At 41.7% G+C, this 68,947-nt stretch overlaps 3 protein-coding genes across 8 annotated transcripts; 1 reads left to right on the forward strand and 2 right to left on the reverse strand.

Moving 5' to 3' along the window:
- Positions 1-33,222: 33,222 nt before the first annotated feature.
- LOC110514588 (induced myeloid leukemia cell differentiation protein Mcl-1) lies at positions 33,223-36,000 on the reverse strand. Its single transcript, XM_021593909.2, has 3 exons — positions 35,493-36,000; positions 35,043-35,293; positions 33,223-34,910 (listed from the first exon to the last, which is right to left on the reverse strand). The coding sequence occupies exons 1-3, from the start codon at positions 35,998-36,000 to the stop codon at positions 34,794-34,796; spliced, it is 876 nt and encodes a 291-aa protein (XP_021449584.1). The 3' UTR covers positions 33,223-34,793.
- A 634-nt stretch (positions 36,001-36,634) lies between these two features.
- Positions 36,635-45,282, reverse strand: LOC110514600 (alpha-endosulfine). Its single transcript, XM_021593917.2, has 3 exons — positions 45,096-45,282; positions 42,204-42,326; positions 36,635-39,515 (listed from the first exon to the last, which is right to left on the reverse strand). Exons 1-3 carry the CDS (start codon positions 45,147-45,149, stop codon positions 39,345-39,347), a joined length of 348 nt encoding a protein of 115 aa, XP_021449592.1. The 5' UTR covers positions 45,150-45,282; the 3' UTR covers positions 36,635-39,344.
- Positions 45,283-45,523: 241 nt separating this feature from the next.
- LOC110514613 (HORMA domain-containing protein 1) lies at positions 45,524-60,323 on the forward strand. Of its 6 annotated transcripts, none has more exons than XM_021593930.2 (16): positions 45,524-45,808; positions 46,083-46,149; positions 46,327-46,471; positions 46,591-46,654; positions 46,790-46,826; positions 46,922-46,942; positions 47,025-47,051; positions 47,176-47,243; positions 54,647-54,798; positions 57,024-57,181; positions 57,278-57,364; positions 57,507-57,564; positions 57,710-57,741; positions 57,927-58,010; positions 59,386-59,454; positions 59,695-60,323. In XM_021593930.2, exons 2-16 carry the CDS (start codon positions 46,117-46,119, stop codon positions 59,785-59,787), a joined length of 1,128 nt encoding a protein of 375 aa, XP_021449605.1. In that variant the 5' UTR covers positions 45,524-45,808; positions 46,083-46,116; the 3' UTR covers positions 59,788-60,323. The 6 variants fall into 6 exon arrangements, with proteins under 6 accessions (XP_021449605.1, XP_036828464.1, XP_036828470.1 ...); XM_036972575.1 differs by having other exon boundaries at positions 45,525-45,808; positions 54,647-54,710; positions 57,035-57,181; XM_036972561.1 differs by having other exon boundaries at positions 45,526-45,808; positions 59,698-60,323.
- The last annotated feature ends 8,624 nt before the right edge of the window (positions 60,324-68,947 follow it).

Genomic DNA, 68,947 nt, shown 5'->3' on the forward strand with positions numbered 1-68,947 from the left:
CCCCTCTTGTTTGATGTCTCCTCCTCCCACACCGCTCCCCCTATTCCCCTTACACCCCCCCCCCCTTCCACCCTCTGTTCAAGCAATACAGAGAAACTTGATATAAAACAGCATCTGCCGTGGCTCTAAATCCTACTGAGTTAGCAGTATGCTTGAATGTACCACGAAACACACCTCTTTAGGACAAAATGTCTAGGCACAAAATTGAGTATTTGTGCTATTCCTTTAAGTTTTCCTAGCAGGGTTTGGTATGTATTTGGTATGTATTTTTTATTTACATTTAAAAAAACACATGACCTGAATTTCTATACCCTCCCCAGACTATAGGATAATCAATTTTAACGATCGAGACGATCTCAACCAATTTATACTGGGAAACAACATGTGGTATGTAAAGCATCCATTTGAATGTATTGTGAGTGGGTTCTCCTTTCAGGCTAGTGGGCTGTCTGAGAGGCTCCTGCAGACTAACAGGGTCTGCCTGGGTCAGGGGCCTCTTCCCGTAACACAGGCGCCATTGAGCGGCATTACAAGAACCCCCTCAGCGTCCTTCCTCCAGCCAGACTGATGTAAGGGCTGTGGAATGTGGAAAACAGATCGTACGGGGGGCCTTGTTCTCCCTACTGAATAGTCCTTGGGCAGGAATCCAGACCACATGCCACACAGAAGGTTGGGGGGGGAGAAGGCAGAGAAAAAAAAGTACTTTACTGGAAACTCAGTGTGAAAGTAGTCAGAGAGAAAGCCAAATTGTGATCAAGGGAGAGAGAAAACATTGGTACACTGTAAAAGAAAGAGAAAAGGAGCGAGGACAAAGTGAAAGAAGTAGTTTGTCAGTAGAAAGGATGAAGAGTGGAGGGAGAAAAAAATAACCACTATATCAATCAAAACAGAGAGGGGAAATCCCAAAAAACAAAATGAAATAGAACTATAAACAAATCCGAAGAAAACCTTGAGCAAAGTAAAAACATCTAAAAGTCTAGATGAGCCTAAAGTAGCTGTACAGTGCATTCAGAACGTTTTCAGACCCTTTGACTTTTCCACAGCCTTATTCTAAAATTGATTGAATAAAACAATCCAATAAATAACAATAAATCAACAATAATTCAATCGATATACAATAGCCCATAATGACAAAGTGAAAACAGGTTTAGACATTTTTGCAAACGTATTAAAAATAAAAACAGAAATACCTTATTTACAGTGCATACGTGTTCAGACCCTTTGCTATGAGACTTGAAATTGAGCTCAGGTGCATCCTGTTCCATTGATCATTCTTGAGATGTTTCTACAACTTGATTGGAGTCCACCTGTGGTAAATTCAATTGATTGGATATGATTTGGAAAGGCACATACCTGTCTATGTAAGGTCCCACAGTTGACATTGCATGTCAGAGCAAAAACCAAGCCTTGAGGTCGAAAGGAATTGTCCGTATAGTTCAGAGACAGGATTGTGTCGAGTCGGAGATCTGGGGAAGGGTACCAACATATTTCTGCAGCAATGAAGGTCCCCAAGAACACTATGGCCTCCATCATTCTTAAATTGAAAAAATTTGGAACCACCAAGACTCTTCCTAGAGCTGGCCGCCCAGCCAAACTGAACAATCGGGGGAGAAGGGCCTTGTTCAGTGAGGTGACCGAGAACCTGATGGTCACTCTGACAGAGCTCCAGAGTTCCTCTGTGGAAATGGGAGAATCTTCCACAAGGACAACCATCTCTGCAGCACTCCACCAATCAGGCCTGTATGGTAGAGTGGCCAGACGGAAGCCATTCCTCAGTAAAAAGCACATGACAGCTCGCTTGGAGTTTGCCAAAAGACACCTAAAGGACTCAGACCATGAGAAACAAGATCCTCTGCTCTGACGAAACCAAGATTGAACTATTTGGCCTGAATTCCAAGTGTCACCTCTGGAAGAAACCTGGCACCATCCCTATGGTGAAGAATGGTGGTGGCAGCATCATGCTGGGGGGGATGTTTTTCAGCGGTAGGGACTGGGAGACTAGTCAGGATCGAGGGAAAGATGAACGGAGCAAAGTACAGACAGAGCTCAGGACCTCAGACTGGGGCGAAGGTTACCTTCCAACAGGACAACGACCCTAAGCACACAGCCAAAATAATGCAGGAGTGGCTTCGGGACAAGTCTCTGAATGTCCTTGAGTGGCCCAGCCAGAGCCCGGACTTGAACCCGATTTAACATCTCGGGAGAATAAGGCTGTAATGTAACAAAATGTGGAAAAAGTCAAGCTTTCCGAAAGCACTGTATGTGTTGGATAGGCATCAGTTTGTTCACTTCAGTTCACGTTACCTTATTGGCCTTTGAAATTAATAAGCTCACACTTCTCAAGCACTTAAAAGACAATAGTATATTGACAATAGTCAACAGGTGAGAGGGAGAGAGAGGCAGAAAGATGGAAATCACGATGGTCATACAGTAGGACATCAGATGCGTTATCAAGGACGGTGGTGCAAAGCACCAGTAGGTTATACACACAAAAACAGATGATATCATAACATGAAAATGACATCAACAAAAGCAACATAACAGACAAGAGACAAGTCTATACAAAATATGATTAAATAGTGAAACACAGAAAGTGAAAGTGTGACGTCATGATTGAGAAAACAACCACAAAACAAAACAGAAAATGCTAAAGTTAAGCTAATGAAGGTATGGAGTGCAATCCTCCCCAAATTCCCATGACCTCATTTTCTCATCATGGTGAGCTGTTACGCCATGTTTTGAAACAAATCTTCTGTCTGGAACAAACTGTCCGCCTTACCACACTGTACATTTAGTTCCATAATACTGTCCTCATTCTGTAGCAGCATGACATATGACCCCTGAAATGAAGTAGGATTACGGTGTCTGAATAAGTACATTAAACATGTTGACGGGTTACTAAAGAATGATTAGCACCAATAATAGGTTGTTTGTTTTGCTGCAGTGGTATGTCATCATACGAGCCTTCCGCTGCCTAACGCTGGAGGATGAACTGACCATGTCATTTCAGCATCACGTAATGTCTGTTAAAGGGGCGACGCCTCTCTCTTATGTAAGATTCCTCCTGCAAGCCGGGGCATGCTCCCCATGCAGGCACAGCCCAATGCTGGATTCCTAACTGCTGTTCGAGACATAGTGTTCCTCCTTTGGCCAGTGATGCAAAGGTTCCATTAGGCATCCATGAGTCTGAAAACAAGCTGAAACAAGTTCCTTTCCCATAATATTTGTCTTTGTCACACTCACATAGCTGGTCTCGTGTTCACTCCTTCGTGCACAACAACGCACGGTAACAGTGCTGTCATATGAAGATTACTTTTTGTCAATTGCACACAAGGTCCAACCAAAATTTGTCTTCCGCTTTTACAGGTTTTGGAGAGGTGTGGGGGGCTGCCACACTGGGCGCCCAGGGAGCTGTTGTTGTTGGGGGGTTAAGAGCCTTGCTCAAGGGCACATATGGTACAGTGACAGTGCAGGCATAGACTAGGGGGAAAGATGGGTTGTGTAAAAACATTGCATGTTTACTGTATCTACATCTGATAGTGTACATAGGTCATAGATATTAGACCCTGACCTGACCACTGAAATGACATTTTCGGCTCATGTTATGTTCCTTTTTAGAGGGTTAATACTAGGGGTGGCAGGTAGCCTAGTGGTTAGAGCGTTGGGCCAGTAACCGAAAGGTTGCTGGAATGAATCCCCAAGCTGACGAGGTAAAAATCAGTCGTCCTGCCCCTGAACAAGGCAGTTAACCCACTGTTCCCTGGTCGGCCGTCATTGTAAATAAGAATTTGTTCTTAACTGATTGGGTAAACATAATTCCATGGGTTTGAGGGCTGTGTGACTTGTGAATGTAGATATTCCATGGCAAAATAGTCTGTGGAACCTTGCCAAACTTCCACAGAAATCTACCCATTACCCACCAGATAAATCCCATGTAACTCCCATCTGCAGCCCTGGGCACAATTGAAAAAGCACATAGGCCTAAATATCTCTATCACTAATAAAAACAATGAATCAGGCCTAAATATCTCTATCACTAATCAAAACAATGAATCAGGCCTAAATATCTCTATCACTAATAAAAACAATGAATCAGGCCTAAATATCTCTATCACTAATAAAAACAATGAATCAGGCCTAAATATCTCTATCACTAATAAAAACAATGAATCAAGTGAAGTACTGGATGGATTTCAGGCAGAGCTCGTTAGTCAAATTTGAACAAGACAATTATGAGTACATTCAACAATGAACAATTTCATTGCAATTAAGAAACCAGGAAAACATCCTGGTACTTCAATCTAAAAACAAACAATCGTGTCTCTGCAGGTGATTTGAAGGAGCTGTATGACTGCCACATGACTAAGAAGGTGTATGCTCCATTCTTTGTTCAATCTTTCACTTAAGAACATTTCAACTATTCCTGGACAGCCAATCCTTAGTTTGTTTTTAATGGGTGCGGCGTGGCATAATAGCTCAGTTGATATGTAAGATTCTAACAATCTCAATACTAGGAAGGTGTCGTTAATATTTTGTACACTCAGTGTAGGTCTGGCTATATTTACTGTATAATATACATAGCCCATAAAGTGTGTTCATGTACTGTATGGTCTTGGATACTAAAAACTTTGAGATAAGAGGTAACCCTTAGACACAAACCCATACCTTCATATAAGACATAAACCCATATATCTTTATTGACGACTGGAACACAACACACATTAACATTATTGAGACCATGTCGAAATCTTGGGTTTGAATGTATACACACATCACCTTGGCTTGGAGACAAATCACTTTGCAGAGCCTTCATCCGCTCTTTTGGTGCATCAGCCCATTTACATTTCGTCACTGTGGGGCTGACACATTTTTTTTCTTTTTTTTTTTTACAGCTCTGATCCTTCTCCCAGCTGTTGTAAACATGGGATCTGGCAGAGTGTCAGAGTAAATGACACAACAGACAGCAACACTGGGATAAAGGTGCCGCGCTGTACCCGGAGACGTATACACAATTATGGTCCTTTATAGCTCCTCACAAACCATTGAATATCCCTTATTTCTTTTAATTTGTTTAACACTTTTTTTTAAAACACAAATTCATGCCGGAGTCCGACCGACCAAATTGGTCTTTACGATTTCCAGTAGTGGTGAAGTATTAATATTCTCGATATTTGAATTGTTTTTATACCATTTGATGTACTTAAGCACTTGAAGAGTTTATTTACAAAATGCTATAGACACCAATTTTTCACATTTGTGTTTTTTCCATCAGAAATGATTGCTTTTGGGTACCTTCATGTGTCTGTAAAATATTGCTGTTATCAGATTCTTAAATTGTAGATGTTAGAGTTGTATCCTTTTTTTCTATATATCCATTGTACATGTTATCCGTTGTTCATGTGGAATGTTCTTATCCTGTAAATTTGACTGTGTGGTTGCCTCACCTAGCTATCTTAAGATGAATGACCACTTACTGTAAGATAAGAGCATCTTCTAAATGACTAAAATCTGAAAGTTTGACATATTTTCTCATATTACTTGAAGTATAAAATTAAAAACGTAGATTACATTTGACTGTGTATTTCTCTGATAGTGATATTATTTTATATTTTGTCACCCCTTTTTCGTGATATCCATTTGGTAGTTACCAATGGACTCGGGAGAAACGATAATAAGTTATATGCGTCCTCCGATACACAACCCAACCAAACCGCACTGCTTCTTAACACAGAGCGCATCCAACCCGGAAGCCACAATGCAATGTGCACCTGGCGACCTTGGTTAGCGCGCATTGCGCCCGGCCCGCCACGGCCAATTGTGCGTCGCCCCACCGACCTCCAGGTCGCGGCCGGTTACGACAGAGCCTCTGAACCCAGAGCCTCTGGTGGCACAGCTGCCGCTGCAGTACAGCGCCATTAACCACTGCGCCAACCGGGAGGCCCTCGCACTGCTTCTTGACACACAGAGGAAACACCGTCCAGCTCAAGTGATAGATTTTAAACAAATATATGTCTGTCATTGAACAACCCCATGCCATGATTGGATCTCTTTTATAATTTCTTTAAACAATAAAGCAATTTAAGCAATAGGGCCCGAGGGGGTGTGGCCAATATACCACGGCTATGGGCTGTTCATAGACATGACGCAATGCGAGTGCCTGCAATGCGAGTGCCTGGATACAGCCCTTAGCCGTGGTATATTGGCCATATCACAAACCACTGAGGTGCCTTATTGCTATTATAAACTGGTTAACAACGTAATTACAGCAGTAAAATTAAATGTTCAATATATTTATAAACTGGGTGGTTTGAGCCCTGAATACTGATTGGCTGACAGCCGTGGAATATCAGACTGTATACCACGGGTATGACAACATTTTTACTGTTCTAATTCCATTGGTAACCAGTTCATAATAGCAATAAGGCTCCTCGAGGGTTTGTGATATACGGCCAATGTACCACGGCTAAGGGTTGTGTACAGGCACTCCGCATTGCGTTGTGCTTAAGAACAGCCCTTAGCTGTTGTACATTGTTATATAGCCAAAGGGGTGAAAGTACAAAACAAAAACAAAAAATATCACTTGATGGTTTCAATAAATGTATATTGGCTATATACCACACCTCCTCGGGCAGTATTGCTTAAATATAGCGTTTTAGAATTAAACTTCTATGGTGCGGTTTCAGTGCACTTGTTCTACCAATACAAAAAAACAATGATGGAATTCAAGTACAATTTCTGTTGGCACCACCCGGCAAAATGGGTACTTTCTGGGCAAAATGGGTACTTTCTGGGCAAGCATGGGTACTTTCTGGGCAAGCATGGGTACTTTCCTCTTGTAAAAGCACAACTACCAAATAGGTATATGGGTCACTAACTTTTTCTGCTCCACCTCATAGCTTTATGTGACATGATGGTTCATCTGAAACCTCTCGCTAACTAACTGTACACTCTCACACACTAATAGTGGTCTGTTTTACCGCATTCTACCCCTTTCGGAAATGTCTCTTTCAATTCCACCGAGGGACCTTTTTCAGATTTCCAGCTGTCTTAACTGGTAGAACAAGCCAGCCCCCATCCAGTACCCTGCCCTGAACTTTAGTCACCGTCAATAGACGGCTACCACCTGGCTACTCTACTATGCACCAGAGGCTGCTGCCCTATGACCATAGTCATTGAACACTGGTAACTTTAAATAATGTTTACATACTGCTTTTTCCACGTGATATGTATATACTGTATTTGAGTCATGGCCAATCCTATTTAACTATTGCTATACATATACTATTTTTAGGATATACTACATAATCTATCCATAGGCTGTCTAAACTGTCTATACATCCCGTCACATATATACAGTACCAGTCAAAAGTTTGGACACACCTACTCATTCAAGGGTTTTTCTTTAGTGTTACTATTTTCTACATTGTAGAATAATAGTGAAGACATCGAAACTATGAAATAACACCAATGGAATCATGAAGTAACCCAAAAAGTGTTAAACAAATCTAAATATATTTTAGATTCTTTAAAGTAGCCAATCTTTGCCTTGATGACAGCTTTGCACACTCTTGGCATTCTCTCAACCAGCTTCATGAGGTAGTCACCTGGAATGCATTTCAATTAACAGTTGTGCCTTCTTAAAAGGTAATTTGTGGAATTAATTTTTGAGCCAATCAGTTGTGTTGTGACAGGGTAGGGTTGGTAGACAGAAGATAGCCCTATTTGGTAAAAGACCAAGTCCATATTATGGCAAGAACAGCTCAAATAAGAAAAGAGAAATGACAGTCCATCATTACTTTAAGACATGAAGGTCAGTCAATGCAAAACATTTCAAGAACTTTGAAAGTTTCTTCAAGTGCAGTCGCAAAAACCATCAAGCGCTATGATGAGTTTGCAGCAGTTACCTCTGCTGCAGAGGATAAGTTCATTAGTTACCAGCCTCAAAAATTGCAGCCCAAATTAATGCTTCACAGAGTTCAAGTAACAGACATGTCAACATCAACTGTTCAGAGGAGACTGTGTGAATCAGATCTTCATGGTCGAATTGCTGCAAAGAAACCACTACTAAAGGACACCAATAAGAAGAAGATACTTGATTGGGCCAAGAAACACTAGCTATGGACGTTAGATCAGTGGAAGTCCAAATTTGAGATTTTTGGTTCCAACCGCTGTGTCTTTGTGAGATGCATAGTAGGTGAACGGATGATCTCCGCACGTGTGGTTCCCACCGTGAAGCATGGAGGAGGTGCGATGGTGCTTTGCTGATGACACTATCTGTAATTTATTAAGAATTCAAGGCACACTTAACCAGCATGGCTACCACAGCATTCTGCAGCGATACGCCATCCCATCTGGTTTGCACTTAGTGGGACTATCATTTGTTTTCAACAGGACAATGACCCAACACACCTCCAGGCTGTGTAAGGGCTATTTGACCAGAAGGAGAGTGATGGAGTACTGGATCAGATGACCTAGCCTCCGCAATCACTCGACCTCAACCCAATTGAGATGGTTTGGGATGAGTTGGACCGCAGAGTGAAGAAAAAGCAGCCAATAAGTGCTCAGCATATGTGGGAACTCCTTCAAGATGGTTGGAAAAGCATTCCAGGTGAAGCTGGTTGAGAGAATACCAAGAGTGTGCAAAGCTGTCATCAAGGCAAAGAGTGGCTACTTTAAAGAATCTAATATATATATATTTGTTTAACACTTTTTTGGTTACTTCATGATTCCATATGTGTTATTTCATAGTTTCGATGTCTTCACTATTATTCTACAATGTATGAAATAGTAAAAATAAAGAAAAACCATTGAATGAGTAGGTGTGTCCACACTTTTGACTGGTACTGTATATACAGTATTTATACTCCGGACTCAGACATTGCTCGTCCTAATATTTCTATATTTCTTAATTCCATTATTTAACTTTTTAAATGAGTGTGTATTGTTAGATTTAACTGCACTGTTGGAGTAAGGAACACAAGCATTTCGGCTACACCTGCAATAACAACTGACAAATATGTGAATGCGACCAATAAAATAGATTTTTTAGTGATTAGGCTGGAGTCACTTCCTCCTAGCCATATATGGCACTGACTTCCTGAAACAGTCACTGTTAATGCTGTAAAGATAATGGAATGGAATGGGGAAAAAACGTCATTACCACATACTTAGAATGCCTTATCAATTTCGTTCCCACGGCAGCTATAATTAACTTCAACATGCATGACTGTGAACAACAAAGTATGCGACAAGCAAAATATAGAAACATTTTAAAAGATCCAGAATATGTTGACTTGACACCTAATACTTTTTGTCAAAGTCAAACTCCAAGCAAACACCTCCCAAACCCTTGGGTAAGTACAGCGTGGTGTCTGCTACCCGGACCTGCATAATCAAAAACAATTTGCTCTTCACAGGATTCAGGACTCTCTCCCAGTGTCAGCTGACGATGTTTTTCCCCTAAGCTGCTTACAAAGCAAAAACAGCTCATTTTCCTGAGAAAGGCGTGGGAACACTGTATTTTAGAGCCAGATGTAGCTAGCTAACAATGAGCTCAGCCAAGACTATACCTCACATTGCACTAATCCTGCTCCTACCTTGCTGGTTAGGAATAACCCTCCTCCACCTGCCACCCATACCCAAAACAGAACGGGTGATAACAACAATGAATTGAGCATGTTGGGTCTTGAAAGAGGATGCTAATTGCAGCGGCATTGCCAGCAGTTCGTTTGATTACTAATGTTTACATGTAAGGGTGTGATATATAGACATCCAAAGTAGTGAGCATAGCCCAAGTGAAGCCCAAATCATCGTAGGAACTGAAATTAACCTCAGCTCGGGTTCATAACTGAATTAGCCTCCAAACATCCATCCTAATTGAATTTGTCCTGCAAATCTAATCACTAATCCAAACTTTGTAACAAATACACATGAAAGAGCTTGTTTTCCTCAAGTACACAGTTCCATTGGCTTTGCTGGCAGCCTGGACAGAAACTTCATTACCACACAGTTACAGTACATACTTACCATTCCAAGCACTACTCACTAAACAAACAGTCACAAAAACAGTATCTGAGAGAATAAGCTATTTCATATTTTATTCCGGCTGGTTCGAGTCCTGAATGCTGATTGCCTGAAAGCCACGGTATATCAGGCCGTATACCATTTATTTTTACTGTTTTAATTACGCTGGTAACCAGTCTATAATAGTAATAAGGCACCTCATTGATTTGTGATATTTTGCCAATATAACCAGGCTAAAGGATGTATCCAGGCACTCCTTGTTGCGTCGTGCAAAAGCACAGCCCTTAGCCATGTTATATTGTCCAAACGCCACACCTCCTCAGGCCTTATTGCTTACACATACTGTCCATCTTATTCAGTGGGAAGACTATGTTACCGAACATGGTTTATCAAGGGCCATAACCAGAAGACAACAACACATCAGATGAGAGAGGAGCTGTGTGTGCTAAATCTAATTTGCTGGTATATGGCTTCACCACAGACAAGCCTGCTCTTGTAGGCCTGCCTACTGGTAAACTGGCCGGGGTAAATTTGTTTTAGGAGGAAGCAAACATCATGTGCAAGGAGTGGGGAGAAGGACAGAATGCCTATGGGAAGAAAATTGGAGGCTGTGGAGAGAGGGATAGAATATTGACTGACACTTACATTTCTGAAAATAACATTATATTTACTGTCAGTGTCAAATGTCACTGGCTTGTCACGGCAAGGACAAGACAGGTGACTGTGACAATGGAGGGGAAGGGTGAACAAAAGCAGGAAGTAAATATGAATCCAGGAACACACAATGAGAAGTTCATTTGTTGAAGATTGTTGATGTGAGCTGAAATAGGTTAAAAGTACTACCAGGCAGACATGTTAGCTAGAATATTTGAGATATTTTTATTTTGCTACTGTGACAGAAGAAAAAGAGATCCAAAGATTTGGCCAGCCATTTATAAAAGGGGAAATGACCAGACAACAGCACACCAGAACAGTTCTATTGAAGTCTCATGAGCATCAGTCTATGCTTACTCATCCAAACCATAATAACCCCACTGGAATGTTTAGGGTGAATCATAGACTGGCCTTTAGTGCCACAGAGACTCAGTAAGGTAAAACACTGAATATTGTGTGGGTGTAGTGAAGTGTGTCTAAAAGCCTGAGTGTGTTTGAAACTTGAGAGCCGCTTCCTTAAGAGACTGTGCGTGGGAGGTGAAAGCATGCGGTGAGCCGAGCCAACCTGTCATTTTCTGTAAACGTAGACGTAAATTCTCAGTCTACAGACTCCAACACAATGGCCTTTAATAAAGCTAGCACTGAGTGGGAGAGCCAGAAGTTGATCAAAAACCCTGGAGGTGTGTTAACGCCTGAAGGCGGGTTTCAGTTCAGAGATCGGTAAATACCAGACCATAATAAAAAGTGCAGATCATAAAGGAGGGTGTTTTCCTATATCAAAACAAAGTGGGAAAATACTTGTGCAAAAATACAACTTTAATCAATTAACAGAGGAAAGATCCCCCTTCTAGAACAAATTGTAAACATACCAAAATAATTGCTCCATTTCACTATGTACTTTTGAGATCCTGCAAAAAAAACCCACTCCATTCTGTTCTCATTCATAGGATTCTTTGACCTTCTCTCTTGGCAGCTCATTCAAGAGTCTGTGAAGGGCTATCTACACCTCCCTCCCCTCACCTCCTTGAAATCTAGAGGCAAGGTCAACGACATAGTATGTTCTTGAACCATCACTGGCTAGAAAACCCTCACCTTATCTACAACTTTCTTCCTAGGTGACTTTTACATGTTATAACTGTTTTGTGTTTTTTCATTTAGTATATCTGTCAGCCTATCCTCTCTGCAATGTAATGTGTTTCTCTTCCCCTCAAGTATTTACTTTGTTCCCATATTGTGGGAAATTGCTTGTCCTGGGTTGCTTGGTTCCATTCTCAAGCACCTGCTAATCTTCTGAATTCCTGTGTTGAAAAAAGAGAGAGAGAGAAAGAGAGTGAAACAGTGTCCCTGGGTAAAGAAGATCATGTCTGGTCTCATCAAACAACCTAAGTCTAACATGCTAAAAACATGTTTTCATTCCGAAAAATCTACAAGCAAGCGATGACACGTTCTTATCATATATTATATATACAAAAGTATGTGGACACGCCTTTAAATGTGTGGATTCGGCTATTTCAGCCACACCCATTGCTGACTGTGTATAAAATCAAGCATATAGCCACGCAATCTCCATAGACAAACATTGGCAGTAGAATGGCCTTTCTGAAAAGCTCAGTGACTTTCAATGTGGCACTGTCATAGGATGCCACATTTACAATAACTCAGTTCGTCAAATTTATGCCTGCTAGAGCTAGCCCCGGTCAACTATAAGAGCTATTATTGTGAAGTGGAAATGTATAGGAGCAGCAAAGTGGTAGGCCATACAATTCATAGTGCCAACTGTTAAGTTTGGTGGAGGAGGAATAATGGCCTGGGGCTGTTTTTCATGGTTCGGGCTAGGCCCCTTAGGTCTAGCGAAGGGAAATCTTAACGCTACAGCATAAAATGACATTCCAGACGATTCTGGGCTTCCAACTTTGCAGAAACAGTTTGGGAAAAGCCCTTTCCTGTTTCAATATGACAATGCCCCTGTGCACAAAGTGAGGTCCATACAGAAATGGTTTGTTGAGATCGGCGTGGAATAACTTGACTGGCCTGCACAGAGCCCAGACCTCAACCCCATCGAACATCTTTGGGATGCATTGGAACGCCGACTGCGAGCCAGGCCTAATCGCTCAACTTCAGTGTCCGACCTTACTAGTGCTCGTGGCTGAATGGAAGCAAGTCCTCGCAGAAATGTTCTACCATCTAATGGACAGCCTTCCCAGAAGAGTGGAGGCTGTTATAGCAGCAAAAGGGGGACCAACTCCATATTAATGCCCATGATTTTGGAATGAGATGTTTGATGAGTAAGTGTCCACATGTAGAGTATTTTGACATAATGTAATTTCACCAAAGTGTAAACATCAATTAAACAATATGATTTGGATCCATTCAAGATAGAGAAAACCACGACAAGCCAAGCTGTCAACATTTGATTTATAAGAGTAGCTTGTAGATTTTCACACTAAGGCACCAACAGCAAGTACAGTACCAAACAAGTCAAAGAGTCAGTACCTCACTTTGCAGGTGCAGCCCCTAGCTGTTATTAGTAGTGCCTGTTTAAAAGAGTGAGCTATTAGCCATTGTGCTGAAGGCTAAACTTTAAACACTGATGCCATTAATGTGTGCTGATAACATGTGCTCGTGTGTACCTGCATTTGCATATTTCCAGACCAAAACAAACTTGCTTCAAAACAATGAGTTGCAAATACACTACCGGTCAAAAGTTCAAGAACACACACTCATTCCAGGGTTTTTCTTTATTTTTTACTATTTTCTACATTGTAGATTAATAGTGAAGATCAAAACTATGAAATAACACATATGAAATCATGTAGTAACCAAAAAAGTGTTAAACAAATCAAAATATATTTTATATTTGTCAGGCTGTGCGCTACTGGTAAGAAGTCAGGTGCAGGTGAGCGGAGAGTTGTGATCAGGCGCGCACTTTAATTGGCAGAAGTAACAGACGGACGCAACTGCATCAAAAAACCTCCAGCCAAAATGGCAAAAGTGCAAAGCGTGACAACAGTCACAATAATGCATAAGTTAACCTTTTGCGTGTAGGGGGTAGTATTTTCGTTTTTTTGGCTAAAAAAACGTACCCATTTGAAACCGCCTATTTCTCAGCCCCAGAAACTAAAATATGCATATAATTGTCAGATTAGGATAGAAAACACTCTAAAGTTTCCAAAACTGTCAAAATATGTCTGTGAGTGTGACAGAACTGATATTGCAGGTGTAAGCCTGAGGAAAATCCAAACAGGAAATGCCTCTTATTTTGAAACCTCTCTGTTCCTATGCATGCCTATCTTCCATTTAAAGGGATATCAACCAGATTCCTTTTTCTATGGCTTCCCTAAGGTGTCAACAGTCTTTAGACATAGTTTCAGGCTTTTATTTTGAAAAATGAGCGTGAAAGATCACATTGCGTGAGTGGATAGTTGGAGGTTCTCAGAGTGAGTTTTGCGCAAAAGAGTAAAGCGGCCATTGTTCCTCCAGGTCCTATTGAAAAAGCTCCACACTCAGTTGATATATTATCGAATATATATATTTTTTAAAACATGAGGATTGATTATAAAAAACTTTGACATGTTTCTGTGGACATTATGGATATTATTTTGAATATACGTCTGCGTTGTCGTGACCGCTCTTTCCTGTGGATTTCTGAACATAACGCGACAAACAAACGTCGGTATTTTGGGTATAAAAATAATCTTTATGGAACAAAAGGAACATTTGTTGAGTAACTGGGAGTCTCGTGAGTGAAAACATCCGAAGATCATCACAGGTAAACTATTTTTTGATTGCTTTTCTGATTTTCCTGACCTAGCTACTTAATGCTTAGTGTACATAATGTTATGTTATCGATAAACTTACACAAACGCTTGGATTGCTTCCGCTGTAAAGCATAATTTCAAAATCTGAGATGACAGGTGGATTAACAAAAGGCTAAACTGTGTTTTGCAATATTGCACTTGTGATTTCATGAATATGAATATTTTTTAGTAATATTATTTGACTGTGGCGCTATGCTATTCAGCAGTTGCTGATGACAATACTCCTGCTATCGGGATGGGTAGAGTCAACAAGTTAAACAATTAAACACACTCGGGTTCAACACGGTACCAAGGGAAAAACACGCCTGTCGAGTAACACGAAACATGTAACAAAACAATTCCACCCAAAGATATGGGGGAAACAGAGGGAATGTATATGTAGTGTGATTAGATAATGTAAACCAGGTGTGCGGGGAAACAAGACAAAAACAAATGGAACAATGACAAGTGGAGCAGCGATGGCTAGAGGACCGCTGACGCTGACCGAACAAGGTGAGGAGCCGACTTCGCCGGAAGTCGTGACAATATTTGAGATTCTTCAAATAGCCACCCTTTGCCTTGATGACAACTTTGCACACTCTTGGCATTTCCACAACCAGCTTCATGAGGTAGTCACCTGGAATGCATTTCAATTAACAGGTGTGCCTTCTTAAAAGTTAATTTCTGGAATTTCTTTCCTTCTTAATGCGTTTGAGCCAATCAGTTGTATTGTGACAAGGTATGGGGGTATACAGAAGACCAAGTCCATATTATGGCAAGAACAGCTCAAATAAGCAAAGAGAAATGACAGTCCATCATTACTAACATGAAGGTCAGTCAATGCGGAACATTTCAAGAACTTTGAAAGTTTCTTCAAGTGCAGTCGCTACAAACCATCAAGCGCTATGATGAAACTGGCTCTCATGAGGACCGCCACAGGAATGGAAGACCCAGAGTTACCTCTGCTGCAGAGGATAAGGTCATTATAGTTACCAGCCTCGGAAACTGCAGCCCAAATAAATGCTTCAAAGAGTTCAAGTAACAGACACATCTCAACATCAACTGTTCAGAGGAGACTGTGAATTGGGCCCTCATGGTCAAATTGCTGCAAAGAAACCATTACTAAAGGACACCAATAAGAAGAAGAGACTTGCTTGGATCAAGAAACACGAGCAATGGACATTAGACCGGTGGAAATTTGTCCATTGGAGTCCAAATTAGAGATGTTTGGTTCCAACCGCTGTGTCTTTGTGAGACACGGTGTGGGTGAAGGATGATCTCCGCATGTGTATTTCCCACCGTAAAGCATGGAGGATGAGGTGTTATAGTGTGGCGGTGCTTTACTGGTGACACTGTCGTGATTTATTTCGAATTCATGGCACACTCAACGAGCATGGCTACCACAGCATTCTGCAGCAATACATCATCCCATCTGGTTTGCGCTTAGTGGGACTATCATTTGTTTTTCTAACAGGACAATGACCCAATACACCTCCAGGCTGTGTAAGGGCTATTTGACCAAGAAGGAGAGTGATGGAGTGCTGCATCAGATGACCTGGCCTCCACAATTCCCCAAACAAATTGCAATAGTTTGGGATGAGTCGGATCGCAGAGTGATGGAAAAGCAGACAACAGGTGCTCAGCATATGTGGGAACTCCTTCAAGACTGTTGGAAAAGCATTCCAAGAGCGTGCAGAGCTGTCAAAGGCAAAAGGTGACTATTTGAAGAATCTCAAATATATTTTGATTTGTTTAACACTTTTTTGGTTACTACATGATTCAATATCTGTTATTTCATCGTTTTGATGGCTTCACTACTTTCTACAATGTATAAAATAGTAAAAAATAAAGAAAAACAGTTGAATGAGTGGGTGTTCTAAAACTTTGGACCGGCAGTGTATGCAGATTCTGCTCAAGGATGTTTGTTTGATAAACTCAACTCAATTCAAGAATCACATAGGATTAGTTACCCACAGAAAGAGTGTGCGGGTGTGGGATTGAATGGAATTGGTTTGAATGGGCACACACTCACGTCATAAATAGAGCTTTAATTATCGATATGGGCATTAAATTGTGAAATACGTCCGGGGTTTGATACCTTGTTCACATGAATAATACAACTTTGGTTGAGTAGCAGGATGACGATAGTAGACAGTGGTGTTCAGTTTCTCTGTTCCCTAGGTAAGTTGGGGGTCAATGAAACTACTGTTTCCTTATTGACTGTCTTTCACATGTGGTCTTTGGGGTTGTTGTTTTCCCTCAATCTATTTCCCTCCCATGGGTGGGAGCCCTCCAGGAAGCAAAGTTATCAGTGTTACCGATGAGAAAACTACCTCCATGTAAACTAGGAGAGATGCTAATAAACAAACTGCTAAACACACACACCTAGGGATTAGGGTTGGACAGTACTCAGGTGAAATTTTCACGTGATGCATTCACTATTTACCTATTTTCCAGTCACCTTCACCTGATACCACCTAAGCTTCTAGATGTACAAAACAAACCATGCTGCATTGCAAGCTGAAACCATTATAATCAATATTGAAAGCAGTTAAGATGTGAAGCTATGGTCACTTCTTAATCCATTTAATTTCTTAAGTTGAACTCAAGTATTTTTGGTTTATGATGTCATAACATTCTATTTTATACAGTTGTTAATTTAGATTTACACCAACAGCTACACTATGTAGTAAAAAATAAAAGGTTACCACTTTATTTGATGGTATAACAATGGACAGTTATTTATAGGAATTACATGGCAACATTGTAATTAAAACACAATAATAACCCATGAACCACGATCAAAATAAACACCATAGGCACCACTTGGTACAAGTTAATAACCAATGGTGTAATATTTTACAAAAAGTACCAGTTGATACAACACATTTCCTAATAAATACCAGTGGAAACTACCATCAAATAAAGTGTTACCAACAATGTGCTGTTGAGGTTGACTACCTCCAACCATGTATTTATGATGTTTATAACATAGCTCATGATATAAAAAAACTAGGAAACAACAAATTAAGCACGAGACAGGTACAGGCCTACTGCTCTCCATTGACCAAAACTACAAAGACATGGTTAAGGCTAGTGTAACGGATGTGAAACGGCTAGCTAGTTAGCGGTGGTGCGCGCTAAATAGCGTTTCAATCGGTGACTTCACTTGCTCTGAGACCTTGCAGTAGTAGTTCCCCTTGAGCAAGGGCCGTGGCTTTTGTGGAGCGATGGGTAACCATGCTTCTTGGGTGACTGTTGTTGATGTGTGCAGAGGGTCCCTGGTTCGCGCCCGGGTATGGGCGAGGGGACAGTTTAAAGTTATACTGTTACACTACACGTTAAAGAAATAACCTGTGGTGGTGAATCACCAGCATTCACTTCATCAAAATGTCCTCCGGTAACCTTGACTGTAGTTTATGATCGAGAATCAGCACTCTCATTGGCTGAAAAAACCCCACAAGATCTGTCAAAGGTTAACATGGTCATAAAACATGTAGCCCTATGCGCCAAACTGAAAAACCTTTTATCAGTATTCAAACCTCATTGTCACGATATGTAACCAACTAGTACTATGGCACACAAATACATGGTGGAGGTTTGGCTTTGAACAATAACCAATGCATTGGTGAATGTATTATACCATCCTTATTATACTGCCATCTAAAACCATTAGCAAAACTACTTGTCAATAGTGACATGTGTATTCCAAAACATTGGGTGATGACTAGGGCTGTTACATTGACCCTATTACCTCCACACACACACACCAGTCATGACCAGTCAAATTCCACATGACCGTTTAGTCATGGTAACTAGGCTTCTCCAATCCCTGATGCTGCTGATGGTCATTAGTAGCCCACCAAACTTGCTAACTGCTTGGTATTCAGCTCTCTTTTGTGCCTCTAAATCACTCTGACATCAACGCAAATGTTTTTGAAAATGAAATAAAACTCTTCAAGAGAACCCATGAGCTCATGTTGCACAACATTTCTATAGATCTTGCAATTGCGCGAGAAAAGTGTTTTGAAGCCCTCTATTAAAAAGAGGAATCCATCAGTGTTCTATATACTAAATTTATTTATCAATTTTCCTAATATTAAGCACATTGCTTCGCTTTACAACAGGAGTATAGCCTACCTGGCTGGCATGAAAATGAATGGGGAAAGCGTCCTTCATTCACTATTTAAGTATAGATGACATTTATTTTTTTCCCATGCCCCTGTTCCGAGGCAGGTGCATGATATCGGTCCATTCTAAATCAAAACTAATTTGACACATTTATTTAGTATATGTAAAGACAGCTTGTGAATGATGCCCAGCGTGTGCAGTAAGACAAGAAACAAGCCGTGCCTTTTTTACTTGTGACTTTTTCAAATCATAGTCGCACACCTCATGTAGTCTAGCCCGTAGGCCTACAGTATGTTTATCACAAGCAAAGTGACCAAATAACTTCTTAAAATGAAGCACATTATCCATTTTGCAACCAGTGTAGAGCCTAACTGGAATAGTTAGGCGGCGCGTGAGTTTCAAGTTTGGGGAAGATAATTTTCACCATAAAAATGCACCTTTATAATAATATAATAAAGGCATTTGCTGTCACTTTTGAGAACAGTGTTTTCCCACTAATTGATTGGATGCTTATAGCGTACGGCTACGCTTATAGTGTGAGGAAATAGCCTAATAGTTTTACATTTTAGCTAAACGTTATGATCGGTTTCATCAGCCTCGTTGCTTTTCGAAGTGTTTTTGATGGGAGTGGTTGTATTAATTGGGGTCTATTGCATCAGACAACTGTCCCAGAGATGGTTTTTAATATTTATTTATTGCACAGAAGGACAAGTTGACCAATATAATAGGTAAACTTTTGTACTATGGGGATAGTAGATTGACATAAGCTAGTGCTTGTAACGAGTGTGCTGGGTGTCGGGAAGCAAGTACAGGGAGTGAGTGTTTTAATAAATAAACAAAACAACAAACAACTCACCGAAATGAAACAAAGTCAATAACACCTGAGGAAAGAAGCCAGGGGAGTGACAGATATAGGGGAGATAATCAAGGAAGTGAAGGAGTCCAGGTGAGTGTCATGAGGCGCTGGTGCACTTGACAATGGTGACAGGTGTGCGGGATAATCAGCAGCCTGATGACCTAGAGGTCGGAGAGGGAGTATACGTGACACTACCCCCTCCCCGACGCGCGGCTCCAGCCGCAGGACACCGATAAAGGAGACAAACCCGGGATCAGGAGCAGATTGGTCACCCCTGCTGAAGCGTGGAAACCTGTCACGCCAGCTGAGGCGCGGGAACCTGTCGAGCCGGCTGGGGCACGGGAACCTGTCAGACCGGCTGAGGCATGATATCCTGACAAGCCGGTGGAAGCAGGGGAGTCTTGCGATCTGGCAGAGGCATGAAAGCCCGATGAGCCGGCTGAGGCAGGGGAGTCTGGCGATCCGGCTGAGGCAGGGGAGCCTGGCGATCCGGCTGAGGCATGAAAGCCCGATGAGCCGGCTGAGGCAGGGGAGCCTGTGGCGGCTCAAGGACCCAACGTAATTTACACAGACACCTTTTAGGTGAGGTGTTATTCTGTAATGAGTGTGCTGAGAGTCGGGAAGCAAGTACAGGGAGTGAGTGTTTTAATAAATAAACAAAACAATAAACACGAAACACAAACAATGTACAGATATGAAACAGAGTCAATAACACCTGAGGAAAGAAGCCAGGGGAGTGACAGATATAGGGGAGATAATCAAGGAGGTGAAGGAGTCCATGTGAGTGTCATGAGGCGCTGGTGCGCTTGATGATGGTGACAGGTGTGCGGGATAATCAGCAGCCTGATGACCTAGAGGCCGGAGAGGGAGTATACGTGACAGTGCTTTTGCTGTACGTTAGGCATAATAATTTTGTTGGCTGATGTAAAATAGGCTAAATGTGGACAGTTCTTCCAGCATCGTCAATATGCACCTCGAAATTCGATATTCGAGAAGCGCAGTTGCGTCCCCGATGTGTGAGTCTTCACTTGTAGCCTATTTCTTAGCTGAAAGGCCTGTGAAAAGGACCTGATCATGTGACAGGCATTGGCAAATAAGAATTGAGATATCTGAGAGAGCGATGTGAGTGAGAGGTGCTTCGGAGCATGGCAGCCAGGGGAAGGGAATTATAATGATTATATTCAGCCCAAGAGCACCACGGCCACTTTGGCAGCAAAAGGCATGGATTTTTTAGGGGGCATTACGGCCACACAATTGGGATGCTGCTAGGAAATTCAAGACCTGGTGAGATTGTTATCAAGTACTTGTCAAATTGTAAATGAGAGACTGATGAAGTGTGTGCAGCCTGCACAAGAAACAAATCAGAGCTCATGCCTTTCATGCAATTTTTTTTCAAATCATAATTTGAGTTGCATCATGTAGCCTTTGAATGTATTAAAAATCAAAACATATAGCCGAACGTTTGTTTCACAACTAAAGTTGCATGAATAACTCTAAATGAAGCATATAGGAGGACCTGTTTCTTTGTTAACCGCTCAACACAGAATAGCCGCATCTGCTCACTTCCTTAGAAATCGTTTGGAGAAAATATCCTTTCTATGTTATTCAACTATCTTCAATTGTATTCTTCATACTATAAAACAAAAATAATGCCATGTAATTCTAAGCAAATATTTTCTGCTAAATGAACTTGTGTAGCCCACAGCCATATCAGGGCCTAACATAATGACAACTAGACTACATTTTTCTTCCTAACATGTTTCTTTAGACCTGTCTAAAATAAATCATGGACTTATTGTGACGGTGTGGAGGCTATATTAAATGGACTTAGACTTTTTAAATGCAGATGTTTCAAAAGGTCTGCATCAGTGGCTTGTAGGTTGAGTGGAAGCCAAGAGATGCTAAACGTGTTTATGTTAATTAACGGTCAATTACCGTGAGCCCGTTAATTGCTTGGCAATCCCCAGCTGACAAAAAATGTCATGATTGCCACAGCCCTAGTGGGAGTGTTTCATGGTTAAACTACTGTTCAGCCAACAAACATCAGTATTAGCCTTTTAGGAGATTAGGATTTTTCATGTTTTTCATCATGTGAAAAACCTGTAGCTGATGTAAGATGAACAACAACATAAAAAGCAGCAGGCCAAAGTATAGGGATCATTTGTTAAACGGCACTCTTGGAAATAGCTTTTGACAACATCACTGTCTCAGTCAAGGAAACAGGCTTGAGCTGGTCTGGCTTTTTCTGTCACTTAACAGCAAAGCACTTATTTTGACTGCGTTGTAATCCCCCAGTCATCTACAGGGGGAGGATAAAAGGCTTAAGTGCTGACCCAAATTCATATGTAGGCCTATAGAGACAAAACACACACTAACAATAAGAAAGATACCCTCTAAGTATTATCTTTATAAGGGTAAGACACAGATAAACCACATTACAATTGAATACATGTTAAACTTGCTGAATATAGATTACAGTGTTGAAATAAATCACGAATAAGGCTGGCATTTGGATTCCCAACAGATCATAGATGATTTGAGATTAAACCAAGACCATTGATGTTTGATTTGTAGTCACAATTAGGCTATTGTCTTTACTTGTACAAATCCCTCACAATGTTACACATTGAAAACATGCCATAATAGTGGATGCTCAGCAGCTCTAATGATTCCAAATAAAAATAGTAATAATTATACTAGTTATTGTGAGGTCACTTCTACTTTTGGGGGACATTGCCATGGCTCATCATCAACCTTGATCCCTGTGCTAGATAATAGATGTCCCAACACTTAGTCCTTCAGACTGAGTCACATCCTGTGACAGACATATGACCCTTTCCCTGCTGAATGGAACATGTCGTACATGATGTACCATTAAATGGTGGAAAAAGTACAGATAATTTAAAGTAAAGATCATTCATATAAAATGACTAAAGTAAAAGTCACCCAGTAAAATAACCCTTTGACCCCTACCCACTTAATGGACTCACCATATAAAACAACATCACACCTGAGAGCGTCAAGGGCAAACAAGTCTTGGCCTGTTGCAGCTCGACCTCAAGAAGCTAAAAGCCATGGAACAGGTCGATTTAAATGTTTGCCACTGAATCTCTACGCAAACATGACACCATTCCAAAGGCACAAACGGTTACAGTGCAATGGGTTCCTATGAGTTTCTGTAAAGTCAAACAGTGTCTAGTTTAAAAACTGCATTTTCACCTAGTTTCATGGTAATTAACAAGTACACATAGTGACTCTGTGTACAAAACACACATTACACTGTGGCAGTTGAAAGAACGCAATTGTGACTTAAAATAGTTACACAGTAAATGGAATGACCACCTATGCATGAAATGTGAAACTAATTATTAAAAGGTAAAAGTAAACCATTGACAAACACAATGGTGGATGTCAAAACACTAGAGGAGCCTATAACCACTGCAGGGGGTGGAAATGTCCTCAAAGATGGGTGTTGCCTGGTCTCCAAGTTAGAATCCACAAGGAATGCAGTGTTCTGGCTGGATTGGTATTCTTAGTAACATAACATCACCCACTGCTTCCTTCCGGTCTGTTATGAGTTGGGATTCTTGGGAACATGTTACACCCCTACTGTAGGGAATATTTGTCACTGAACTGCACTGTTGTCCTCTCACAGAGGGTGGGGAAACAGGCCCTATCTGGAATGGCCCAATGTGCCCTCACATCTGAGGTTACTGCCCTCCCTGAGACTACATGTACTGAGAAGGGACAGTTAAAATGTATCTCTTGCACCAATAAGTTTGAAAAAGTAAACTTATACTGAACAAAAATATAAATGCAACATGTAAACATGTAGACCTTATGTTTCAGCATTATAATGCACAGCCCCATGTCACAAGGATCTGTACACAATTCCTGGAAGCTAAATATGTCCCAGTTCTTCATTGGCCTGCATACTCACCAGACATGTCACCAGACATGTCACCCATTGAGCATGTTCATGATACTCTGGATCGGCGTGTTCCAGTTCCCGCCAATATCCAGAAGTTTCACAGAGCCATTGAAGAGGAGTGGATCAACATTCCACTGGCCACAATCAACAGCCTGATCAACTCTATGCAAAGGAGATGTGTCAGGCTGCATGAAGCAAATGGTGGTCACACGAGATACTGACTGGTTTTCTGAGCCACACCGCTACCTTTTCTTTTAAAGGTATCTGTGACCAACAGATAGTCTGCATTCCCGGTCATGTGACATCTATTAGTGCTTAATGCATTTATTTCAATTGGCTGATTTCCTTATATGAACTGTAACTCAGTAAAATCTTTGGAATTGTTGCATGTTGCATTTATATTTTTGTTCAGTGTAAAATTAACTTGGCCTTAATGTTGGTAAATGTGGAAGAACAAGTTATTCTGTTGAAGGTAAGGTAGTCCAAAAGTGGAACAAGTTATTCCTACAAAAGCAAGACAGTCCAATGCTAGTTTAACAGCTCAACTGACAGACAATGAATGTGCTTTACATTTGATGACATGACACAGTGTACCATGTGGATGAGATGTGATCTCAGCCCAACGGCCATGCAACTCTGGGTGTGTGGGACTGGGTTCAGAGTTCACACTGAGGTGGCCTGTATTACAGCACTACTGGAACTGGGCAAACTCCCTCTAGAATTTCCTAAGGCTATGCTCTGGCCCTGCACGACATCTCAGGTCATATTAATCCAAAGTATGAGTGCACCATTTGATTCAGAAGTAAATGGACTGCGTAGAAGAGTAGTCTCTCCATTCTCTCTGCTGTCACAGATAAACTTCTGTGTCAGCTGACTTCTGGGAAACTGTTGCTTTTTTAAGTATCAGGGGCGGGACTTAGTTGGCTGTTGCTAAGGGGAAGTGGAGAAACTTTCAGCTAATCTTCAACTTTGCTTTATTGAACACTGCAGTTAAAGCCAGCCCTCTTGTAGAAGTTACATAAACTTGCAAACAGCCTAAATCCCAATCTTGTTGAGAAAAAGCTATTTTGTGTGAGAGAAACTTTAGTGAATTAAAGATAGTGAACTGATTTAAAACAAAAAAAATGTAGCTTTTAGCCTGTTGTGGTTATAGTCAGACATTTTCTTTTCTCACATCATCAAAACTCCATGGTTTCATCATACTCAATGATCAAAACATTCCTTGATGTTAAAGGTAGGCCCGAATGGAGAGGGTAAATCTTCCACATTCCAGAAAGAGATAATGAAGGCTACAAACTAATTAAAAGCATGTAAACTACAAAGTCTTTGATGGCATAGAAACAAACCTGTTTACAACGTGCTCTAAACCTGTATAACACTACAGGTGACAAACCTCTGCTGTGCAGTGTTGACTTTATGCACAGGCAGGAAATGGCAAGAGAGAATAAAGGTGTAATCTGGGACACCTTATCTAGTGCACTACCTATTTTTCTTTCCTCCGGTAAAAAGTCTGCTTTAACATACTGTAGGTAAACATGCCTTCAAAAGTCACATTTATAGAATGCTTACCTTGCAACCACTGGGTGAAGAGAACACCACCACAGGTATGCTAGTAATCCACTCCTGAGCTACAGGTATTTGATTCTGTGTTGGTGGTTGGCTAGTTTCACAGGAGTGACCAGGCAGAGATGAGGCATGATTAAGAACAGTTATTATTACACAAAGATACCAAATGTACATGTATGTTAACAGGGTTTTCCAGTCTGGTCCTTGTGAGTGCATTTGAATAGATGCAAGTAAGGTTTTATATGACACACATTTATTTTAAAAAATGCAACAGTGTTTGGGGGGGGGGGGGCTGCATTAGTCTGCGAAGTCCTCCTGACTTCAGAATCTGGAAAGTCTCTCACTCACACCCACATGGCAATCACCTGATGGCGCCCCCGAGCGCCACCCCCTTCCAATAGAACTTTTGGATTCTCTCATCCAAAACAACTTCAGGATTTTTGTCTCCATAGCTGTCTAACACTTGAGTCGCATCAGGAAGTCTAGGACTGCGTAGGGTGGATCGCCTGGACACTGAAGTATGTGTGACGTGAAGCCAATCTGGTACAACTTACACTGAAACTTCCTTGCCCAACCTTAATAATGAGCCAGGTCACAATGAGTAGGACTTTCATGAGAACTCAGGCCTGGCTCCAGGAGCGGAGAAACTTGTGCCCCCCTCAATTTTTGTTTTATGTTCCTATATAAAAATAGCTAAAAAGCCTCCCGGGTGGCACAGTGGTCTAGGGCACTGCATCGCAGTGGGTTTCCATAAAAAGCAGGAAAAACATCTAATCTTTTGTAGACATCACAGACTTGTTTACGTGCTGCTGTGCGTTTTGTTGCCAACCTTACTTTGCTACCTGACAACTTTAAGGTTTTTACTTATTAATTACCGTTAATATTTGCAGTTTTTCCCTCACTCAACTTTTTTTTCATTCAACTTTCACTCCGGACCTTTTATCTGGACGTGGTCCATCAGGACCTCCAACAGCCGAAGCTAAGTAGTAACATTAACATGATGCCTTCTACTTGCAGTCGCTGTACTCATAATATACAGGAGAACGATCGCCTTACGGCGAGGATAACTGTGCTGCAAGCCCAGCTTCAGACGCAATCGTTAGGCAAGGGTAATTTCAGTGTAGGAAAGGATGAAACAGCTTATGTGCCACCACTAGTATAAATCCCCTCGCACAGTCCCCGCAGCCGGACAACTTTCTCATGGCTTCTGAAGGGAAATGCTGTAGGAATGCTCAACCAGTGTCGCTCATTCAGCCGACAAACTTTCAACTGGTTCTCCCCATTAAGCAGCGAGTCGGAGTCAGAGGCCGAGACTTCACTGGTCTCTACTCCTCCCGTTATGGGGTCTGAGACGCCGAAGCTTCCCACCATTAGCTGTGACAAATTGAAAACCCTAGTCATTGGCGACTCCATTATCCGCAGTATTAGACTTAAAACGAATCATCCAGCGATCATACACTGTTTACCCGAGGGCAGGGCTACCGACGTTAAGGCCAATCTGAAGATGGTGCTGGCTAAAGCTAAAACTGGCGAGTGTAGAGAGTATAGAGATATTGTTTTCCACGTCGGCACCAACGATGTTAGGATGAAAGGTCACCAAGCGTGCAAATCAGCGTGTAAATCAGCTAAAAAGATGTGTTGGCATCGAGTAATTGTCTCTGGCCCCCTCCCAGTTAGGGGTAGTGATGAGCTCTAGAGCAGTCTCAGCTCAATCGCTGGTTGAAAACTGTTTTCTGCCTCTCCCAAAAGATACAATTTGTAGATAATTGGCCCTCTTTCTGGGACTCACTCACAAACAGGACCAAGCCTGGCCTGTTGAGGAGTGACAGACTCCATCCTAGCTGGAGGGGTGCTCTCATCTTATCTACGAACATAGACAGGGCTCTAACTCTAGACAGGGCTCTACCCTAGCTCCACAATAAAATAGGGTGCAGGCCAGGCAGCAGGCTGTTAGCCAGCCTGCCAGCTTAGTGGAGTCTGCCACTAGCACAGTCAGTGGTCAGCTCAGCTATCCCCATTGAGACCGTGTCTGTGCCTCGACCTAGGTTGGTTAAAACTAAACATGGTGGTGTTCGCCTTAGCAATCTCACTAGAATAAAGACCTCCTCCATTCCTGCTATTATTGAAAGAGACTGATACCTCACATCTCAAAATAGGGCTCCTTAATGTTATATCCTTCACTTCAAAGGCAGTTATAGTCAATGAACTGATCATAATCTTGATGTGATTGGCCTGACTGAAACATGGCTTAAGCCTGATGAATCTACTGTGTTAAATGAGGCCTCACCTCCTGGTTACACTAGTTACCATATCCCGCAAAGGCGAAGGTGTTGCTAACATTTACGATAGCAAATTTCAATTTACAAAAAAAAAAGATGTTTTCATCTTTTGAGCTTCTAGTCATGAAATCTATGCAGCCTACTCAATCACTTTTTATAGCTACTGTTTACAGGCCTCCTGGGCTATATACAGCGTTCCTCACTGAGTTCCTTGAATTCCTATCGTAGTCATAGCAGATAATATTCTAATTTTTGGTGATTTTAATATTCACATGGAAAAGTCCACAGACCCACTCCAAAAGGCATTCGGAGCCATCCTCGACTCAGTGGGTTTTGTCCAACATGTCTCTGGACATAATCACTGCCACAGTCATACTCTGGACCTAGTTTTGTTCCATGGAATAAATGTTGTGGATCTTAATGTTTTTCCTCATAATCCTGAACTATCGGACCACCATTTGATTACGTTTGCAATCGCAATAAATAATCTGCTCAGACCAACCAAGGAGCATCAAAAGTCGTGCTATAAATTCTCTGATAACCCAAAGATTCCTAGATGCCCTTCCAGACTCCCTCGGCCTACCCAAGGACGTCAGAGGACAAAAATTAGTTAACCACCTAACTGAGGAACTCAATTTAAATCTTGCGCAATAGCCTAGATCCAGTTACACCCCTAAAAACATTTGTCATAAGAAACTAGCTCCCTGGTATACAGAAAATACCAGAGCTCTGAAGCAAGCTTCCAGAAAATTGGAACGGAAATAGCGCCACACCAAACTGGAAGTCTTCTGACTAGCTTGGAATGACAGTACCGTGCAGTATCGAAGAGCCCTCACTGCTGCTCGATCATCTTATTTTTCCAACTTAATTGAGGAAAATAAGAACAATCTGAAATGTATTTTTGATACTGTCGCAAAGCTAACTAAAAAGCAGCATTCCCCAAGAGAGGATGGATTTCACTTCAGCAGTAATAAATTCATGAACTTCTTTGAGGAAAAGATCATGATCATTTGATCAAATTACGGACTCCTCTTTAAATCTGCCTATTCCTCCAAAGCTCAGTTGTCCTGAATCTGCACAACTCTGCCAGGACCTAGGATCAAGAGAGACACTCAAGTTTTTTAGTACAATATCTCTTGACACAATGATGAAAATAATCATGGCCTCTAAACCTTCAAGCTGCATACTGGACCCTATTCCAACTCAACTACTGAAAGAGCTGCTTCCTGTGCTTTGCCCTCCTATGTTGAACATAATAAACGGCTCTCCATCTACCGGATGTGTACCAAACCCACTAAAAGTGGCAGCCTCTCTTGAAAAAGCAAAAACTTGAACCAGAAATTATAAAAAACTATCGGCCTATATCGAATCTTCCATTCCTCTCAACTTTTTTTGAAAAAGCTGTTGCACAGCAACTCACTACCTTCCTGAAGACAAACAATGTATACGAAATGCTTCAGTCTGGTTTTAGACCCCATCATAGCACTGAGACTGCACTTGCGAGGGGTGGTAAATTACCTTTTAATGGCGTCAGACCGAGGCTCTGCATCTGTACTCGTGCTCCTAGACCTTAGTGCTGCTTTTGAAACCATCGATCACATTCTTTTGGAGAGATTGGAAACCCAAATTGGTCTACACGGACAAGTTCTGGCCTGGTTTAGATCTTATCTGTCAGAAAGATATCAGTTTGTCTCTGAATGGTTTGTCCTCTGACAAATCAACTGTACATTTCAGTGTTCCTCAAGGTTCTGTTTTAGGACCACTATTTATTTTACATCTTGGGGATGTCATTCGGAAACAATATTAACTTTCACTGCTATGCGGATGACACACAGCTGTACATTTCAATGAAACATTGTGAAGCCCCAAAATTGCCCTTGCTAGAAGCCTGTGTTTCAGACTTAAGGAAGTGGATGGCTGCAAACTTTCTACTTTTAAACTCGGACAGAGATGCTTGTTCTAGGTCCCAAGAAACAGAGATCTTCTGTTGAATCTGACAATTAATCTTGATGGTTGTACAGTCGTCTCAAATAAAACTGAAGGACCTCGGTGTTACTCTGGACCCTCATGTCTCTTTTGACGAACATATAAAGACTGTTTCAAGGACAGTTCATTTCCATCTACGTAACATTGCAAAAATCTAACTTTCTGGCCAAAAATGATGCAGAAAAATGAATCCATGCTTTTGTTACTTCTAGGTTAGACTACTGCAATGCTCTACTTTCCGGCTACCCGGATAAAGCACTAAATAAACTTCAGTTAGTGCTAAATACAGCTGCTAGAATGCTGACTAGAACCAAAAAAATTGATCATTTTACTCCAGTGCTAGCCTCCCTACACTGGCTTTCTGTTAAGGCAAGGGCTGATTTCAAGGTTTTACTGCTAACCTACAAAGCATTACATGGACTTACTCCTACCGATCTTTCCGATTTGGTCCTGCCTTACATACCTACACTACGGTCACAAGACGCAGGCCTCCTAATTGTCCCTAGAATTTCTAAGCAAACAGGAGGCAGGGCCTTCTCCTATAGAGCTCCATTTTTATGGAATGGTCTGCCTACACATGTGAGAGACGCAGACTCAGTCTCAACCTTTAAGTCTTTACTGAAGACTCATCTCTTCAGCAGGTCCTATAGACTGCCGTTTGGCCCAGGAGTGTGAAGTTGAACGGAAAGGCTCTGGAGCAACAAACCGCCCTTGCTGTCTCCACCTGGCTGGATCCCCTCTCTCCAATGGAATTCTCTGCCTCTAACCCTATTACAGGGGCTGAGTCACTGGCTTACTGGTGCTTTTCCATGCCGTCCCTAGGAGGGGTGCGTCACTTGAGTGGGTTGAGTCACTGACGTGGTCTTCCTGTCTGGGTTGGCGCCCCCCTGGAGTTGTGCCGTGGCGGAGATCTTTGTGGACTATACTCGGCCTTGTCTCAGGATGGTAAATTGGTGGGTTGAAGATATCCCTCTAGTGGTGTAGACTATCTAGAACATAAAATGGTTATTCTGCTTTCCCCATAGGAGAACTCTTTGAAAAACCCTTTTGGGTTCCATGTAAAACCCTTTCCACAGAGGGTTCTACATGAACACCAAAAGGGTTCAACCTCAAACCAAAAAGGTTTCTCCTAAGGGGACAGCCAAAGAACCGTATTGGAATCATTTTCTAAGAGTGTAAAATCCTACCCTAGCCACAGGTATTCTGTCCAAAAACATTAATTGAATAGCAACTGGTTCATAAAAAGAGAGTGGTTGGAATACTTGGTTAATGCAGAATTTAATATAATTCCAATGTAAGAATCCAAATAACACCGCTGGGTATAGCTACATTTCGAGTTGTTGTACTAATGAGCGGCATGATTTTCAGTCCAACGCTTAACCACTAGGCTACCTGCCGTGCCATGCGATTCTCGATCTGATTTTTTGTTTACTAGGCCTACTTGGTACGGTTGTTTTGTTCTGATCGCATTCATTCGTTTGCATTCCCAGTTGTGTCGGTATTCTAAGCCAAACTGCTATTCAGTATTTTTGTTAGCATGTATGAATAACTAGGCTACTACTTTCAGCACGTGTACTGCTGCATTCACATAGGCTGTTGTAATAGGTGAATTACCATATCAATCTTGTAGCCTATATTCATTACCAAAATGGCCTTGCTTTAGTCTATAGGACGCTGTCCATTGTGCTGATACAACGCAGCGGAGATAGGTTGGCGGGAAATCTGTAGCCTGTCATTTCAAAAGCACTCGATGGTCTCAGAGTCTCGGCATTTGAACTTTATATTTATTGTGGCATAGTGTGATATAAGTATAATATAATATAATTCCAAATGCAAGAAACCCCCAAAATTATGGCCCTCACCAATTTCAACTGCCCTAAGACTTCCACACACGTCAGCAGAACTTGGCTAGTTGAACTGAACGAATGTGCTCGCACACACCCATAAACCTTTGCTAGAAAAACGAAACGTGGCAACACGGTTTGCCCATCTTGAGACGCCATAGCATGCATGCATAAATATATATATCCCAAAAATATGGGGGATTGGAAATTATGCAGACAATTACATTGTTGCTTCCATCAATCTATCCGCAATATTAAAGCTGATCAAAGTCTATAAGACTTTTAAAGCTGATTCACACACACTTTCTCAAAATAGTCAGAATTGATCTAAGATGACTCAATACATTTTATTAACTTAGGTGTTTCTGCAAAGTTAATATTTTAGTCGTGTAATTTTACATCTAAGATGTTGGTGCAGTATTTAAGTCATTTTTGGGGGATGAAACAAGTAGTTTATAGTTGAATGACAAACACGTAATTGAAGAATCCCTACTGTTGACCAATGACAAACAAAAAGGCGTAGACTTCGGCGACCAAAATTCGGGTTGCCGCGAGAAAAATTTGCACAAACAGATGAAAAAACCCTTGTCGAAGATAAACATTTTTTTTTTTTTAAATGTCATTAGCACAAACTGTTCCAGATGTGAAGCACGCGGGCGCCTTTAGACACTTTATCCTGGCGCCATGCCTGTGGGAACTACCCTTTACCTTAAAAAAAAAAAAATCCACTCTGAAATAACAGTTTAGTTACGGTGTCATATGTGATTTGTGCTTACTATCAATCTATTTTTATGGTGTAATATGTGGCTACCTCAGCAACTCCAGTCCTCGGGGACCTGATTGGTGTCACAATTTCCCCCCATCCCGAGCAAACACCTGATTTAAACTAATTGCATTTAACTGAAGATCATGATTAGAGTCAGGTGTGTTAGCTGGGACTGGTTCAAAAGTGTGACACCAATAAGGCCCATGAGGACTGGAGTTGCCCAGGCCTGATGTAGCTAGTGCCTGGCAAGGCCCACTTGAACTAGCCCTTTGATGATGGTAACTACGGTGGTTGCCAACTTCATTAGCAGGAGGATTAGGGGAGGTCTGAAGTGAGCATTAGTCACCATGGAGAGGCCCTACCATGATTCCTCATAAGACCTCTATGGGTGTGTGTTTGTGCTGTAACCAGAGACGACAAAGAAGAGCTGAACAAACAGAACTACCACACAGAGTGATCATTAATGACTAAGCGCAACATAACCCTTTGAAAGGGTTCCCTTAATTGAGGCTTGATATAGCTGCAGGCCTCCTGCACAACCTTGTTCACATGAAATTAAAGTACATTGTATGTTTACTCTAGCATATTGGTTGTTTCCATACCACTTCTCATTACCAAAGAAAATCCTCTTTATCTGAAGTACGGCATGCTGACACAGGTAATGTGAATTTGTTGCAAGATTTGCCTAGGTGAGACTAGTGAGTCTTCTACAGATGTCATTTTCTCATTGACAACCTCATGAGTTACACATACTACATTTGGAGAACGGTTCTTATGAGGCAGAGCGCAAACAAAAGTGAACTCAAATTCCCTCTCAACTTCCGCCACTACCCTGTGATATCTCCAACTTTGCTCGGCCCAGCAGAAGTCAAACAATACCCGCTCTGTGGCTGATTTCCATAGCTGTCTAAAAGCATGCCTGATTAGATTGTACATTGCTGACCTATGCTTCCTTCCGCCATTAGCCCCCGATCTGCTCCAGTTCTCCTTAAGCTTCAGGGGAAAGCGTTATCTACAATAACCAGTCTGGTTCTGACCTTTCTATACATCAGTGACGGACACACATGCAAAAGGAGAAGTGTGGTATTTCCGGGCTGTCGCTCAAATCAGCCATTTTATGGCCTATGCGCAAGAGGGTTACAATGTCATGTCATTTTACATTTGCACATCAATAAATAAATTGAGACTGGATGCATCTCACCTGTGGCACTCTGAGATAGAATACTGCTTTGGTATGCAGAAGCAATTCTCTAGCTGGTAAATTAGTGTGAGCAACAAAGGATGTGGTTAATATTTGCTTCAACTGTTGCAATGCTATGATTGTGGTGCAGAATGAACTGTCAGATGCAATTTGTGGAAACATCTCTAAAGTGTAAAAGATCTTTGGACTACTGTCAACTTATTTTATTGGCACCCAACGGGTTCTGGCAGTCTTAATTTAATAATTATGTTTCTGACAACTGAGGCTGCAGCGATACAGTGGTGGCCTGCCTATGACACACATATAGGCATGGTTACCACAGAAGCTTCATTTCTAGGAAATAACCTCACAGTGTATGTCCAGGGGGTATGGTGCGAATAAACATGTTTTTGACTGCGTGTGTGTAGATGACTATGTACAACACAGGAATTCATTTGTGTATGTGGTTACTTTTCATCACCAGAAACTAGCACAGTGCAGATGTCACTGCTGTCTTTTCACAACCCCCCCCCCCCCCTGAGAAGTAGTCTCAAAGTTGACAGCCAAACTTCTGCTTTCAGACAATTGCTGCCACAAAGTGAATAAAGTCACAGTCTTTATTCATTGCAGTCACAAAAGTTGCATGATTTTATCCTTTAATCATATAACTTCAGGAGATTAAAGGAATTTGCCAGCAAGATGCATCAGGGTTAGTGCTAGTTTGTTAGGTGGAACTGCTGTACACGTTTACAGTCCAGACAATCTTGCCTCTATTGAACCAATGCCAGATACCATTTGCAATCTTTAAGCTCATATTCAAAACTTAAACCTGTGAGCACATTGCATTTACATGGATATAACTTGGAAATGAAACGCTTCAAATACAAAATCAGCATAGTCTTGAGTGGAATTTTGAACTGACTTTAAAACAGGTTTCCCCCTTCCCCCTCCCAGTGCAACAGCCACAAGATTTCCTTAACCAGGAAGTCACATTACAGCCACGCAAATGCAATGCCAGGCATCACTGGCAAATCTACCCCAAGGAACAGCAATATGATCTTACGAATTGGGTGTAGGCGAGATGACATGCATGTAAGGCAATTAATTGCATGTAGAATAGTCTTCCCTGCTGTAAGAACTTTACATTTTCAATGCCCATAAACTGGGTATACCTTAGTTGAATTCTAAGGCCCTTACTGGTCAGTTCAATGCAGATTCTGTCTTTCTTACACCAATCCCCATTTGTACATGTATGACTAATATCACAAGTCATTTGAGCCAACTTTATGGTCAGAGGCGAAACTTTGCCATTGCCAAGTATAGCTATTAGCTAAGGCTTTTCCATCTTGATTACTTAAAGAGTGAGTTGAAAATTTGCAGATTAATTAACTGTTTCTATTCATTTATTACAAAAATAAAATGTCTGTACTTTTTACATTAAATAAAAGCTCCATTTAACAAGTCCGTTAGATTTAAGTAGTCAGATGAATATATTTGGAGACTGTTCCAACAACTACCAAATATCCTCAAATAGCCACTCAAACAACAACAAAAACAGCACCAAAACATGATGCGGAAAAAAGCTAACTTGAGCTTGACACCAAAGCACTGTCCCAATTCAGTCCGCCACTATAATCCAACAGACTGACCCTCTTCTTTGACTAAACAGGACATCATTGGGTAGTCATTCCAATCATGGTGATATTAAGGATTTCAGAGAACTTGCGGGAATAGTCCATTTTCTTTGTTGAAAAAAGTAAGATGTCTTTTATAGTTCAATTCACCTGACCAACATGGCGAGTGTTGCCCCAAGCCCAGCAAATCCAGCAAAGGCTATGAGGGTGTTCCTTACTGAGGACTCTGGATCTTGCACATGAAAGAACTCTACAAATCCATTCTGAGTAAGAGACAAAAATACAGAGTTAGGTTTATGATTAGCTACTGGACAAGTAGGGTAAATAAGATTAACCGTCCTCATTTAGATTTGAAGATGTGAGCCAATGACGCATGGGCCACATGGAAGACTCACCCAAGCATTGTTTTTGACCAGCCAGTCCCTTTGGTCAGAGAGGAGGTATGTGGCGATCTTTTGGCCCACCGACTCAATGCAGTGTCCCCTGCCCATCTCCTTCAAGTGCTGGCTCACCACTGCTCCAAATGCCACCAGGCTGGCGATGCGACCCCAGTTCGTGGTCCCATCACTGAACATGGTCGTGGCCACAGAATTGATGAAACTCATGTCATCGCATCGGTCATCTAAGTCAAGTTTGGCGATCATACCTAAAAAAAATAAAAAATAAAAAATAAAAAAAAGTCTGAGTTAAACGAACTAACCACATTCCTGATAATATTGCTCTGTTATTAACCAAGTTAACGTATTATGAGCTCAATGCCATCTTTAAAACAGACTATACAGTTACTTAGCTAGGTAGTACCAGTGATTTGGATCTATAGAGATGATTACTGTAAATCTACGTACCATTGTATGCGTATCGGTGCTTTGCTATTATATCCTTCACCACTTTCTTCATCGTCGTAAGAGCCTTGCTTTGCTTACAACGAGACGGAGACAGTCCTGTATAGTCCACCAATACGTTTTCAATTAGTTGTCTTGTATCATGTTCCAATACTTCATCGCCCGATTGACAATTCGATAGTTCAGGCCCACATTCTGACGCCACCTGAGGAGTGCAGGGCAAAGAACCGTCAGAGTCGTCATTGTTGCTTCGGTCTGACAAATGATTACCCAGGACGTTGCTTTTCACGACATTCACTCCTAACTTCGTGGGTCGTGGTGGAGTGTCGCCAGTCCCATTACCCAAGTCAGTATCCACTTTTGACTTCGGTGACGCCCCAGCACGTACAGCCCCAGTCTCGCCGAAATAGTACAAAGAGGTACCAGCAGGGTACGAAGAGCCTCCAACGACTCCATTTTGAAAATTCAACATCGTAGTTGTGGCTCGTGTAATCGACTTCGACAGACTCATCTTGACTTTATCTAAAGGTTAAGAAACAAGAGTTTGAAAAATAAAAGTACGATTCTAGCAGTTATTTTACAAAAAGCTAGCGCTTAGCTACTTTGTTGCTCAAATATCCCACATCATTGACTGCTAAGTACAACAGTGAGCCCGAAGAGGAAATGACCAACCTTTTGTCGTGTAGTTAAGAGGGAGGGGAAAGTGGGAGGGACTTCGATGACTTTCGACTCTGCCTCCTCCATTGGGTCTCCCCTCTTCCTTGAAGTAGTTTCACAATTCTATCTGGGATGGTTTTCCATTAACATTCAGATAAATACCTCCACGAAGAGAGGATATAAAAATGCATTTCTCTGCATTGAGCGATACAGATAAATAACACATATGTACACTTTGCTGTAGCCCTTCAGAGACCATTGATAGTGAATGCGGAGTTCTGCTGTCCCCTAGTGGCCAATGACGGGTTGTAATATAGACTCATTTATCAACATATAAAACGGTGATCCTAGACTTTATGTGATTTATCAACATAAAGTGGCGGTATCCTGCCCTGTGTGGTTGTAAAGATTACTGTAGCTAGAGACAGTTGGTTGGTTATTGGTGATCAAATCAATGTGAGATGATAATTGAAAATAGCCAAAAGTAATTCATATTCATGTAAAAGTTTATTTCAAATACTGACAAATTTGCTCCACTACTTCCACACAACAAACATTATTAGTACTCATGTACTTTCTAATTTCTTAAAATCAATCTTTTGTTTTGTCTCCAGCGCCACAATACACATATCCTTAAGTAAACCCCCAGTTATTGGGAGCAAGGGTGCTCCAGATATCCCTGCAGTTATCTTGGGCCAGGATAAACTTTTGTTGTAGTTATGTAGTGATGTAAGAGAACACTAAAACATATTTACTGTACACAAAACCAAAAACAGTTTCAGTAAGCAGCACAGTCATTTTCATTTGTTTACATTCTGGCACATACTTATGGTTGAACAGGAGACATGGTATTTTAACATACCCTGCTATATCCCTCATTGCATTGCTCCATACAAAGCCAGACAGTGCACAAAAACATAGCAATCAAGAATTCCTCTGTTGTTTCAACAACCTTAATTTCAGCAGCATATCCAATTATATTAGGACACTTTTTAAGCCTGCAATGGCAAGCTACAATTATTTAGGATTCTGAACGGTCTTTCTGTTCAAATTCAAGTAACAAGTTGGGGTCAATTAAATTTCAACTCCTGCTGGCCAGTTCCCAAAATGGATTGCATTGGGCATGGGTAGAATTTCAATTCATATCCTAATTGAAATGGAATTATACCCCCAACCCTGGAGGGGTTAGTCAGTCTCCAATTGGCAGACATTATTCATGGTAGGAGTGGGTCCAATTGTTTGAATCCTGGGACAGGCTTTCTTTATAGGGTAATATCTCAGTTTAAGATTTGTCATCGACTGAAATCAGCAGCATTTACACATTCATATTATACAGATGAAGGTCTCTGTCGTAAAAAAGAAAAGAAAAGCAGAAGTAGTGTATTCACCGACAGGAGAAAGGAAACATTGAATCAGAGCACTACAAGTAGTGAAATCAACAGAAAGAAAAAATATCCTCAACCCCCAAGTCTATTTACACCCGCTGGGACAGAGAACAGCAGCACATTCATACTAACCCAGACAAACACACTATCTTCTTCCCTGCAATTTGACACAGGTCCGTGTCTAATATTCAAAAGCTGCCAAGACGGGAGTGATCAAGTGTGTATTTTATCATTTGTGTGGAGTGTGAGATAGGACGACTAGCCTTTACTTTTGTATGATTTATCTAACACACCCCTGACCATAATTATTTTGCAAGTTGAGCCATCCCAACAGGTGTGAGCAGGGTCAACTAAATACACACACACAATTTTCCCCCTCTCCTCATGTCATAAAATCCCTTCCCTTTGCCATGTGTCAAGTGAGCATATCTCTAAAGCACGCTGTGTGTTCCAGTTAGGTGTGTGTGAGCCAGGGGCCAGTAAGGCTGCCTGTTTATCAGATGGCTGACTGTTTACCCCATTACTGACATCGCAGATTTTTTTATTTAGAATGTAAATACGTGAGGCTATATGCTTTAGCAGTACGCTGTGAGGCTCCTGCTACGTTGAATTTGAAGGAGAGACCGAGGAGAGGTTTAGCAACTAATGTAATTGGGAACTAGGCAGTAATCTTCTGTTACTGGAAGTTTCTCAACAGGAGCTGCCATTAACAGTGAAGAGCCAGATTGTAGTAAATGGCTAATGCGTGACAATGTACAAACAACCCATTAAAGACACAAATCATACCAAATGTCAAATTTCTCAACACAATACAGAAATATACACTGAATTGATCCCCTAATCATTTAGGCTTTTTGATGTGATGTAATAGCCACAGAACTGAGATTTAACTTGAGTATTATACAACTTATTTTCCCAGCCTTAAAATGATAAATGGGTATTTAGTTTGCTTTGCCATTGCTTTCGCCATGGGCAGCCTACAGACAGTGTGTGGATTGTCAGGACATTGAGAGGGAAGGAAGGAAGGTGTGGAGAGTGACCATGGACATTCCATGGCTCCATTTGGTTGCTTGCTACTTCCTATGAGTCGTCTAACCCCTCCAGATTTGCACATTTTGTTACATGTTACAATCATGCAGCATATTTAGAAAAAGAAGAGCAACAGGGAGTCAAGAATTAAAGCAACATGAGCAGAAAATGTGCAGTTTCATATCCGTTCGTTCAGGTCAGCGTGGATGACCTTGGATTTTTGTTTGACAAAACATGAGATAAAGGAAACCTCAAATCAGTTTCCACATTTCCCTCTGATTACCACTCCATTCCTTTGGATACTTCACCATGGTTCCCTTCCCTCCCAGATTTGGTGTGCAAGCAAAATATGCAAACATCTACCCCCAGCTTTGACGAGAACACAACATCGAAAATTGTGGAGCGATCATGGTTCCTAACTCCCTCGTCAACAATATATTTTGGTGTTGTTCGGGATGCAAAAACAAACTGTACATAATACAAAGTGCATTAAACTCAGCCTCCCTGATGGCACATCTACTTTATGTACCTCTGAACACCAAACCAAGACATAAGGGAGGCGGTAGAGCAGAGTGCGCAGAGAGCAGAGCTGTGTGGAGAGATGGTAGAAAAGGTCCCAGCTCACCTCCCCACCCTACCCACATACAAGCAATATGTACTGACTTTCACAGCTCTCCCCGATATGTTAAAGCCAAGTAGAGCCTGGAGATGACTAGGGGTGGGCATTGTTGGGGGACAGGTGAGGAACGTTAGCTGGGGGCCTGGCGGATGGGTGGAGGCTAGGCTAGCCTGCTAGTTTGCTGGTCACCAAGGAGGACCTCCTCTGGGGCAGGTCCTGTGGCGTGGGAATGTGGTCCCCTGTGACGAGGTTCTTGTCAGGGCCCGCCACGGGCAGCTGTTTGTTCTTCATCTTGGCCTTGGCCATGTTGTAGTCACCTGAGTCAAAGTATTTTTGCTAGGTGGGGGCAAGAAAGAAGGAATTCAATTTAGGTTGTCTGGAGTAGATCTGCTAGTTAAAGTTAATTGGCAGGTTTCCATTGACGCCGGTTTATTCACCAAAAGAAACCTTTGCGACGTGTCATATAGGAGAAACGTTCTAAAGACAGACAACATTTTTATCCATTCAACAGGGGTGGATTTTCTTTTGTCTAACTTTGTGACAAATGGAAACAATGTTTTTGGAATAAATTGTGATTGTCGAATAATTTTGAAGGTACGCGGGGGCATGTGACAGGTGACATAAAACTCCACTCCACATTTAACTCTAAATGCCTACTGCTTGCAAAATCCATTTATTCAACTATAAAAATATTGTTTCTTTGCAGGACAAGGATTGTCCTGACTTTCAAGAATGCCTAAATTGCTTCACCTTGCTTTTCTGGTTGGCTGGATGCAAGTTTCAACATCCAATTATTTCAGATTTACAAGAGTGCAAGTTTCACCATGGCGATACATTGACGATACATGAGAATTATTAGAATATGGAAATATTAGTCAATTATTGCATTCTATGGATGCTGGCTTTCCCTGGCTATACCCGAGACATGAAACAGATACAGTGGGGTAAAAAAAAGTATTTAGTCAGCCACCAATTGTGCAAGTTCTCCCACTTAAAAATATAAACCTGTAATTTTCATCATAGGTACACTTCAACTATGACAGACAAAATGAGAAAAAAAAATCCAGAAAATCACATTGTAGGATTTTTAATGAATTTATTTGCAAATTATAGTGGAAAATAAGTATTTGGTCACCTACAAACAAGCAAGATTTCTGGCTCTCACAGACCTGTAACTTCTTCTTGAAAAGGCACCTCTGTCCTCCACTCAATTCCTGTATTAATGGCACCTGTTTGAACTTGTTATCAGTATAAAAGACACCTGTCCACAACCTCAAACAAACAGTCACACTCCAAACTCCACTATGGCCAAGACCAAAGATCTGTCAAAGGACACCAGAAACAAAATTGTAAACCTGCACCAGGCTGGGAAGACTGAATCTGCAATAGGTAAGCAGCTTGGTTTGAAGAAATCAACTGTGGGAGCAATTATTAGGAAATGGAAGACATACAAGACCACTGATAATCTCCCTCGATCTGGGGCTCCATGCAAGATCTCACCCCGTGGGGTCAAAATGATCACAAGAACAGTGAGCAAAAATCCCAGAACCACACGGGGGGACCTAGTGAATGACCTGCAGAGAGCTGGGACTAAAGTCTACCATCAGTAACACACTACGCTGCCAGGGACTCAAATCCTGCAGTGCCAGACGTGTCCCCCTGCTTAAGCCAGTACATGTCCAGGCCCGTCTGAAGTTTGCTAGAGAGCATTTGGATGATCCAGAAGAAGATTGGGAGAATGTCATATGGTCAGATGAAACCAAAATATTACTTTTTGGTAAAAACACAACTCGTCATGTTTGGAGGACAAAGAATGTTGAGTTGCATCCAAAGAACACCATACCTACTGTGAAGCATGGGGGTGGAAACATCATGCTTTGGGGCTGTTTTTCTGCAAAGGGACCAGGACGACTGATCCGTGTAAAGGAAAGAATGAATGGGGCCATGTATCGTGAGATTTTGAGTGAAAACCTCCTTCCATCAGCAAGGGCATTGAAGATTAAACGTGGCTGGGTCTTTCAGCATGACAATGATCCCAAACACACCGCCCGGACAACGAAGGAGTGGCTTCGTAAGAAGCATTTCAAGGTCCTGGAGTGGCCAAGCCAGTCTCCAGATCTCAACCCCATAGAAAATCTTTGGAGGGAGTTGAAAGTCCGTGTTGCCCAGCAACAGCCCCAAAACAAAACTGCTCTAGAGAAGATCTGCATGGAGGAATGGGCCAAAATACCAGCAACAGTGTGTGAAAACCTCGAAGACTTACAGAAAACGTTTGACCTCTGTCATTGCCAACAAAGGGTATATAAAAAAGTATTGAGATTAAGTATTTGGTCAATAACAAAAGTTTTTTTCCACCATAATTTGCAAATAAATTAATTACAAATCCTACAATGTGATTTTCTGGATTTTTTTGTCTGTCATAGTTGAAGTGAACATATGATGAAAATTACAGGCCTCATCTTTTTAAGTGGGAGAACTTGCACAATTGGTGGCTGACTAAATACTTTTTTTGCCCCACTGTATGTAGGAGGGCATAGAGAATGCTCTTTAATAGATTGATGACAATTTGCCTAAATGGGTAATGGAAACACCTCAACCACTATATTGTTAGTTGACACTAGGTTTTCGCAGAAAAGTATATATTTTTTTATAGGTGCGAGGTCATTAAGTATAGCTGTTTTTAATGACATAAGATAGTTCTATGGAAATGCACCGTAGAAGGTAATTGTCACATCTATTTTCTTTGTGAACTTTCTAAAATGTGGACAAAAAATAATAATAGTATCACTGGACAAGTTAATTGGAACATAGCTACTGCCACAGGCACACCAAGGCAATCTGAGATCCTCATGAATGCAGAACGTATCGATATGTCTTAAAGAAGAATATTCTAAGCCTATGCGATTTCCTAGTCAAGTGGTCAACAAGGGTCTGTAGGCATTTGTTCCAGCCTAGCACGTCACTAACATGTTGAATCAAAAGCATGCATTATCTGTGGCTCGCCGGGAGAAGCGTTCCACCTACCCCTTTCTGTAGCCTCTTCATGAGGAAGTCGGAGCCTCCAGGCTTCTGGCCCAGGCCGGGGTACTTGGCCTTCAGCTTGACCTCTTCGCCCTTCACAAGGTTGGCATTCTTTTCCTGAGAGTCCTGTCCAGGCAAAGAAAACATTTCGATGTGCCGTCATATGGGTACTACTTGCTACGTGCAAGGAATTTAGCTAAAGAGGAGAAACATCTAAACTATAGCCCTATATGCTTCATCATAATGTCAGCCATGATGCGCAGAGAAGAACAAGCATAGGCTTTTAAAATAGACATTCTCCATTTAACTGTCCAACGCCTTGTGATATGCAGTAACATGTCCTGATGCCTTGTCACCTTACCTCTACAATTATCTACCTCTATCACTCCAGTATCCCTGCACAATGTAAATATGGTACTGGAACTGACTGATCCTGTGTATATTATGCTTACTAACTTCCTCGTGTTCTTATTTCCATTTATTGTATGTTTGTGTTCTACCCTATATTATTTTTCGTATTACATGGTTATTGATTACAGCATTGTTGGGGTTTGAGGTTACAAGGACATTTCACTGAACTTGTGAAATTAAAACGAATAAGAAGGTTATAAGATGGTCTGATGATGACAAAACAACTAGGTTACTGGGCTGGCATTGTGCTCTTCAGAAAGGATTGCATCTGAATCATATAGCCTAACCCTACTCATATTCAGCTGTGAAGTGGGCTAACGCCATGAAAATGAGTTGAGGTAGTTGAAGCGTCTTCATAGTATGAGTCACTCTCTGCATGCTCTCCTGCAACACTATCTCTCACGCCCTCATGGTTGCCTGCGATGAACAACTCACACAGAAGACGAGTGTTATGATTGAGTAAGAATTATGTGACTAGAAAGCAGTTCAAATCCATTATTTCCCCCTCTCACACACTTTTCTTCAGCTGATGTGGACAAAACAGCCCTGTTACCAGTTTCCCCATCACTGACATGTTATTGGTGCCATTAAAACAAATTGTTTTCCCCTCATAAAGCCATTTGTCTGCAAATATGTACAAGCCAAGTGTGGCCTTACTTTATGGTTATTGAAAAAAATATTATACAGAAACGGGCCTTGAGTAATTGCTGACCAAAGTCTAGGTACACAGAGCTTGCAGAGTGGTTCTAGTTTTCACATGACACCTTCATGCTAAAGCTTTTTGTAAGGTGTAAGCCTATGATTTACTGGAGGCAACTCCTGCACTAGACAAACTGGTTTACCCTTTACTGCCAGTGTGGAGTCCATGGACAGATGCCAGTGAAAAGTGGGTTAACAAGACACACCTTGTTATTGCCCACAGTCCAGATAGACTCTGAGCAGAAGTAAGCAAAACATTCTCTATTGGGGCAATTCCACAGTAACAGAGATAAGCTGAGACTGATTTTTCACTTTAAAATGTCAAACAAAAACCAATGATTGCAAAGTTAAATAAACCATACAACTCTATGCAGAAGGACTACTTTCAACAATTTCCACATTTATTTTACAAAAAAAACATGTACTTACAGAACAGTGCAGATGCAAAGTTTGGTAACAGAATTACAGCACAAACACAACCCGTCATACTGTTTGTATCTGCATTATTCTTCAAGTAAATGTGTTTTTGTCCATTTTTTTGTGGAAACTTACATATGAGTCTTAGCATCACTGTTAACATGGAATTGCCCATTGTTAATTAACTTACAACACATTGTGACTTATCTGGCTCAATAAAGCTAAGAAAACATTGAGAAACCCACAAAACACTGCAATTTAAGTACATGAGAATATCTGCCATTCAATGTAGAGGACAGTGAACGCAAAGCTAGCAGGGGCAGGGACAATAAGTGGCTCAGAGTAGAGAATCCAATGAACAGATTCTGTTACTGATCCATAACAAAAATGTAAAGGTTACTATATTCAGGCCCAATGAGGGAAATTGCAAAAGTGGACCGGATACTTTACACTCCCTCAAACAGTTCCAAACTGATAGACTAGACCCATAGTAGCTAGCTACCATGAAATGATATTTTCTCACATGACCGGTTTCTCTTCTTGTCATTGTATCAAAATACCATTGTATTATTAGCACCCATTATCATTGATAAGACAAAGTATAGCATCAGTAACTTCCCTATGTAGACATGCTAGTCAATGCATATTGATATGACCAGTGGGTTTGTCAATAGACCTCTGACCTTCACCAGCATCCACTCAGGATGCTGCCTGTACAAGTGCCTTTTCAAATGTACTCCATTTGATAGATGTCACATATTGATATAGATAGGCCTATATTATATACAGCTAAGCCTAATATCAGTGCCACACTTTAAATAACATTCACAAAGTATATGGGACTGAAAACGAGTATGAATCAATAGATCTAGCTTGTACATCCTTATAAGCTTTGTGTGACTGATCAGCTAGCACATAAGTGACTGTGATGATTAACCCTGGTTTCCATTAAAACACAGATTTCAAAGGATAGGCTACAGTATTATTGTTTGCATGACAGTATCGAACGCCGGTAGACTCAACCTCATCTACTGCTGTGTCAGGATAGACCAATGAGGCCCAGGCATATCTCATAACCTATGGACCAGCGAGCCAATGGCACAAGGGAAAACTCAAATAACTCAATAATACAGTACCTATGTTATTATTGATTATCGGGAGCCAGGTACATCTTACTCAAAACCTTTCCAAAACATTTATACACACTGTCATTGTTGGTAAAAGAGACGTTTACAGGTTTGATGCCATAACGAAAGCTAACTAGCTAGCAATCAATTCAAACACGTTACTTGTAACGCGTTACAACAAACAGCGCTAGCGTTATAGCTAACTGACAAACTCAAGATAGAGTCATGATATTAAACCCACCTGTTTTTCATCCTCATATTCCATTTGAGTATCTGATAGATTTTCGGACGACATTACGCAGCTATAATGGACTGGAAGTCCGATTTGCTTGAAAACGCAGGTTAGAATGTATGCAGGGGTGCTCCTCTAGCTTCCACAAATCTAACCTGCCTCTTGTGAACAAGACTCGTCGACAAAAAAAGAAGGCTAAATAATTTCTGACGTCGTCGTGTGGGTTTGCCATTTGTGACAGACATATACAGTAACCAATTGTATAAGGAAACACGCTGTATTAGATACCAAGAGAGCCAATGAAATGCTACTACTCGTAGAGAAATGCTGATTGACAGGGCTGTGTCCAATAGAGTGCGGATATTCAATTTGTGCGCAGCGTTGCATCAAACTACACCAACAACAGAGCAAATTCCATACAGTGCCGCAACATAAACACCTTCATTTAAAACGGATGTTTACCTCGGCCAGGACATATCACTCACTACCTTTGATAAATCTATTCACGCAATGTATGTTGTGGTGGCAAGAAAATGTACGTTATCTAAGGCTGCCCTCTGATTGGCTACTTTAGCTGTCCTTTTTGGCGGGTAACTGTGCGTCTGGCGCGAGTTTGACCCAACAGCCAACAGTTTCTTAGTAAATTCGGTCTGGCTAGCTAGCTAACTTGTTTTTGGTAGTTATTACCAAAAAAACAGGTTGTGTGATTGCGCTCTATCTAGGTAGTAATAGCTATGAGCTATGCAATTTCATACTAATCACAATAGGTTGTAGAGTAAAGTCAGTGACATCAGTGGCTGTGTGTATTGCTGCTAGCTACGTTAGCTAGCAAATGTAATGTAGATAGCTAGTTAGCTAAATTAGCTAGCCAGATTAGTATAAAATATTTCTGTATCTATCTGTGTAAACTAGTACTTAGCTAACTAGCTACATATTTCAACATAGCTTTACCTTGATAGCTAGCTATCTGGCTTATAATTAATCTTTATTTTGTAGATTTGACAACTTGTTATCAACTAGTATTACTACCATGGCATGTGAACAACGTTTGCGGGCTGCTCAGGTAAAACCTCAGGCTATCCATAGCCAGACCTTGGTCCTATTGATTTGCTGTTTTATAGCTAGCAAATGGCATGTTCTAATAACGTTGGCATGTTCTATGGATATCTACATGCCTCTATTTATTCAGACATCTTCAAATTGCCTTGGTGTAAGCGCCTGCCTTTGTTATATTTTATAGGGCACCCAGTTGCTGCCAAATGTAGTTTCAACAGAGCAGCAGTCCTTGATTGTTGTGAAGAAACTGCTGGCAATTGCAGTCTCCAGCATCACTTATCTCAGGGGTCTTTTCCCAGAAAAAGCTTATGGGAGAAAATTTGTTGAAGGTCAAACACATTTTATGTTATTTTTAAATGTACTCAATTGTTATTGAAATGATAATGATACTGTAGCTAGCCAACATCTTCAAGAAGTAGACTTACACTTTCTTGTCTCTATGCCACAGAGCAGAAAGTTATGATCCTCAGGGAGGAACGCACCTGCCCTGGTGCCAGTCAAATTGTACAGTGGTTAGTATACACCACCAAGCCTCAGTGGGGAAATTCCAGTACAGTGTTTTCTCTGTTGCCAAATCCTTTCCCTTTATCCTGGTTAGATTATTTATTCAGGGTTGATTAATTAAGACTATTTTATACACCTCCCAGGATGCAGGGATGCTTTGATGCCCTTCAGAGAAAATACGTAAGTGAGATACTAGTTGTTTAGTTGTTTATTCATTATCTACATGTTATTAATGTTAATTAATTACATATAATGAATGTCTTGTATTCCAACAGTTGCGGACGGTCGTTATGTCTGTGAGTATATCTCATCAAATATTTTCTTCAGCATATAAAGCATTTTCAGTTGCTAAAGTTTGTATCCTTCCACTTTCTATAGATATACACAGACCCAGATAATCCAAAGGTAATAGACAACTTTTTAACCCCATAGGTATAGATCATAGTAATGCTTTGATTCTCTGCACTAGAACAAACTACAGTATATTTATTTTCTCATTGTGACACTGGTCTTTCTTTGCGATTTGCAGAAGGTTACTGAATGCTACCAGTTCAAAGTCCAATACACTGAAAAGGGACCCAAAATTGACTTTGAAAGGTATAGCTTTGTGAATGTGTATTAGGGTTGAATGGCAGGAACCCGGTTACTGAGATTTACTGCCCAAAACCACTCCCGTTTCCCAGGATAAATAACTGAGAAAACGGTAAATTATAATAAATTATTTATATGAACAGCATGACGTGAAATGGAACTGTTAAATTATATACAATGTCTAAATCTGGATTCTGTAAAGCCTTCCCTCTGGTCACTGCATAATGAATCATCAACTCTCAGGGTGGGAACCGACAGCCCACCTCAGTATGTAGACCTTCCCTTGGTAACTTTTTTTTATTGTGATCGGTGGACCTACATTTGCTGAAGCATAGCCTACACTACAGTAATATAAAGACCGAATGCGCATCTAATTTGCACATCACCATCTGGCGTTCGGGGATCACCTTGTTTTTTTATTGTAAAGGTTATATATTTTTTTGATTGCAGAGTTTAAAACACTCCTTTATCGTTTCTTTAAATCAGTGCATGAGTGAACACTTTCTCACTGTCTTTCTCTCTCTCCATCAATTCCATTCAAATTGCATCCAAAATAGATAATCATGTTCAAGATTGATATATATAGGCCTATATATACAGTGCATTTGGAAAGTATTTAGAACTGTTATGAACACGACGGGAGACAGAGCTGGTTTCAAGCGCAGGGCGCAGCAGGTGTTTATTTGTAAAGGACCACTGGAGGAGGCAGGTAGCTGGGTCCAGGGGCAGGCAGAAGGTCATACACAGGGGGTCCAAAAAAGGCAACAGTACAGGCAGGGAAAAGGCTAGTAACGTCGTCCGGGGGATCAGGCAATAGGTTGATAACAGGAAATTCGAAAGGCTAAAGTACAGGCAGGAAATATCACATTTACATACAGTTGAAGTCGGAAGTTTACATCCACCTTTGCCAAATACATTTAAACTCAAGTTTTTCCCAATTCTCGACATTTAATCCCAGTAAATTCAGTTTTAGGTCAGTTAGGATCACCGCTTTATTTTAAGAATGTGAAATGTCAGAATAATAGTAGAGACATTATTGATTTTAGCTTTTATTTCCTTCATCACATTCCCAGTGGGGCAGAAGTTTACATATGCTCAATTATTATTTGGTAGCATTGCCTTTAAATTGTTTAATTTGGCCCATTCTTCCTGAGAGGGCTGGTGTAACTGAGTCAGGTTTGTAGGCCTTGCTCCCACACGCTTTTTCAGTTATGCCCACAAACGTTCTCTAGGATTGAGGTCAGGGCTTTGTGATGGCCATTCCAATACCTTGACTTTGTTGTCATTAAGCCATTTTGCCACAACTTTGGAAGTATGCTTGGGGCCATTGTCCATTTGTAAGACACATTTGCGACCAAGCTTTAACTTCCTGACTGATGTCTTGAGATGTTGCTTCAATATATCCACATTATTTTCCATCCTCATGATGCCTTCTATTTTGTGAAGTGCACCTGTCACTCCTGCAGCAAAGCACCCCCACAACATGATGCTGCCACCCCCGTGCTTCACGGTTGTGACGGTGTTCTTCGGCTTGCAAGCCTTCCCCTTTTTCCTCCAAACATTACGATGGTCATTATGGCCTAACAGTTCTATTTTTATTTCATCAGACCAGAGGACATACAGTGCCTTGCGAAAGTATTCGGCCCCCTTGAACTTTGCGACCTTTTGCCACATTTCAGGCTTCAAACATAAAGATATAAAACTGTATTTTTTTGTGAAGAATCAACAACAAGTGGGACACAATCATGAAGTGGAACAACATTTATTGGATATTTCAACCTTTTTAAACAAATCAAAAACTGAAAAATTGGGCGTGCAAAATTATTCAGACCCCTTAAGTTAATACTTTGTAGCGCCACCTTTTGCTGCGACAGCAGCTGAATTTTTTTCCCATTCCTCCTTGCAAAACAGCTCGAGCTCAGTGAGGTTGGATGGAGAGCATTTGTGAACAGCAGTTTTCAGTTCTTTCCACAGATTCTCGATTGGATTCAGGTCTGGACTTTGACTTGGCCATTCTAACACCTGGATATGTTTATTTTTGAACCATTCCATTGTAGATTTTGCTTTATGTTTTGGATCATTGTCTTGTTGGAAGACAAATCTCCGTCCCAGTCTCAGGTCTTTTGCAGACTCCATCAGGTTTTCTTCCAGAATGGTCCTGTATTTGGCTCCATCAATCTTCCCATCAATTTTAACCATCTTCCCTGTTCCTGCTGAAGAAAAGCAGGCCCAAACCATGATGCTGCCACCACCATGTTTGACAATGGGGATGGTGTGTTCAGCTGTGTTGCTTTTACGCCAAACATAACGTTTTGCATTGTTGCCAAAAAGTTCAATTTTGGTTTCATCTGACCAGAGCACATTCTTCCACATGTTTGGTGTGTCTCCCAGGTGGCTTGTGGCAAACTTTAAACGACACTTTTTATGGATATCTTTAAGAAATGGCTTTCTTCTTGCCACTCTTCCATAAAGGCCAGATTTGTGCAATATACGACTGATTGTTGTCATATGGACAGAGTCTCCCACCTCAGCTGTAGATCGCTGCAGTTCATCCAGAGTGATCATGGGCCTCTTGGCTGCATCTCTGATCAGTCTTCTCCTTGTATGAGCTGAAAGTTTAGAGGGACGGCCAGGTCTTGGTAGATTTGCAATGGTCTGATACTCCTTCCATTTCAATATTATCGCTTGCACAGTGCTCCTTGGGATGTTTAAAGCTTGGGAAATCTTTTTGTATCCAAATCCGGCTTTAAACTTCTTCACAACAGTATCTCGGACCTGCCTGGTGTGTTCCTTGTTCTTCATGATGCTCTCTGCGCTTTTAACGGACCTCTGAGACTATCACAGTGCAGGTGCATTTATACGGAGACTTGATTACACACAGGTGGATTGTATTTATCATCATTAGTCATTTAGGTCAACATTGGATCATTCAGAGATCCTCACTGAACTTCTGGAGAGAGTTTGCTGCACTGAAAGTAAAGGGGCTGAATAATTTTGCACGCCCAATTTTTCAGTTTTTGATTTGTTAAAAAAGTTTGAAATATCCAATAAATGTCGTTCCACTTCATGATTGTGTCCCACTTGTTGTTGATTCTTCACAAAAAAAAATACAGTTTTATATCTTTATGTTTGAAGCCTGAAATGTGGCAAAAGGTCGCAAAGTTCAAGGGGGCCAAATACTTTCGCAAGGCACTGTATCTCCAAAAAGTACGATCTTTGTCCCCATGTACAGTTGCGTACCGTAGTCTGGCTTTTTTTATGGTGGTTTTGGAGCAGTGGCTTCTTCCTTGCTGAGCGGCCTTTCAGGTTATGTCGATATAGGACTCATTTTACTGTGGATATTGATACTTTTGTACCTGTTTCCTCCAGCATCTTCACAAGGTCCTTTGCTGTTCTTCTGGGATTGATTTGCACTTTTCGCACCAAAGTACGTTCATCTCTAGGAGATTGAACGCGTCTCCTTCCTGAGCGGTATGACGGCTGCGTGGTCCCATGGTGTTTATGCTTGCGTACTATTGTTTGTACAGATGAACGTGGTACCTGCAGGCGTTTGGAAATTTCTCCCAAGGATGAACCAGACTTGTGGAGGTCAACTATTCTTTTTCTGAGGTCTTGGCTGATTTCTTTTGATTTTCCCATGATGTCAAGCAAAGAGGCACTGAGTTTGAAGGTAGGCCTTGAAATACATCCACAGGTACACCTCCAATTGACTCAATTGATGTCAATTAGCCTATCAGAAGCTTCTAAAGCCATGACATCATTTTGTGGAATTTTCCAAGCTGTTTAAAGGCACAGTCAACTTAGTGTATTCAAATTTCTGACCCACTGAAATTGTGATACAGTGAATTATAAGTGAAATAATCTGTCTGTAAACAATTGTTGGAAAAATTACTTGTGTCATGCACAAAGTAGGATTCCTATCTGACTTGACAAAACTATAGTTTGTGAACAAGACATTTGTGGAGTGGTTGCAAAACAAGTTTTTTAATGATTCCAACCTATCTGTATGTCAACCTACGACTTCAACTGTAAGTATTCAGACCCTTTGCTCAATACTTTGTTGAAGCACCTTTGACAGCGATTACAGTCTCGAGTCTTCTTGGGTATGACACTACAAGCTTGGCACACCTGTATTTGGGGAGTTTCTCCCATTCTTCTCTGCAGATCTTGTCAAGTTCTGTTAAGTTGGACGGGGAGTGTCGCTGCACAGCTATTTTGAGGTCTCTCCAGAGATGTTCAATCTGGCTCAAGTCCAGGCTTTGGCTGGGCCACTCAAGGACATTCAAAGACTTGTCCTGAAGCCAATCCTGCGTTGTCTTAGCTGTGTGCTTAGGGACGACAGGGCTGCAGCGGAGCAGGTTGAGAGCTTCACCAACAAACTAACATGTTCCAAGCACACCAAGATAGTCATGAAGAGGGCACGACAAAACCTACTCCCCCTCAGGAGACTGAAAAGATTTGGCATGGGTCCTCAGATCCTCAAAAGGATTATACAGCTGCACCATCGAGAGCATCCTGACTGGTTGCATCACTGCCTGGTATGGCAACTGCTCGGCCTCCAACCGCAAGGCACTACAGAGGGTAGTGCGAACGGCCCAGTACATCACTGGGGCCAAGTTCCCTGCCATCCAGGACCTCTATACCAGGCAGTGTCAGAGGAAGACCCTAAAAATTGTCAAAGACTCCAGTCACCCTAGTTATAGACTGTTCTCTCTGCTACTGCACAGCAAGTGGTACCGGAGCGCCAAGTCTAGACAGCTTCTAAACAGCTTCTACCCCCAAGCCATAAAACTCCTGAACATCTAATCAAATGGCTACCCAGACTATTTGCATTGCCACCCCCCCTCCTCTCTTACTCCGCTGCTACTCTCTGTTGTTATCATCTATCCATAGTCACTTTAATAACTCCACCTGCATGTACATATTACCTCAACTAACCGGTGCCCATGCCTCCCGAGTGGCATAATGGTCTAAGGTGCTTTAGTAGTGGTCTAGCTGTGCCACTAGAGATTCTGGGTTCGAGTCCAGGCTCTGTCGTAGCCAGCCACGACCGGGAGACACATGGGGCGGCGCACAATTGGCCCATCATCGTCCGGGTTAGGGGAGGGTTTGGCCGGAAGGGATATCCTTGTCTCATCACGCACTAGCGACTCCTGTGGCGGGCCAGGCGCAGTGCACGCTGACATGGTCGCCAGGTGTACGGTGTTTCCTCCGACACATTGGTGCAGCTGGCTTCTGGGGCATTGTGTCAAGAAGCAGTGCGGCTTAGTTGGGTTGTGTTTCGGAGGACGCATGGCTCTCGACCTTCGCCTCTCCCGAGTCCATACAGGAGTTGCAGCGATGAGACAAGACTGTAACTACCTCTAATTGGGGTGGGGGGAAAAAACTAACCGGTGCCCTCGCACATTGACTCTGTACCGGTACCCCCCTGTATATTGTCTCGCTATTGTTATTTTACTACTGCTCTTTAATTACTTGTTACTTTTATTTCTTATTCTTATCCATATTTTTTTTTAACTGCATTGTTGGTTAGGGGCTCGTAAGTAAGCATTTCACTGTAATTTCACTGTAACTCTGGAGCTCTGTCAGAGTGACTATCGGGTTCTTGGTCACCTCCCTGACCAAGGCCCTTCTCCCACGAATGCTTAGTTTGGCCGCGTGGCCAGCTCTAGGAAGAGTCCTGGTGGTTCCAAACTTCTTCCATTTAAGAATGATATTGTCTTCTTGGGGACCTTTAATGCTGTAGAAATTTTTTGGTACCCTTCCCCAGATCTGTGCCACAATCCTGTCTCGGAACAGACACAATCCTGTCTCGGAACTCTACGGACAATTCCTTCGACCTCGTGGCTTGGTTTTTGCTCTGACATGCACTGTCAACTGTGGGACCTTATTTTGGCAGGTGTTTGCATTTCCAAATCATGTCCAATCACTTGAATTTACCACAGGTGGACTCCAATCAAGTTGTAGAAACATCTCAAGGATGATCAATGGAAACAGGATGCACCTGAGCTCAATTTCAAGTTTCATGGCAAAGGGTCTGAATACTAATGTAAATAAGGTATTTCTGGGGGGTTTTCTAATAAGTTTGCCAAAATGTAAATACAATTGTTTTCGCTTTGTCATTATGGGGTATTGTGCGTAGATTGATGAGGAAAAAAAGAAGTGAACTCAAGGGGTCTGAAAAGGTCTTGAATGCACTCTAGATGTGCTAACCTACCTCTTTCAGGAAATAAATCCAAATGCAGTATTATTCTTATATTTATGTAATGAATGATGGGTAATGCATAATAAGTTTCTAACTTATATCCTCGGTCTCTTGCAAAATACACACGCACCTGTGCTCTGTTGGACTCTGTAAAAAATGTTCCTTAGCTCTTGGAGTCCCATGCAGGAAAAGCTAGACTAGAATAGCTTGCTGGAAATGTTGTTTTTTGTATTTCTTATACCAATAGACTATTCGAAGAGGGACACAAGCTCTTGTTTGCCGAATGTTAAATACAGCAGCTAATAGAACTCTTGGTTAGTTTGAAAGAAGAGCGAACGCGGGATGGGGGTAGGCTATAGCAGTTAATTATGCAGACCCATAACCATCCAATCCTCGTGAAGAGAAGTGAAAGGCTTTTGCATCTCATTCTAGTCCTATATTATTCAAGCATGTCATTAGAAGGATGAAGATAAGGACAACAACACTTATTTCATTTAACTGTTGAAAGCAAGGAAGGAATGAAGCAACACTAGAGAGAGAAAGAGGAGGTAGGCTAATAACATTAGGGGAAATATTATGAAAAATGTCAATCAAATTCACTAGCCTATACTTGTAACTTTGTAGGCTGCATGTGCTGCATCAGAATCACATGTTCTCTCCCTGCTTTATCATGGTTTGAACAAGGTGCGTAATTCCAGCCCATATAATACAGTGTAAACAATGCAGTAGAGTAATACAGTTCACACTCAAAAAGATTACTGGAGCTTGTTTAATTTATTTACCAAAGAGAGCATATAGCTAGCCACATCTATGTGCGTTTATGTTTTTCTGTCTTGTGTAATGTTCAGTAGCTGTATTGGATAACGGTACAATCATTTGGGCATTTGGGCTTGGGCTCATTAAATGTCTTAAATGTAGGGCTCATAAAATGTATTTAATCAGGCATGAATTTTCGATCAAAGCTATAATAAAATCCAGGCATAGGTCTATTTATATGCTTTGTAATGCTTTTGAATGACACATCCGGTTTTGGCAGGAATTACAAAAGTAATTTATTCTCGGGATGGAACATTTGTAAAATACAGGGAAAATATTCAACCCTAATGTGTATAACATAATGATAACATGGCAGAATTTCATTGAGAAACATTGAAGAAAGAAACTTTTAATTGTCTAAAAATGTTTACATTTATTCTTTTTTTAGCAAAAACAGCAAGAATCTGGGAAAGATGGCTTGCAGCAACACAAAAAAGTCCAGCATCCTCCTGGTGCGTAAACTCTACACACTGATGCAGAACCTGGGTCCTCTGCCAGACAATGTCTGTCTCAACATGAAACTCTCTTACTACGACGACGGTAAAGACGACACAATGATGTCGAGTAGGCTAAAAGAAAAGGGATGATGTGACGCAGTACGCTGCGCAAGTGACATCATACTTCCGGGGTAATGTCCTGGGTCTTTTAAGATTATATGATCAAATTCATTTAATTACACTGAGTATACCAAACATTGACCTCAGAACAGCCTCAAATCATCGGGGCATGGACTCTACAAGGTGTCGAAAGCATTCCACGGGGATGCTGGTGTTGCGATCTACTAGGTGTGGTGGGTGGAATCAGGCGCAGAGAGCAGGGTTCAGTCGTTTTCCTCAGATTTATTCCCCAGCGCAACAAAAACAGTCACGCCAACACACAGGGCGAAAATACGTTGCTAGTCCAAAACAACAACAGGACTAAACAGTCCGGAGAATAAATACAATAATAAATCACACCAACAAAACACAGAGTAACAAAAACAAGCCCGCACAAATACCCAGCGGGCCTAGTGCCCTTAAATACCCTACAAACAAATCCTAATACAAAACAGGTGTACCCAATTAACCAATAACCCAAAACAAACGGAAAGGGAATCGATGGCAGCTAATAGGCCGGCGACGACGACCGCCGAGCACCGCCCGAACAGGAAGAGGCACCAACCTCGGCGAGGTTCGTGACAGTTGGCCCATGTTGACTCCAATGCTTCCCACAATTGTGTCAAGTTGGCTGGATGTCCTTTGGGTGGTATATATATATATATATATATTTTTTTTACCCCTTTTTCTCCCCAATTTCATGTTATCTAATAGTTTTTTTTAGAGCTACTCATCGCTACAACTCCCGTACGGTCTCGGGAGAGAGTTGAAAGTCATGCGTCCTCCGATACACAACCCAACCAAGCCGCACTGCTTCTTAACACAGCGCCATCCAACCCGGAAGCCAGCCACACCAATGTGTCGGAGGAAACACCGTGCACCTGGCAACCTTGGTTAGCGCTCACTGCGCCCGGCCCGCCACGGGAGTCGCTGGTGCCCGATGAGACAAGGATTTACCTACTGGCCAAACCCTCCCTAACCCGGACGATGCTAGGCCAATTGTGCGTCGCCCCAAGGACCTCCTGTCGCGGCCGGTTACGACAGAGCCTGGGCGTGAACCCAGAGTCTCTGGTGGCACAGCTGGCGCTGCAGTACAGCGCCCTTAACCACTGCGCCGCCCTGGTGGACCATTCTTAATACACACGGAAACAGCATTGCAGTTCTTGACACAAACCGGTGTGCCTGGCACCTACTACCATACTCCATTCAAAGACACTTCAATCTTTTGTCTTTTCTATTCACCCTCTGAATGGCACACATACACAATCCATGTCTCAATTGTTTCAAGGCTTCAAAATCCTTCGTTTAACCTGTCACCTTCCCTTCATCTACACTGATTGAAGTGAATTTAACAAGTGACAGTAAGGCATCATAGCTTTCACCTGGTCAGTATATGTCATGGAAAGAGCAGGTGTTTTGTATACTGAGTGCATATTTAAGCAATAAGGCCCCAGGGGTGTGGTATATGGCCAATATACCACAGCTAAGGGCTGTGTCCTAGCACAACCCCTGTTGTACCTTGATGCTATTATAAACTGGTTACCAACATAATTAGAGCAGTAAATATAAATGTTTTGTATTACCCATGGTATACCATGGCTTTCAGCCAATCAACATTCAGGGCTCGAACCACCAAGTTTTTAATTGTGTATTGATTTGCTCATACCCGATGCCTTTTATCAAAATATTTGAAGCTGAATAAGTTAGACACATCACGTAAGTTAGAAAAGTCTCATTTGAACTACATCTCCTGCAGCGTTGTTAGCATGCTGGAGCATGCCTGTTTGAGCTGAGGACTTACAGGAAGGTAACAACCTGTTAGTTACAGGCTTTTTGATGTGTTTTATATTAGATTAGCTGGGAGTGTTTTTCACTGAAAGTTGCCAACTACTGCCTTTTGATTTGTAGTTTGTGTGTGTAGTTCAAATGAAACGGTTGTAACTTTTCCGCTTCGTGCTTCTTGAGCGTCAAATACGTTGAAAACCGGCACATGGTATATAAATATATACAAAAACACTTTAATATATATCTTAAATGACTGCGTTTTTAGGAATTTGACAATAAACATTTTAAGCCCATTCTTAGCCTACAAAACCCGGACGGAGTACGGAAGTAAAATTGAGTTTGTGTGTGTGTTTGCATGTGTGTATATATATATATATATCTCAGTCACTCCCCAGGACTACCAACCCCCAGGCTTCATGGAGGGGGACAGCGATAGCATGCAGTTTGAGAAGGAGCCTGTCAACCTGACCATGGGCGAGGTGGTCACTCCCTTCCACACCCTGAAGGTGGATGTGACCACAGAGAGAGAAAGGCTGGAGCAGGTATGAAGGAAAGGGGGGAAATAACTAGAGTCAGAGTAATGATAACCAGACTGGCAGGTGACACGTTGATTAACAGCTGTCCCCTTTCCTCTGTAGGTCGATGACGAGCAGCCGATCTGCATGAGGGACAAGTGGGAGCTGAAGATGGAGGAAGGGACAGTGACCAAGATCAGCAGTCAGCAGGTGAGACTTGAGGCCTCTAGGCTAATTTGACTGGGTGCCGATGGCATGGCGCTATTGTTTTAACCCAGTAGGGGGTGTTGCTGTCTATCCCATGGGATGTACCTATAGTCTATAACATTTTTAATGGGGTTTCTACTTTTAGACTCGCATGATAAAAGTAATGGAAAATCCGGACAACGACCTTTACTTGGACAATTCCGGTAGGACCTCCTCGCTCAAATCTTAGTATAAAGCAGTTTCGCTGAACATGATAACAGTAGTGCTATTTTCTCTTTTAATAAGTCAAATGCAGTCTGAAATCCATGTTTGGTTTTATTGTGTTTTCATCATGTTTGATGCTCAAAGAGGTCCAGGTGAACTGCCAGGAGAAGATGGAGGTGTGTGAGGAGAAATGTACATTCTGCATAGTCACAACTAAGATAGGCCTTTGTATCAAGCAAATGCATATACAGAACAATACAAATATATAGGTGGGATAGTACTGTATGAATATAAAGTAATATAGGGGCTGCTCCAGTTGTGAAGGTAACGGTCTGTCGTTTGATTGACCTGTCTGTCTCAGATGGACACTTTGGTAAAGAGGACATCTGACCTGGAAGTGGCCATTAAGAGGACCAGGAGCGGACGCGTCACCAGGTCCACCCTGGTCAGTGCCCCCCAAAACATACAACCCTATCTAACTCCTACTGGCCCTGTTCAAATGGAAGACATTTTTGTATAGCGTAATGTAAAAATGACCACGAAGGATGTACAGTTGAAGTCGGAAGTTTAAATACACTTAGGTTGGAGTCATTAATACTCGTTTTTCAACCACTCCACAAATTTCTTGTTAACAAACTATAGTTTTGGCAAGTCGGTTAAGACATCTACTTAGTGCATGACACAAGGAAGCTTCTGATAGTCTAATTGACATCATTTGATTCAATTGAAGGTGTAGATGTTTTTCAAGGCCTACCTTCAAACTCAGTGCCTCTTTGCTTGACATCATGGGAAAATAAAAAGAAATAAGCCAAGACCTCAGAAAAAGAATTGTTGACCTCCACTTGTCTGATTCATCCTTGGGACCAATTTCCAAACACCTGAAGGTACCACGATCATCTGTACAAACAACAGTACGCAAGTATAAACACCATGGGACCACGCAGCCGTCATACCGCTCAGGAAGGAGACGCGTTCTGTCTCCTAGAGATGAATGTACTTTGGTGCGGAAAGTGCAAATCAATCCCAGAACAACAGCAAAGGACCTTGTGAAGATGCTGAAGGAAACAGGTACAAAACTATTGATATCCACAGTAAAACTAGTCCTATATCGACATAACCTGAAACAAGGAAGAAGCCACTGCTCCAAAACCGCCATAAAACAGCCAGACTACGGTTTCCACATGGGGACAAAGATCGTACTTTTTGGAGAAATGTCCTCTGGTCTGATGAAACAAAAATAGAACCTCCAATGTTGTGGCAAAATGGCTTAAGGACAACAAAGTCAAGGTATTGGAGTGGCCATCACAAAGCCCTGACCTCAATTCTATAGAACATTTGAGGTCAGAACTGAAAAAGTGTGTGCGAGCAAGGAGGCCTACAAACCTGACTCAGTTACACCAGGTCTGTCAGGAGGAATGGGCCAAAATTCACCCAACTTATTGTGGGAAGCTTGTGGAAGGCTATCTGAAACGTTTGACTCAAGTTTAACAATTTAAAGGCAATGCTACCAAATACTAATTGAGTGTGTGTAAACTTCTGACCTACTGGGTATGTGATGAAATAAATAAATTCTGAAATAAATAATTTCTCTACTATTATTCTGACATTTCACATTCTTAAAATGAAGTGGTGATCCTAACTGACCTTAGACAGGGAATTTGTACTAGAATTAAATGTCAGGAATTGTGAAAAACTGAGTTTAAATGTATTTGGCTAAGGTGTACGTAAACTTCCGACATCAACTGTATATCTATGGGACTAGCTTCACAAGCACTTCCCTGCAGTCTGTGATTTACTGTCTTTGGTCTGTGTGTGTGCAGGAGAGAAAGGCTGAGACTGAGGTGCACAGCGTCAGCAAGAAGAAGCCCTCTCCCATCGAAGACAAAATGGTGGGAGACACCCCCCCTCGAGCATCATAGATTTCATCCCCCAGTCTTACTCACAGGAGTGATAATAATGTGCAAATTGTATTTTAAAGATAAAAGTTCCCAGACCTACATGTTTTTTAACAAGTCAATATGACTCATTCAATCCATCCCATCTAGATGTATGCAGAATATTGTTTGGCAATCATTATTCATTTTAGAGTCTTGCATTAGTTAGTAAACTGTCTGTCACTCTCTGATTAGCAGATATCGCAGTTCGAGTTCCCCTGCAGTCAGGATGTCCAGGCCTCTGTGTCGAAGAAACGCAAGTTCAGCGAACCCAAAGAACGCTACTGACCTCTGACCTTTCCACTTTACCTATAAGATACCTTTCAAGACAAGAACCGATTTTCTAATTTGCATGGGCAAAATCTCTAGTCTTTTTTAGTTGTTTTAAAGGAAAGGTGTAGTGCCCACCGCCAACACCACCATAGTACTGCTGCATTCTGTTGTTACAATGGAAAGGATAAAGGAAATGGTTATTTCTAGTCCACCTTGTTTATGTTTATACTTTTTCTTTTTCATTGTTGAGTTTCATGGTAGTGTGTGATATGGAGACTGGGGAAAATGTATTTTCTACAATTGTATATTGGTGTCTGTGAAGTGCGAAACTCACAGTTTTATTTATTTCAAAGGATGGCATTTTTATTGTGACAATACTGTTTTTTTTATTTAGTTTGTTTTATGATTACCATGAACTTTACACTGTGCAAAATTGTGTTTATATTTTATATTGTTATATAATGTATCAATACAGTACCCTCCAGTTGTAAGTTATTTGATTAAATGTATGTTTCTAATAAATTAAAGTGCCTTTTCTCAGTTTTGAAAAAGGTTTGTAATTTTGGTCTGTATCGTTAAGAGCAGATAGTTCTACACACTAGTGCTGAACCTCAGATATAACTGCTTCCATCAGCAGCAAACCTGGGTGCACCTGTTTTAATGTCGTGGTTGGAAAAAGGAAACAAGTTCTTGCTACAATTCAAGATCAAAGAGCTTCAGCTTCCTGTCTGCAAGACCTGATGCTGTTAGCATGAGCGCAAAAAAATCTATACAATACCGTATAACCTTATTAAATAATAGCCAACCTTAAATAAAGGGACTGCCAAATGGCAGCATTTGCATGAGGTGTGACTTTAATTAAGCTGTTAAGTGAAAGTGGATTATATCTGTACACACTGACCTTTGGGCTGAGAAAACCGGCCATCAGCAGCCTTCTGCCAGGCTGCTGTGTGTTTTTAATCAGCTGTTATTTTTCCCAGAGAGGGACATTTGCTGATAGACTGCCTTAACCCACTGCAGATCAATACTGCAGGAAGCCTTTGTGATGCATATCCAAACAGGCCCTCTCTTCTCTCCACCACATCGGCTGGTGGGAGAGGGAGAGTCCATCAAATCAGCTCCTACATCCAAACAGGCCCTCTCTTCTCTCCACCACATCGGCTGGTGGGAGAGGGAGAGTCCATCAAATCAGCTCCTACATCCAAACAGGCCCTCTCTTCTCTCCACCACATCGGCTGGTGGGAGAGGGAGAGTCCATCAAATCAGCTCCTACATCCAAACAGGCCCTCTCTTCTCTCCACCACATCGGCTGGTGGGAGAGGGAGAGTCCATCAAATCAGCTCCTACATCCAAACAGGCCCTCTCTTCTCTCCACCACATCGGCTGGTGGGAGAGGGAGAGTCCATCCAATCAGCTCCTACATCCAAACAGGCCCTCTCTTCTCTCCACCACATCGGCTGGTGGGAGAGGGAGAGTCCATCCAATCAGCTCCTACATCCAAACAGGCCCTCTCTTCTCTCCACCACACCGGCTGGTGGGAGAGGGAGAGTCCATCCAATCAGCTCCTACATCCAAACAGGGCCTCTCTTCTCTCCACCACATCGGCTGGTGGGAGAGGGAGAGTCCATCCAATCAGCTCCTACATCCAAACAGGGCTTGTCTTCGGCACTGGAGAATAACTTCATTTCATTGTCTCTTGTTTTTTTATAGGCACTGGAGATAACATTCAAGTGGGAAGTGGAATGGACTGCAAAATCTAGTGCAATGCCCTCTGCGCCTTTGACAATACACACACAGCAGCGAATTGACAATCTGAATGAGCTGTGAAAAGCATTTTTCAACTGTTTTTATTATATCGACAGCCCACTGTCATAAAATGACAGTAAGAAAGTCTCTCTGTAGTCATGTTATACTATATTGTAGTTACAGTACCCGTGTACCCAGGTTGATTTTTCTAACCAATACTTAATCTAATAGTGCACATTGAACAGGTGGCTTTTATAATTTAAGATTAATTTAACTCCAATCGCTTGGTAACAGTGGAGGCTGGTGAAGGGAGGACGGCTCATAGTAATGGCTGGAATGGAGTGAACACATGGAAACGTGTTTCATTCCAGCCACTCCATTCCAGCCATTACAATGAGCCGTCCTCCCTTCACCAGCCTCCACTGCTTAGTAATTATTGGCAACTGGCTACTTGACGGCATTGATGGGACTTAAAATGTAGCTACAGTTTTAACGTGTAGTTTATAGTAAGGTTTATTTGCTGTTGTACACATTAGTGTCTAAAAGCTGAATTGCAGTGTATATCAAGTGTGTGATACATCAGAGAAAATACAGTATGAGTGAAGCTCTTCAGCCTACTCCAATGAGGTAAAGTGCACAAATGAATCAAAAACGACACGCCAACATCAGCAGACAACATCTGAATTGCAATGCTACTTACCTCCACTCCCTCAAACAAGAAATTAATTCTGAAATTAAATTCAGGGACACACTTCGAATGGCAAGTGTTAACAGATCAATCAGCTGGTCAAACATGAGGCTGGTTTCAGAGGCTGTCTCTCCCCCTATGTGGAGCCAAGGCCTGGGTCTCTGAGTCAATATGAACCGGCCGATGCGGTTCGTGTGATGAGGAGGGGAGCCCTGTCAGACAAACAGACAGAGGGACTGATAGACGGATGGACTGGCCCATCCCTGGGCCTTAGATTAGAAAGACTCTCAGGCTGCATGTAGGGGGTGCTGGGATTATGCCTGCAGGGCTTGTGGGCCCCAGAGGCGGTTGGGGTTTAGAGGCGAGCGGGGGAGAGGACTGGACATTCAGCCAGGGACCGTGACCCCTTCGACCTTGCCAGAAGGGCAGCAAATGTTTCCTAGCTGATTAGCAGTTCTTCAACAGAGCATCGTGGCTGATGTGATCTCTTTGCTATAAGGTAAAAGGAAACTGGGGTATTCTCCTCTGAATATAGATGACATTGTATCTGAGCATGACCATGAACAATAACAACAATTTGAGGGTAAGCCTGATATATATTGATTCAAGTCTGCAAAAATAAACAATAGGGGAGCCGTGAACTAAATTAGAGAAAAACACACTGAATAGCTCTAAACTAGTATAGATAATATGTATTACAAAAGTATTTAAAAAACATACTATACTGTAATTTGTAGTTTGGTAGTTTTGAAAATGACCACAAGGGGGTGATAGGCTGCTACAGAATATTATGAGACTCAGGCCTAAATGATAAAGGATGCAGTATCTGTAGGCCTATGTGACTATTGACAAATACTTCCATGTACTTGCACCAATGAACTGGCTTATTTATTTCTCCACTGTATTCACTTCCAACTGCATTACATTTTAATCACAAATGAAACTCTCTAAAATGATTTGTTTTGTGATGCCATAGAAAGCACTGTCTGCAGAGTGATAGCCTATTCCTATTTGATTTGCATAAAATAAGTTAAATAAGATTCCATGTGAGCAGGTGTTTCCAGGGAGAACAGATTATGAGATTGAATCTGTGTACATGGTCAGTGTTGAGCAGTAGTGTTACCTACTTGAAACAGATGCTCAAAGATGTGCTTCCATTGTGATCCAAGTAGACAGCTGAATTGTTTACCAAAGGCCCTTTCTTCAGTTCAGGACACTTACAATGGCTGAGTTCTGACACTGAGGATTTCTGCGGGAGTGGGAGGGAGGAGGAGGGCAGATTGAAGGGAGAGCTTCTGCCTTGTACCCCTTTTCTCTGTGCTCAGATGGACCTCACCCTCCCCCAAAGCCACCGGAGGGCAGGGGTTTAAATGTCACGCTTGGTCATCAGAGCGCCCGGCCAGGCTCGTGTCTCTGGGGGGAACACGCCAGGAGAGAAAGGGGAGGGAGGGAGAGACACTTGCCCTCACCATTGTCCATTACGATAGGCATGAGCTGCTAACTGACTCCAAATCAAGTGTATCCTCTCGCCACGTGAACTGCCTGTCCAACTTGGTTAAACACAATGCTTTTATCCTTATGAAAAAGCAGTCCTGGTCATGGTACGTTTTGTTGAAAAGCTTTAAGGAATTCGGATATACATTTGGTCAGCAGGTGCATGAAAAATGCTCTATATGTCACCTGGAGCCTTTGAGATCGTTCTGCACATTGCACTCTAGCATGTCCTTAAACGTGACAAAATATATGCAAACTTTCCATTGAGTTACATTCAACCCAACTTGGAAACGTAAAAGGCCAACTGATGAGACCAACTTCAACTTGAAATACAAGCAACGAACAAAATCTATGAGTGGCTGGTGACTTCACCCTGGCCAAGGTCTGAGGCCATACTTTACCCACTCACTTGATTGAGTGTTTCATGTATCTATTTGTTCTAAATAGTGACACACTTGACCTTGGGCGAGATGTGTGTGCTTCTAACATAGCCGAGAATCATCCCTCTGTCAGGATCAAGGGAATGACCTTGAACTGCAAGCACAGGCGTAGCTGAATGCACAAACTCATTTAACTCCTGGGTTTGCTATCGACATGCTGTAATCGTTAACATTACAGATGATGAATAACTACTGACTGCTGTACCTACAGTACCCAAGGCTAGGCAGGAGAATGCATGCTGATGGTCAGATGACTTGGGCGACATCCCTTATACCAGTTTTATAGAGCCACGACAACAGGGCCAGCACAGATCTAACACGCAGTAAAGCCCTTGAAGGTGTAGGCTACGCCTTCTTTAATGCATTACTGTAGAAAACTAAACCTGCAGTACATCCCACATGAAAAAAGACAATAGTGTATACTATGGTAGGAATGTTTTTGCAGACTTTTTTTGTATTTATTGTATTATACTGTAGTATTTACAGTTTACTATAGTATAAATACTCTAGTGAAAAAAAGAGTAGTATATACTATGTTATAAACTGGGTGGTTCGAGCCCTGAATGCTGATTGGCTGACAGCAGTATATCAGACCTTATACCACAGGTATGACAAAACTGCCTTAATTATATTGGTAAACAGTTTATAATAGCAATAAGGCACCTCGGGGGTTTGTGATATATGGCCAATATACTACGGCTAAGGGCTGTGTCCAGGCACTCCGCGTTGCGTCATGCTTAGGAACTGCCCTTAGCCATGGTATATTGGCCATATACCACACGCCCTCAGGTCTTATTGCTTAAATAATGACTGTAGTGCTTTTGCGGACTGTAGCATACAGTAGTATTTTCTAGTGTTTTGGCGGGATGTCATACAGTACATGTAGTATTTACTGTAGTATTTTGGGGGTCATTACAGGGGGTCATTACAGTAAAAAAACATGTGTTTTTATTATCTGTGATATAGAAGTGGAGGCTATCTACTTGAGGAAACCTACTGGAGAAATTGTCCATAATCTGTAAGTAGGTAGGACTGGCTTCTGAAAGGATAGTTCAGAGATTCTGCTCTAGGGAACACAATATATGGGTGGCGCAAATTGTGTTATGGGCGAGGGGAATGGGCAGGGTGTACGCAAATGAAATACTGTAGTATTTACTATAGTTTTTTTTGTTTTTTTTGCGGACTGTAGTGTTTTTGCTGACATTTCTGTAGTATTTATTACAGTGTTTATTTGTGGACAATACTGTAGTATTTACTATAGTATTCTACAGTATACTACAAATTCTATACTAAGTACTATACATGATCGAGGGATACTAGTATGTAGTATAGTATTGTACAGTATACTACAGTTTAATACAGAATTCTATAGTAAGTACTGTAGTGTTCTATAGTAAACTGTAGTATCTTCAGGAAGTTCCGTTTGCATGTACAAATAAAGCTGAGCAGCTGAAGTTTAGCACCAGGTTCTCACTTTGACAGCTAACACACACAATCTGCTGGAGGGAAAGAAAAGTTTGACTCCTTGATTCTCCTTCTCTCCCACATGCCGAGGCCCGGGGAGGCTGACTTCTGCCCTGGTAGCGTTTCCTCCTCTCCAGGCTGAAGGGTTTTCATCTCAGCGGGATGCGAGGGCAGACACTTTCCTCCTCTTTCTCCCTCCTCCCATCCAGCACGCACAAACACTACAGTGATTTCCATTTCTGTTGTAGTGTGTGGAGCTAACAGTAACCACCCGGGGCTGAGGTAGCCGCCCAGATAACGGCAAGTCTCCAACACAGGAATGGAGATGGCATAGGAAGAACCCCTGAGACCTGTCTGGACCCACAAGTCCTGTGGATAGTGGATACATCCCAAGTTAAGTATGTTCATATGACACACTCTCAGCCTTTTGCTCCTTTATGGAGCATGGACCTCAGGCTCAGCTACTTGGTGTCAGAACCGTGCCACAAAGCACAGTATGGCCTACAATGAATTTGACAAGCCACTTTAGCGTGAAGCTCATACACTCTTAGAAAAAAGGTGTTGAAAAGGGTTATTTGGTTCAACCAAGAACCATCTTCATCTGAAGAACCCTTTTTGGAAGATGAGGGTTCTTTGTAAGGAAAAGAGTTCAACCTAGAACCTTTCTCATCCTAAAAAACGTTTTTGGAAAAAGGATTCTTTGGAAGGCAAGAACACTTCTGAATCTGAATATGTTTTCATTGTATTTAAAAATATCAATATTTTAAATAGTGCCTAAGCATTAGTGTTTATCTCAATGTTTAAACTTGAACGCTTTAGAGTTTATTAAAAGGATAGGTATGATAATGTTTTAAACTGTAGCTACGCTGCCTTCGGAAAGTATTCAGACCCCTTTACTTTTTCCACATGTTGTTACGTTACAGCCTTATTCTAAAATGTATTCAATTGTTTTTTCTTCTCATCAATCTACACACAATACCCCATAATGACAAAGCAAAAACAAGTTTTTAGAAATGTTTGCTAAGTCAAATTTTTAATCAAAAATGAAATATCACATTTATATACGTTTTCAGACCCTTTACTCAGTACTTTGTTGAAGCACCTTTGGCAGCGATTACAGCCTCGAGTCTTCTTGGGTATGACCCACACCTGTATTTGGGGATTTTCTCCCATTCTTCTAATGCAGATTCTCTCAAACTCTGTCAGGTTAGATGGGGAGTCTGGCTGGGCACTCAAGAACATTCAGAGACTTGTCCCGAAGCCCTTCCTGCATTGTCTTGGCTGTGTGCTTAGGGTTGTTCTCCTGTTGGAGAACCTTTGTCCCAGTTTGAGGTCCTGCGCAGGTTTTCATCAAAGATCTCTCTGTACTTTGCTCCGTTCATCTTTGCCTCAATTAGTCTCCCAATCCCTGCCGCTGAAAAACATCCCCACAGCTTCCACCACCATGCAGGGATGGTGCCAGGTTTCCTCCAGACATGACAGTTGGCATTCAGGCCAAAGTGTTCCATCTTGGTTTCATCAGACCAGAGAATCTTATTTCTCATGGTCTGAGAGACTTTAGGGGCCTTTTGGCAAACTCCAAGTGGCTGTCACGTGCCTTTTACTGAGTGGCTTCCGTCTGGCCATTCTACCATAAAGGCCTGATAGGTGGAGTGCTGCAGAGATGGTTGTCCTTCTGGAAGGTTCTCCCATCTCCACAGAGGAACTCTAGATCTCTGTCAGAGTGATGATCGTCTTCTCGGTCACCTCCCTGACCAAGGCCCTTCTCCCCCGATTGCTCAGTTTGGCCGGGCGGCCAGCTCTAGGAAGAGTCTTAGTGGTTCCAAACTTCTTTCATTTAAGAATGATAGAGGCCACTGTGTTCTTGGGGATCTTCAATGCTGCAGACATTTTTTGGTACCCCTGCCCAGATCTGTGCCTCGACACAGTCCTGTTTCAGAGCTCTACGGACAATTCCTTCGGCCTCATGGCTTGGTTTTTGCTCTGGCATGCACTGTTAACTGTGGACCGTATATAGACAGTTGTGTGCCTTTCCAAATCCAAATCATGTCCAATCAATTGAATTTACCACAGGTGGAATCCAATCAAGTTGTAGAAACATCTCAAGGATGATCAATGGAAACAGGATGCACTTGAGCTCAATTTCAAGTCTCATGGCAAAGGGTATGAATACTTATGTGAATAAGATATTTCAGTTTTAAATATCCTGAGTGTTGGTGTTAATAAGTGTGTAAGTGTGTGATTGTGTCATTTTTACTCTGTGTAGAGTAAAATACTCAAAACCATTGTCACGCCCTGACCTTAGAGATCCTTATTATTCTCTATGTTTGGTTAGGTCAGGGTGTGACTCGGGTGGGAAAGTCTATGTTTTCTATTTCTTTGTGTTTGGCCGTGTGTGGTTCCCAATCAGAGGCAGCTGTCTATCGTTGTCTCTGATTGGGGACCACATATAAGTTGTAATTTTCCTTTTGGGTTTTGTGGGATCTTGTTTTCTGTTTAGTGTCTGTACCTGACAGAACTGTGCGCTTTCTTTTTCACGTTTGTTATTTTTGTTTGAGTGTTTTTTTGAAAATAAAAATCATGAACACTTTCCACGCTGCCCTTTGGTCCACTCTTCCTTCTACCAACGAGAGCCTTACAACCATTCCCATCATTGTCATATTTTCTAGCATGCGCTATTGCAGGTTGATTTTTAGAATTGTTTGTTTCAGTATCTGTGTTTTTGCATGTACATTGATTGATTGATTGATCTTATGCTACACAAAGATAAATAAGATACATTTTTCTAAACTAATCAAATCCGATTAGGATTTAATTCACCCATTACTGAGATGGCTGTTCCAGTTGAGATGATTTCATTAGTCTCTTTTATCAATCTCCCCTACCTTGGCAGTCATTCTGAATGCAGGTTGCCGGTGATTAAAAGTTCAAATTGTTGGATATTCTCACTCTGGCTGGATTCTAATAGGAATTAGACATCACTTTGCAAGCCAGCACAATGGTCCTGTGTGGCTCAGTTGGTAGAGCATGGTACTTGAAAAACAGACTTGTGAGTTCAATACCTATGAGGGACCTGTTTGAATCCTGGCTTGGGAAGGCCACCAAAAATTCTGAAATTTCCATCCCCAATTACAACATTTTCCATCAAGCTAGAACTGCTAAAGGGGGCGGAGTTGCAATCTAGAGGTAGCCTGCAGAGTTCTGTCATACTATCCAGGTCTATGCCCAAACAGTTTGAGCTTCTACTTCTACTTCTACTTCTACTCTAATCCATCTCTCCAGAAATAAGTCCATCACTGTTGCCGCTTGTTATAGACCCCCCTCAGCTCCCAGCTGTGCGCTA

Source organism: Oncorhynchus mykiss, chromosome 3 (genome assembly GCF_013265735.2).
Source record: "Oncorhynchus mykiss isolate Arlee chromosome 3, USDA_OmykA_1.1, whole genome shotgun sequence".
NCBI classification, from domain to species: Eukaryota; Metazoa; Chordata; class Actinopteri; order Salmoniformes; family Salmonidae; genus Oncorhynchus; species Oncorhynchus mykiss.

Bases quoted from the DNA above. Each gene is read 5' to 3' on its own strand.
- LOC110514613 (XM_021593930.2), top strand. From the start codon at position 46,117: ATGGCATGTGAACAACGTTTGCGGGCTGCTCAG. The intron at 54,799-57,023 runs GTAAAGACGACA...TATATATCTCAG, and splicing joins ACTCTCTTACTACGACGACG to TCACTCCCCAGGACTACCAA. The intron at 57,565-57,709 runs GTAGGACCTCCT...TGATGCTCAAAG, and splicing joins CCTTTACTTGGACAATTCCG to AGGTCCAGGTGAACTGCCAG.
- LOC110514600 (XM_021593917.2), bottom strand. From the start codon at position 45,149: ATGTCGTCCGAAAATCTATCAGATACTCAAATGGAATATGAGGATGAA. The intron at 42,327-45,095 runs GTGGGTTTAATA...TTGCCTGGACAG, and splicing joins AATATGAGGATGAAAAACAG to GACTCTCAGGAAAAGAATGC. The intron at 39,516-42,203 runs GTAGGTGGAACG...GCCCCCACCTAG, and splicing joins TGAAGAGGCTACAGAAAGGG to CAAAAATACTTTGACTCAGG.
- LOC110514588 (XM_021593909.2), bottom strand. From the start codon at position 36,000: ATGAGTCTGTCGAAGTCGATTACACGAGCCACAACTACGATGTTGAAT. The intron at 35,294-35,492 runs GTACGTAGATTT...TATTTTTTTTAG, and splicing joins GCACCGATACGCATACAATG to GTATGATCGCCAAACTTGAC. The intron at 34,911-35,042 runs GTGAGTCTTCCA...TCTCTTACTCAG, and splicing joins TGGTCAAAAACAATGCTTGG to AATGGATTTGTAGAGTTCTT.